Genomic DNA, 70,092 nt, shown 5'->3' on the forward strand with positions numbered 1-70,092 from the left:
CGGGGTGGTCCACCTGACTTCCTTCTCCTCCCTGTAAAAACAGAGGGGTTGGATGAGATGCTTACATCCTGTTCCAAGACCCCGTGGCCCCATAAAAGGCTCTTTACCTTTTGTTAGCAGCTGAGAGACGCCAGAGTGGGGCTCCCTCTGTCCACGCTTCCCCACTTCCGCTGGACGGAATCATGATGGCTGCAGGGGCACTGCCGGGGTGAATCCTAGGAGACCCCTCCATTGGGGTCCCATATCCTGTGCCCACGACTGGCCTGCTCCAAGGTGGCCTGTCTACCCACAGCTGTGTCTCCCACCAGCACAGTTAATTTGCTGCTGTTCCTGGGAAGTGACAGCAACTTAAAGCAAAGTAATTAAGATGAAAAAGAGGCCCAGCTGCTTGGGGCCAAAGGAAAATAAACAGACCAGCCCTGTGTGTATTCCACCGCCAAGAGCAGCAATTCTTCACAGAGTGATTACCACTTCCAACTCCATTCTCCGCCCTCCACTGAAGGCAGAGAAGTGACCCACCAGCTGCTGCTGTTCCCAGATCCCACTCTTCCCACAGTGTACCTGACGGCCCAGCACCGCCTCATGAAGGTCTCCCAAATTATCTGCCCTCCTACCTCTGCAGAAATGAAATCTACCAGTCTGGGTTTTTCCTTTGATTGATTGATCAATTCATTCATTCTTCTGACATCCATTGAGTGCCATTCTTTCATTAAATATTTATTGAGCCCCTACTATGTTCTAGTCACAGTTCTGGGTCCTGGCTGATACAGCAATGAACAGACAGACAAAAATCTGTGCCCTCATCAAGTTCCGTTTTAGTAGGAGGAACAGACACTAAACAAGTAAAAATATAGCATGGTAGACAATGCTAGATGCTGTGGAGGAAAGTGAAGCAATAAAGGGGAGTATGGAATGTAGAGAAAGAAGAGGTAGATTTTAAACTGGGATGGTCACGAAAGGCCTCAGAATGAAAGTGACATCTAAGCAAAGGCCTGTAGGAAGCGGGGAGTGAGCCAGGCAGCCAAGTGAGGGAGGTGTGCCTGGCAGAGGGACACCGTGCAAAGGCCCTGAGGTGTGCCCTGTGTTCAGTGAGGCTGGGGGGGGGGGGGGGGGCGGGGAGGGTAAGAGAAGTCAGAGAGGAAATGGACTTTGGCTTTCACTCATGTGAGCAGAGGGGCAACAGGCCTGGCTGGCATTTCATTCTGGCTGCCATGTGAGCAGACTGAAGGGAGTCAAGCAGGGAAGCAGCCCCTGGGTGAAGTGTGAGAAGGTCTGGCTTCTCCTTCTGCCTCTGTGACCAGGCTATATAAGCAGAACAGGATAATTAAAAAAAAATTTTTTTTTAATTGCTTAAAGTATTACAAAGAGTATTACATATGTCCTTTTTTTCCCCACCCTTGACAATCCCCCAGCCTCCCCTACCCCCCAGTGTCTTATGTCCATTGGTTATGCTTATATGCATGCATACAAATCCTTCGGTTGATCTCTTACCCCCTGCCTCCTGCCCCCCAACCCTCCCCGGCCTTCCCGCTGTAGTTCGACAGTCTGATCGAGGCAGCTCTGCCTCTGTATCTATTTTTGTTCAAAAGTTTATTATGGTCTTTGTTATCCATAAATGGATGAGATCATGCGGTATTTTTCCTTCATTGACTGGCTTATTTCACTTAGCATAATGCTCTCCAGTTCCAACCATGCTGTTGCAAATGGTAAGAGTTCCTTCTTTTTTAGAGCAGCATAGTATTCCATCGTGTAGATGTGCCACAGTTTTCTAATCCATTCATCTACTGATGGGCACTTAGGCTGTTTCCAGATCTTAGCTATGGTGAATTGTGCTGCTATGAACATAGGGATGCATAGATCCTTTCTGATTGGTGTTTCTGGTTTCTTCGGATATATTCCTAGAAGTGGGATCACAGGGTCAAATGGGAGTTCCATTTTTAGTTTTTTGAGGAAACTCCATACTGTCTTCCAGAGTGGCTGCACCAGTCTGCATTCCCACCAGCAGTGCACGAGTGTTCCTTTTTCTCCACATCCTCTCCAGCACTTGTCGTTTGTTGATTTGTTGATGATAGCCATTCTGACAGGTGTGAGATGGTACCTCATTGTTGTTTTGATTTGCATCTCTCGGATGATTAGTGACTTTGAGCATGTTTTCATATGTCTCTTGGCTTTCTGAATGTCCTCTTTTGAAAGGTGTCTATTTAGGTCCTTTGCCCATTTTTTGATTGGATTGTGTATCTTCCTTTTGTTGAGTTGTATGAGTTCCCTATAAATGTAGGAGATTAAACCCTTATCAGTGATAATATTGGCAAATATAGAACAGGATAATTTCCAGGGAGAGGAAAGCTTGGGGTGCAGGACATCCAGACACTAACTCTCAGGGTCAAGGAGAGTGTATGTGGACAACTGGAGAGAGCTCCAGGGAGTCAGGCTGCAGGGCTGACATGGAGGTTCAGGAAAATGCTTCTTGCTGTATTGTGCGCGTGCGTGTGCGCGTGCCACATATAAATCTCTCTGGAATGACAGATTTCTCACAGTGGGCCTCTGGGCTGGGACAGAGAGATTTCCTTACCTGCAAACCAGGCACGGTTACAATCCTTGCCAAGCATGTTGGGTTGTGGGAGGAACAACGGAGTCTGACCTTTGAGGCCAGAGAAGACGATGGGCTGAGTTATGAAAACTTCCGAGGGAGTATCTGTGAAAGTGCAAACACCCCCAGGGCCTCAACCAGTCATTAACACTCTTGGGAAGTGGGCCAGTAGTCTCCTAGCTAGATCCTAAGGCAGAAGAACCCAGGACAGTTAATTTTCCTATTGGAAGAGGAGGAAAAGGGCTGGGTCCAGGAAAATAGATGAACTACAAGAAGTAGAGGTGCTGAGAGAAGGTAATGGAGGGGAGTGCTAAGGAGACAGGCAGAAACACCCTGTCCATCTTAGAATGTCAGCCAAGCAAGGAGGCAACAACAGAAAATAAGCATGTGGTCCTGGGTTCAGAGCTGGGCTCCCCTACTTCCTAGTTGTGCCTCTTTCAATCTCATAACCTTTCGGTGTTTTGGGTTATTTTTCTTCCTTCTTCTTTAAGAAGGTAGTAGGAGTGTTGCTGAGATGTCTATCACTTAAAATTCTTACAAAGCTTAAATAAGTCCACTGTGGGAAAGCTGTAAACATTGCATTATTACTATGCACAAAAGACATCCCAGAGAGGGCTGCTCCGGATCAAGGAACAACCAAGTCTCAGGAGCCAGCAGGCCCCATCTGGGCTGGTCCATGCAACCAGCTGCAAAAGCTGACCAACACAAAGCTCTGTGGATTGAGAGCAAATGAGCTGATAGATCTTGAGATTGCAAGTCTCAGGATGGTCAGCCTCCGACTGAGCAGAGATCACTATGTTGCTAAGTAGGCAAAAGGAGGACTGCGTGTCCTTTCAATGTCTTTCTGGGCAGAATTGGAGAGCTAAGAGTTACGCAATTCTCTAGGGGAATATACCTTTGTTTTTATAGTTTATTACTGATCGGTGTCCTGATTTTGAGAACTTACATGCTACTATGTGATTTCATGTACAAATAGATATATGCATGTATGTGAAGATGCAAAGGATTTTAGTCCAGTTGAGAACCACAAAATTTATGGTTTTATTGCCCTGTAAGACATTAATCAGCTTCATTTCTTACCTTCGCAAACTTATTTCAGTATGTCTTTCCCAACTAAATATACAAATCTCTGTATTTCAAATGCTCCTTTGATAAACCAGCTTTACAATTCCTCTGGTTCCCTTACGAGAGTTAAATAAATCTTGGATAAAAGTTATGCTTTGACAAAACCCCAAAATGAGGACTCTGCCATACTTTGGCATGGGCCAGTGGCTTTGGGCCAGGCAACCTGCCTCTGAGCCTCACATATCTCTTCTGCCACAGGGAGAAGGCACCCACTCCAAGACTGAGGTAGGGCTGCAGTGGGAAGAGGGACATGAAAGGACTTCACACATCATTCATAGGATGCAAAAGTCAGGATTCATTGTTGTGACTCATCACATTAGGCTACTCCAGGGCTAGAAGGTCCCAGGCTTCTGAGGGCTGCATTCTCCAAGGCTTGGGACAGATCAGGGGAAAGGTAGGTAGGGCAGCTCCAATACTAGACTCCATGTCCAGGAGGTGCCACGCTGATGCTGCATTCTCCACTTGTGATGAGGCCAGGATTTTCCATGGGCCTCGGGTCCTGGAGGATGGAGACCTTTCAGGACCACGCAGAGAAGTCTACCCAGGGGCATGGAAAGGATGGAGGACTGGAGTGGGAATCTGACCAGGAGCCAGGGTGGGGTACTCTAAAGGAGGGACAAGAGTCTTCATCTAACACCGGGTCCCTAACTAGTGGCCTCTATAGCCTGTCAGGACCTCATCATATTATTTTGTAGGTAGGAAAGTGCCCAGCTCAACTGACAGCACTATGGGATCTCTACCCTTGCTATCCGCATACTTGTGTGGCTGCACACACACGTGCAAACACACACACACAGAGAATGATGTCAGTCAGGGGTCCAGTAAGCAATGTAGGCAGCTAAGGTCAGTAACAGCCAACCCTGCACAGAGGAAGTGAGCACAGAGCCGACAGAAAGAGAAGAAGAGGAAAGGCATTCCAAGCCCAGGGAACAGCAGGAGCAGAGGCTGGAAGACAGAATTAACCTGTAGAATGTGGGGGAAGGTTAAGATGAGGCCATCAGACCTGCCAGGATTGGCTCATACATTGAGTGACCTGTAATCATGGAAGTTAATAACCCACTGCCCCTGTGGTGGCGGTAAAAAGGGAGTGGACAAGGGCTTCCAACTGGGGTCTCCCCTGCAGGGTCACACCCCATAAGGGGTGTGAGAACCCCTTTTTTCCTTATAGGTCTCACTCCAGGCTCAGTTCAGTTACTGTCTCTATAAGCCAGCCCAGCCTTGCCCCCTCCTGGACTGCCTCCATCCGTAGCTGCTCTGCCTTAAAGCCTGGGCTCACAGAGACTCTTCCCATTTGCTTAAGCCTTCTCCCCATCTCTCCTCTCCTGAGCTCTCCTTGTCTCCACCAGATGAACCTCCCCTTTCATCAGCTAATTATCCTGCATATCTTCCTCATAGAGTTAGTATACCCTCCTTCCTGGAGTTAGGTCCTTTTCCGCTCCCCATTTTCCTTTGCCCTGATTTCCTCGGTACTTTGTTTTATATATATTGTGTATGGGGGTGGGGGGGGGGGTGGTGGTAGAAGGCGTTTGTTTTGTTTTTGCACATTGCCTTCAACCCTTTGTGGACCAAGACAAGTACGTGTAAGCCTTTTGTTGTCCTGTAAATGTTCTGTTAAGATGAGTTGTTCTGGATGAAATTCTAAGCTTTGTGGACCCCCCGCCCCCCGTCGGGCAACTACAGATTACATTAGGGCAAGCACTATGCAGGGCCCACAGTAGTTGCCTAATTCTTGCCTAGTGATTGGCAGTTTAACCCACTCCTAACCATGCTCAATTACTGGCCCATTCACCTACAAGCCTAGATGATAGAAATCCCACCCCCCTACCCTTTCCACTGACATTGTGACCTCCAGCTCTCAGAAAAGCTCAAATAATTTGAGGGCTCAAACCCCAGCATTGCTCCCTGAGTTTCTTGGACATGTTCACACCACCAAAAGACATGAGATTCAGACATAGCAACCAGAGAGAGTTAAGTTCCCTACCAAACTAAGGCCAGCCTCGTAGACTCAGCCATAGCTCAGGGAAGACTCAGGAGGTCGTCCCCTCCTAAAGCCCGGCCCAGGAGTCACAGTTCAGGCGTTGTCAAGGCCACAGGCCCCGGAGCACCATGAGGCAGCCTCAGGAGAAAGGTTTGCAAAGAGCCGGGCCGTGGGAAGCCCGCCTTTTCCCTGAGCAGCCGCCAGGTGCTGCCCTCGATGGCATAGAGCAGCGTGAACATGCGGTTGACAGTATAGACGGTGTCGCCGCGTACTACCGCCGTAAAGAGGGCTCCCTTGCTGTTGACAAACTGGCCGGGCAGCGCCGTCCACTGGCCCGTGGCCAGGTTGAGGCAGTCGATGGCGCAGTGCAGGAAGTCATCCGACGGTCCGTTGCGCACCACGTAGAGGCTGTCCCGGTGGGCCACCATGAAGTGGCCGTAGCTCTGCGGGCGCTGCAGGTCGGCCACCGGCAGCCACGCGTCGGTCCGCACGGTGTACTCCACAACAGCCGTGGTGTCCGCCGGCCGCCACAGACACACGAAGAGGCGACCGCGCGCCTGGGCGCAGGGCACGCCGGCAGCCGGCTGCGGCAGGTCTGCCACGAAGCTCCAGCGGCCCGTGGCCGGGTCGTAGCGCTCCACGGAGCTCATGGCCGTCCTCTGGAACTCGCCCCCGATGGCGTAGAGGCGGCCATCGAAGCCGGCCAGCGCGGTGTCGTAGCGCGGCTGGTGCGGGCTGGGGAACTCGCACCACGTGCCGCCGTCGGGGTCGTAGCAGAAGCCCAGTTCCACCACCTCCTTACTGGCGCCCCGCACGCCCCCCACGATGTAGAGCTTGTTGCCCAGCGTGGCCACCCCCGCCAGCAGCGTGCTGGCCTCCAGGGGCAGCGCGGCGAGCGTGCGCCACGCGTTCTCCTCCTCGTCCAAGTAACACACCGTGCGCGACTCGTCCTCCAGGAAGCCGGGCGCGGGCGTGTGCGTGCTCACGGCCACGTAGCTGCTGGGCCGCAGCGCCGCCACGTAGGCGCGGGCCTCGGGCAGCGCCAGCTCGGCCGCCAGCTCGCGCGCGCCGTCGCGGATGAAGAGCGCGGCGCCGTGGAACACGTCCCGCAGGCCGAAGGCGGCGGCCGCGTCGCACAGCAGCGCGCAGTTGTCGGACGTGAGGCTGTGCTCCAGGAAGCGCGCCAGCGCCGGCGCCTGCAGGAAGGCGGCGCACTCCACGGCCTGCAGCAGGTCGTCGGCGGCCTCCAGCGCCGGCCGCTCGCCGCGCAGCACCCGCAGCGTGGTGCGGAAGCCGCCGGGGCTCAGCGCGCCCAGGCGCACCTCGGCCGCGCGCGCCTCCCGCATGCCCGAGCGGAAGAGGCCGCGGAAGAAGCCGCAGTGCTCCACCAGCAGGGCCCGGTCGGCCTGGAAGAGCTGGCCGCCCACCCACACCTGCACCGGGACCTGCGGACTTGGAAGCATGGCGAGCCGGAGGGCGGGGGGCTGCCGCGGGGGGCCTGGATGCAGCGGCCACGGACTCCGGGGCTTCCCCCTAGCAGCGGAAAAACACTTCCCCGGGATATAAATATATCCCTGGCTAAAGATAGTCTGGCTCATGTGATGTGGTGGCTGGCAGGTTGTAGGGCCCTGGGCCCAGAGGGCATCAGAGACCTGCACGGTCACCCAGTCCCGCCCGAGAATGATAATAGTGACCATATACCGAGCACCGACCCACATGCTGGGCACCGTGAGGGGTGCTTACAGAGATATCCCACTTAACCCGCACTAACCCAGCGGCATGCTCTTCTGTAGGCACGTACCCTCACTCTCCGACCCTCTGTTTCCTCAAAATGGGGCTAATAACACCTCTTTCGTGGTGCAGGTAGCCGCTGCTTTTTAAAAGTTTGCTTTATGCCACTTGGCTTTCTTGAAAGACTCACATCACTCTCTGTTTTCACTAAAAGAATATCTGAAAAGCAAACATAGCGTTCACTGTTTTGTCACCAGTCCTTGTAGGAGCAGCTTGTACCCGGAGCAGCAGTGAGAGTGGCCCCTCCAAGCTCCTTCCCTGGGAATGACACTCAGCATCTCAATAGCAAACCGCCATAACTCTGAACTGTGTCTGTGAGCATCTCTGCTTTATCCATTTGTTTTCTGCATCCATTAGCAAGATAATTGCTTCTTCGCTTTTAGGCTATTTCGATTTACAAAAGGTTTTGTAGGAACGCTCTACTTTCGGATAATTGGAGCAATATCTGTAGTGTTCAGAATAAGGTTCAGAGACTATTACGTGACTTGTTCAGGGTCATTCAACTGGGAAGAAGCAAGGACAGGATTAATACCTAGCCCACACCATCGGCTGGTGGACACGGGGAGTACCTGGGCACTGGAGGGAAGAGGCAGAGGTGGGACAAATAGAGTGAGCCAGGCTGGGGTCTGGAGCAAAGGGCTAACTTGGTCTGGGCCCTGACTCTGGCTTGGTCCAATCTCATTTTGAGCTTGGATTTTCTTCTCTGTAAAAATGGGAGGGTAGCACGTATCCAAAAAGCCCCTGAATGTGGAAGTACTTCCTGACTTGGGATGAGAATGGGAAGCTGATGTCTATTCCCACTTGCCAGGATTCCTCCACTTCTGTGTCTTTAAACCTTAGGAAAAGGAAAGCGGGGCTGCTGATAGTATATCTCTGGGTGAGAAGAAGAAGGGCTTCTTGAAATAATAACAGTTAACGCTTAAATTGCACTGTCAGACACTTTTGTAAGCACTTTAATTCCTATAATTATTGTAACAATCCTATGAGTAAATGCTATTATTTTCCCTCATTTAATAGGTATTATCTACTTACTAGAAGCCCGGTGCACGAAATTCGTGCATGGAGGGGTGGTCCGGCAGCCCAGCCTGTACCCTCTCCAATCCGGGACCCCTCAGGGGACTGCCCCTGCTGGCAGTCGGACATCGCTCTCACAATCCAGGACCACTGGCTCCTAACTGCTCACCTGCCGGCCTGCCTGATCACCCCTAACTGCCCACCCCGCCGGCCTGGTCACCCCCAACTGCCCCCCCCACCCCGCAGGTCTGGTCGCCCCACGAAGCCTGCTGCTCCGTCGTTTGGTCGCCCCTCGCTAACCCTCCTGCTGGCCTGGTCACCCCAAGCAGCCTGCTGCTCGGTCATTTGGTCGCCCCTCACTAACCCCCCTGCCGGCCTGGTCGCCCCACACAGCCTGTTCGGTCGTCCGTTCAGTTGCGATGGTCGCTTAGGCTTTTATATATATAGATTGCTTATAGCAACACTATGACTTAGACATTTTTATTTTTATTGATTTCAGAGAGAAAGGGAGAGGGAGAGAGAGAAACATCAGTGATGAAAGAGAATCATCGATCGGCTGCCTCCTGCACGTCTCCCACTGGGGATCGAGCCCACAACCCAGGCATGTGCCCTGACCGGGTTCATAGGTTGACACTCAACCACTGAGTCACTCCAGCCTGGCAGTTACATATTATTAATGGCCCCACTTCATAGATCAGGAGACTAAGGCTAAGAGGTTGTCACATGCTCAAGGTCACATGGCTGGAAAGTGGCAGAGCTAGGACTGGAGTGCAGCCAGTCTGACTCTAGAGCATGTGCCCCTAACCCCTGTGCCTGCTGTCTCTCTCTACTACAAATGCTGGGCCAGGCGGTCACAATTGGAAGGAACTTAAGGCTCATATGGTTCAACACCTTTATTTATAGTAGAAGATCAGAAAGAGAATTGCCCAGGGTCATTTAGCTTGGGGCAGACAGTCCCAGGCCTCCTGCTGCCCAACCTTGGGGTAGTTTTCCCCCTGCACTGAACTTTCTTGCGTGACTACCTAAGACTCTGGGTCCCAAAATGTCAGTTAGAAGGGAGCTTAGTGATTCTTTTCTTCTGCCACCTCATTCTACTGGTGGGGAAACTGAGGCCCAGACCTGTGTAGGATGAAATCTGCCATTCTGGAGATGTTCAACTGCAGGACTACTTCAGGAGGATGGAGAGGCTCACAGTGACCAAGTCGGAGTTGGGAGGGGGCAGGAGAATCTCCCTTCCCCCAGGACACAAGCATGCACAGACCCTCACGTATGAATCTGCAGACCCAACACAAATGTGCCTCCCCTGCCAGGGAACTGCCACCCAGTTCACTACATCAAAGCAGGTCTGGGATGTGGGGACCACTTGGTGAGCCTGGGAAGCCAAAGGCCTGGAGGAGGCAGCCAGAAATATCCCAGATTCTCTGCCCTAGGGACCAGACAGGAAGAGGAAGTGGAGTTGGAGGGGGTGGGCAGGAGTCCCCATAATACTATCCCAGGCCCTCTGCCAGCTTCTTTCCTTCCCTGAGGCCAGTCATTGGCTTACAGGGAACAGTTGTGACAATCTCCCACTGGAAGAAAATAGACTGCAATGCCGTCTTAACTGTCCTTGCTAGTGGGCTCAGGAGTAGGAGGTGGGTATCTGACTATTCCCATTTCACAGATGAGGAAAGGGAGGCCCAGAGATGAAATGGGCTTTTCCTTGATTATGAACAAAGATGTGGGACTGGATTGAACCCTGTCCGCTGATCCCAGGTCCCAGCCCAGCTGCCTCTGCTCACCAGCACTACTAGTCTTACCTCAGAGGAGAGAAACTGCTGTCTCCAGGCTCAAGCTAAGAGGTGAGGTTGAGAAGAGGCTGACCCCCAAAGGGCCACAGTTTCCTCCCAAATGGCCTGTTTCAGGGACCTGGTAACTGGCAGACACAACCAGATGGAGCCATTGCCTGGACCTCTCCTGAGAGCTTGGGGGATAGGAGAGCAAATCCCTCCTGGCTGAAGCTTGCTCCCAATCTCACTTTTCCCCAAGTCCAGCCCTGGCTTGAGAGGGTTGGGACACTGGTGCACACACCAGCTCCCACCCTTCAGAGCCAGGCAGTAGGGAGGGGTTCACCCAAGGTGGGAGTCGTGGTTCTGAGGCTGGGCTGAGGATCAGGCCTTTGGCTCTGCCCCAAGACCCCAGTGGGGTGTTGTCTGCAGCTGGTGAGTTTCCTCCTCCCAGACAGTGAGCATCCCTCTGGGACTTGGAGAGGACAGGAACTATCCTGGCTGTGGGCAGCCCACGGAGTTCCCAGGCCCTGCCTGACCTCACACCAACCTCCTTCTCCACTTTGCACCCCTAATGCTGTGCAAGGTTGGAGGTGGGGGAAATGAAAGGGGCTGTGTGTCAGACGTTCTGAGCCTTTCTAGAGCATACACCCAGCCTTTTTTGTCTCTGCAGAATGATTGGCCCACAGTAAGGGGTCTGTTAAGTGGAATCCTGGGCCCTAACCTAAGTAGGAGTCTCCAGTCTGATGGAGGAGACACAACTCCATCCTAGGAGAGCCTCCAGTCTGATGGAGGAGACACAGCCCTTGCCCTGGGAGGCGCCCCCACAGTCCGATGGGGGACCCCTGGCCTTTGCTGCCCCTGGTGGTATTTCTACACACAGGGGAGTGAGGAGCTTGCCTGGACCTGACGAAGTGAAAACACTGGACTAGGGATCAGTATGACTGCCAGGCTCTGATGCTGGGACTATCACTGATTTGCAAAAGCTACCCAACCCTCTCTGGGCCTCAGTTCTTCATCTGGGAAATGGAACTTTGGATCTGATTTCTACGGTCTGTTTGGCTTTGACATCTGGATTTATCATTGCACAACCACAGGAGAGGTTGTCATATTGGGCCTCCGGAGAAGGCCGTGACATCACAACAGGGTCTTGAAAGCTTAGCTTTATGTGGAATGGCTCCTGAGGGGTGGATGGCAAGGGTAGGACCAGGCATCCAGAAATCCTCTCTGGCCCTACCTGTCTAGACCTGTACATGCCCCACTCATCCCCTCCAGAGACATCTCTTGAGCACCTGCTACTGGTACATGCCCGCTGCTGGGCTGGGTGCCACATCCTCTGCATTTTGGGTACGTGAGGGCCTCCTGTAAGAATCTCGAAGAGGGTTGGGCTCCTTGTTCTCGCAGAATAACCTCTCTCTTGACCTGAGGTCCAAACCTCTGGTCACTAAACAGTTTGGCTTTTGGGAAGATGGGTGAGAAGTATGTGCTATGCATGTCAGAGGGAGTAGAGGGAACTATCATTTGCTTTTTTGGGCCATGAGCCGACCTCTGGGTGGGACTCTTCCATGTTATCTCAGCTACTCCTTAATATTACCCCTATTTTAAAGATGAGGAATGGAGGCTCAGAAGGGCAAAGGAGCTTATTCCAGGGTCTGACAGTAGGTGGTTATTCCGAAGGGCTTTGCAGTCCACACTGGCACTTGCGGGTGCTGGACAAGCAGCCTACAGATAAGGAGCGTGAGGATGAGGAAAGGGACTGGTTGCGGTTGTGAGGTCTGCACAGTTTTCCTCCCACGCCTCAGAGGAGGGGCTGACTTTGGCCCTTAGCAGTCACAGCTAAGGGCCTGACTAACCAGCTGGCAACTGGTTCAAATAATCTCTGAACTGGAAGGGAATTAAGGATCATCTCCTCTGATCCTTCGAGTCATGGTGGAGTCTCCTCTACAATGCCTCCTTGAAGTGGTTACTCCTTGGTTGCCTTCAATGTTGGGGGGCTTCAGATGGTTAGAGCTCACCCTCACACTGAGCTAAACATGCCTCCTTGCAGATCCCACCTACTTTTGATCCGAGGTTTAGAGATAAGGAAAATAACAACGCCCGCCTCACACAGGCAGGGAAGTAGCAGAGCCCAGATGTACACCTAGTTGGGTCTGTAGGTGTCCACAGCTTGCCCTCGCTCTGGCAGCCCCCCGTGAGACTGGTGTCTCTTCCCACAGACCCCATGCAGAACCAGCCTGTCCCCACAGCCCAGGGATGTGCCTGGAACTTGGCTCCCACTTTTTCTCCTCCTAAAACTCAGGAACACCCTTGGCCATTAGCTCTGCGAGGAATTCTGGCCTGAGGGTGTAATCTAAACACATTTCTTCCAACACCTTGGAGCCTTAATAACACAGCTGGTTTACCACCAGCTCCCAGAAACACAATTAAGCTGAGTCAGTATTTATGTCCTGTCCTGGAAATAATTTTCCTTCTTGGCTGAGGAGTTATTACCAGCAGGTTCTGACCCCCCTCCCCTTGCCTGCTGACCTGGGTTTATGATTTCTCTTGTACATGGTGGGTAGATCAGCTGGGGTGGTGGTGGTGGTGGGGAGGTAGGGGTTGGGGAGAGAAACGCTGCAGTGCTCTCACTGAGACACTCATCCCATTCCCCACTCTAGCCTGCAGTGTATTCCAAAGAGTCCCGACAGAATTTTACAAAATACTCAGGCCTGGAGCCCAGGGCTGATTCTGTCACTCTCAATTAGGCCTAAATCACATCATGGAATTTGGAATTTATTTCCCCCCTTTTTAGTATTATAGATAGGGGTAAAAGGCCCAAAGAAAGGTTACTTGCCTAAGGTCACCCAGTGAAGGAGCTGGCATAGATCCTAAGCGTCTGGGTCCCCCATGTGGGCCCTTTGCCCTGTCTCTCGCATGACCAGATTTACCCTGGGTGCCAAGGGGAATGACAGGTGACCCCCACAGGCTCCACCAATCCCAGAATTATTATTATTTTTAAATATATTTTTAGATTTCAGAGAGGGAGAGAGAGAGAGAAACATTGATGATGATAATCATTGATTAGCTGCCTCCTACACGCCCACTACTGGGGATCAAGCCTGCAACCTTGGCATGTGCCCTGACCAGGAATAATTAATGGGTCTACACTCAACCACTGAGCCACCGTGGCAAGAGGTGTGCCAGGTTTTAGGTCCTTTCACAGGGGTCGCCTAAGACCATCGGAAAACACATATATAATTACATATTGTTTTTGTGATTAATCACCATGCTTTCATTATGTTCAATTTGTAACAATGAAATTGGGGGTCACCACAACATGAGGAACTGTATTAAAGGGTCGCGGCATTAGGAAGGTTGAGAACCACTGTTTTAGGACAAATAAAATGCCCATTTACACTCTAGGCTACTAACACATGCAACTCATTAGCTCTGATCGGGTAGCAAACTGTAATGCAGGATGGGTCCGGTTCTTGAAGCTGAGCCCACACTGGCCATGAACTATTAGTAAGGAGGTCTCATCCTCCCCCTTCAGGAGCCTGGGTCCCGCCTGGTGCTGCAGTGATGCCTGAGGGTCTCCACAAGGGCAGGGTAAGGCGGCCCTGGAAGTTGTGTGCCAAGGTTGAGCTGGCTGTGACCTAGAAAAGGGGCAAGGCTTGGAGTTGAACCCAGCAGACTTCCCGGAGGAGGCAGCATGGGGGGGGGGGGGGAAGCTGGGTAGAACAAAGGGAGGGAGGGGCTTTCTTGCTGGAAGGAGAGAGTGAGTGGAAGTTCAGACTAGGCTGGAAACAGACTTCCCCTCTATCGCCCTACCCAGGGCCTCGCTCCCTCTGGTCCTTGTCCTTCCCTGCCGGGTGTGGGCGCGCTCCGGGCAGTGACAGCAGACCCCGGCCCTCGAGGCCAAGGATGGTGGGGTGCACCGGCGCTTTGCGAGCCCCCCCCCCCCCCGCGTCTTCTGCGGGGGGGGTGCGCCCCGCGGGGTGCTCCCGCAGCCTTACAAGGAGTTTGGCGGAGCTCGGGGCCGCCCCGCCCGCTGGGCTCCACCGGCCCCTCCTCCCACCCCCTCGGGCCGAGCTGCGGGAACCCTGCCCCCTCGGCGCGCGCGGCCCGGGCGCGGACTTCGACGGGGCCGAGTGGCGAGTGCCAAGGGAGCCTGCGAGTCGCCCCCGAGGGCCCCGACGGGCCGGCAGGCTGCTTGGGACCTTTGGGCCAAGGACCCGAGTCCCTCTCCGCGGCGTCGCCATGTCCTCCGTGTTCGGGAAACCCCGCGCGGGCGGCGGGCAGCAGAGCGCGCCCCTCGAGGTCAACCTGGCCATCCTGGGGCGCCGCGGAGCGGGCAAGTCCGGTGAGTGGGGCAGGTGCCAGGGAGGGATGGGAGTTAGGGGGGGACCGGGGAGCAGATGAAGGGACCCGGGCGCTGTGGGCTTGAGGGCAGACTCTTCCACTGGCTTTGGGGGCTCCCTGCACCCAGTGAGTTGGGCAAGACACTGATTTTCTTCTTTGCCTCGGTTTCTCTATATTCCCTGGGTATGACTCTGTTGCTTGGCACTCTCTCTGCTTTGCTCTCAGCTCCTCCATCTCTCATCTGTCTTCTGTTCCTTGCCTGGCTCTCCCTCTGTGTCTCCCTACTGTGCTTCTGTGCTCCATGTCTGTACCCCAGCTTTCTCTCCCTTCTGTCCATCTCTGTGTCTCCCAGACCTCTGCTGGTCTCCCCCTAACCCCCATCACCTCTCCCTGGGGCCAGCAGTCAGCTGTGGTGCATGACACCAAAGGACCTATTGGGCACTATCCCCCCCTAACCCCCCTACCCCTGCCCAAGGCCCCTGTGAGCTTAGTCACAGCCTTGCTACTCCCTGGTTTAGGCTGGAGGTGCAGGAGCCACTGGCCCTTGAAGGGAGTTGGTAGAAGTCACTGGCTAGTGGGACTTCCCAGGCCATGCTCCCCACTCCCTTCCTCCGTTCCCTGGGATTTGGGGGTAAAGTGTGCATTCTTATCAAACATATTTGTTTCAAGCCAGATCCCTCTCTTGACTTTCTGGCAACAAACTGGACTGTGGTCCCAGGGCTAGGACCATCCTTGACAAACCAAGATCTTGGTTCGCGTTGAAATCATGTCTATCAACACTGAACTCCGTCTTCACCATTCCTGGCAGCTCTCACCCACCTGGATCCAAGGGGGCAGGAGCGGGGGAGTCACTATAGACCAGTGATGGCGAACCTATGACACACGTGTCAGAGGTGACATGCGAACTCATTTTTTTGGTTGATTTTTCTTTGTTAAATGGCATTTAAATATATAAAATAAATATCAAAAAATATAAATCTTTGTTTTACTATGGTTGCAAATATCAAAAAATTTCTATATGTGACATGGCACCAGAGTTAAGTTAGGGTTTTTCAAAATGCTGACACGCCGAGCTCAAAAGGTTCGCCATCACTGCCATAGACAGAGACCCAGGAAAAGGGCCCAGCCCTCCCCCGGCCACTTACAGTCCAAGGCAGCTGCAGGTGGGAAGGGAGAAGGGGCTCCTCACAGGCTGTTTTCCAGTTACAGCCTTTAGTGAAGGGCCAGCATGGTCTCAGTTCGCCTTTGCTTCCTTCCCCCCGGGGTGTTTTTAGGGCTCACTGGGAGCTTCCTCTCTACGTTTAAAGCCAGCCCTCTGGCTCAGAGAGGGATGCTTCTGAATCACATTTTCCAACAGAAAAGATTTGCCTTCTCCCCTTTGAAAATAAAATTGTTATCCGGAGCTGTGTCACTGGTACAGTTTAGCCAGTGGCTACGTTAATAAAGGAATCTAAATTTAAAAATATGTATTCCCTGGGTATTACTTTGCAAACTGACACTGATAGGAATCCTGGGAAAGAATTTTCAGGATTTTCTTTAAAATATCTCATTACTTTTTAAGAGTTCAGTAAAATAGTTGGCTGGCCCTTGGCTTTCTGTGGTTAAATTCTGAACAAAATCAGAATGCTCTTAATGCATTGCACCTGGGGATAACTTCATTCTAGAGTTTTACATTCTGCGAGGCACCATGACCAGTCTGGAGGCCCTAGAGCCAAGACTTGAGATGTGAATGGCTGAGGACTAAAGTGTGTTTACTTAGGACACAGATCTTGCCTGGACCTCGCCTGCAAATCCCAGGCCCTCAAGGGGTCATATTGCCCCCAGGGATCACCCACTGATCAACTTGGCTCTTACTCTCTCTTTGTCTTGTAGCCAAAATTGGAATAAATGCCGCACGTTTCAGAATCTCTGGGACTTGTCCAGGGTGGGAGATATCTTCTTTCAGTTGGGGTTGCATGGGTCCTGACTCCTTAGTTTGGATCTTCACAGACACCCCTTAGACTTGTCTCTTATTGCTTTTCTTGCCACCAAAATAAAAAATCCCAGGGACACAGTTCCCCATATTTCTGGTTTCTTCTGAGCCTCTCAAACCAACCACTCAGCTTCCAGCCACATTTCCCCAGAGACTCGGGCTTGGTGTCAGCCAGGGGTCACAGAGGCTAGATAAGGCCTTCCTAAAATGAAAGGGGCAGCCTCCAGGGCCAGCAGCCAGACCCAGCAGGGGAGACAGAGCCAACTTCTTTCTTTCTTTCTTTCTTTCTTTCTTTCTTTCTTTCTTTCTTTCTTTCTTTCTTTCTCCCTTCCTCCCTCCCTTCCTTCCTTCCTTCCTTCTTAAAAAAATATCTTTTTATTGACTTCAGAGAGGAAGGGAGAGAGAGAAACATCAATGATGAGAGAGAATCATTGATTGTGAGTCAATTTCTTTCTGCTTCTTGCAGCCCTGACCGTGAAGTTTCTGACCAGAAGGTTTATCAGTGAATATGACCCCAACTTGGGTAAGGAACTCCTTCCTATTCCTCCTGCTGTGCCCCACTTGGATCTACCCTCTCCCATGACACCTGCCCTGTGGTGGGCCCAGGTGTGACCAGGATCAAAGATCTGGAGGCAAAGGGGAGGAGCCACCAGGATGATTCAGCCCATGTCAGGCAAATGTTTTAAGTGCTAGAAATACTCCCTCCACAGCCCACCCCAGACAACTTGGGGGTTGGCCAAATTCCGAGAGCTGTGTGATTTGCCCTAAAAAATGAGGTATGATGAGACTTTAAAAAAATAAAATAAAACATAGCAGAATATCCACATCCATTTAGTTGTTCTTCAAGATGGTCACTCAATGCACTTTTCCAGAAAAGCTGGACAAGACATTTGAGAAAATTTCCAGTGGAATTGGCTTCTGAACCAGCTTTTGAACCATACAAATAACTAGTCTTGTTTTATTGACATCTTATGGTATATTGGAAAAAGGGATGCTCTGGTGTCAGTCAGAACTGAGTTTGAATCCTGACTCTGCCACATATTGGCTGTGCAACTTAAGGCAGTCACCCAACCTCTCTGAGCTTCTGTTTCCTTATTTGTAAAATGGACATAAAAACACTTATTTCAGAGAATTACTGTGACAACGAAAGAGGTAACACAGGAAAGAGCTAGCCTAGTACTTGACCCACAGTAGACATTCAGTACATATTCACTTCCTTCTCCTTCCTCCTCCAATGGCTTCCTATCTATGATGGTTGAGATTCCCTCAAGTTCATCAGATCAGTGTTTCTAAAAATTACTTTTAGCAGCAGGACCTTTATCTCAAATGACCACTTACATGGAACCCCGATATCTAAAACAAATAAGAGCAGAATTTTATTAGTATAAATGTAACCTATTTATAACATTTGTTATTGTAAACTGTGCACTAAGGAAAATGAGTTGTCTGGATCTCTTTGCCTTTTGAAAATGAAGGTTGCAGTCTTGGATATTTTCCCCATTCATAATAACGGAATAAAGCATGTGTGGTACCCCCAGGAGCCCTGAGCAAACCCAGGGCTTTGGAGCGCAGGTTGAAAAGCTGCACAGTACAGCACTTCCTGCAGCAGGCATCTGATGGGATGCCCCCGTGACACCTGGAGGAAAGGACTGCTTAGCCCATTGGTGCCCACCAGCCCCCCAGCTCAGGCTGGAATGTTGAATCCCAGTGTCAGAGCGAGAAAGGACCTCGGGGCTATTTAGGCCAATAGTTTTTAGAATGATTTCCTTGAGTAGCAGACTTCTTCTGACCAGGAGGTTTATCAGTGAATATGCCAACTTGGGTAAGGAACCACTTGGGTAAAGAGATCTTACACAGAACCCCAGGGTGTTGAACAGAGAAACCGGAAGGGCTCCCCTGGTTAAGTCAGGAGTGCCAGGCCAGTGACTGGCCAACAGCCGCTTAGGAGTTTGCTCCTCAAAGCTTGGCTTGACCACCAGTCTTTGACAGCCCCTCCATGCTACATAAGGGAATAGCCAAGGAGCTGAGGCTTCTGGGCCAAGGTCACACAGCAGATCTGAGGAGAGCCCTTTGATTAGCAGAGGTCAATGCTGATGGGAGTGGGACACAGGATGCGATTGTGTGCTGGTCGGGGCAAGTGATGGGAGAAACCAGAACATGAAATCAGATGGAGTGGGGGGAACTGGAGAGGGGAGGCGAGGGGAGAAGGCGGGAAGGAAAGGCATACAAGCGGGAGTGTCTGCGAAGGGACAACAGGGATTCTAAAGGATGGTGCCTCAAAAGACAGTCTGCCTAGCTTAATGCCACATGCATATGCTAACAATTATTCGCTACCTACCTGAAATTCAGATTTAACTGAGCATCCTGTATTTTACCTGGTAACCGCCTCCAGCCTATACCCTTTGTGCAGGGTCCCTCCGAGGAGCCTATTCTCGTGGTGTTGTGAGCTTCCTGGTTGAGTAATTTTGGAGTTCTGACCTGGTAGTGGAATGCATGGTCAGACTGTGTGGGGGGCAGCAGCCCCGGAATGCTTAGTCATCCCACCCTGAGCGCCTATGAGCTGGAGAGATGACCAGATGCTCTCCCCTCAGACATTCCGGGAGGCCAGTGCCACTCATGGAGGTTCTGTTTCACTGTCTAAACATTTCAGCCACGCTCCCATGGCTGGTTCCAGAACAGTGGGGACCCCAGGACCCCACAGCCTTTCCTTCTATGGAGAAAGGTCTGCGCATCCAAGGGCAGAGTTAGCATCAGGAGATGGAGAACCACTCTTTCCCCTTTTCAAAGATCTTCCAAGAGCTTGAGCTCACCTGGAGCCTCTGGCGAGTGGGAACCTGTATTTGTCCCCATGTCCAGCATGGGGCACAGTACTGGGTACAACACAGGTACTTATAGACATGGAATTGAATTTTGATTTTAGGATTGTCCTTTAAAGAACAGTGTCTATTATTAACCCCATTTTACAGATAAAGAAACTGAGGCAGTGATTTGCCTAAGATCATGGAGAACCTCAGGTTCAAAGCAAGATGAGACACCAAACCAGTTGCTTTCTACTAAGCCTTGTGCTATAGAGGGCCTGGAGGCAGAGGTCTGCATAGCACTGAGTTCTCTGAGCCTTGGTTTCCCCGTCTGGGAAGAGGTGACTAATAGACTGTTCTGTCTGTGCCTTGTTAGGCATTGTGACTGGTAGAGCCAGTAGGAGCTGAGAGATTCGGTGCCTGTGAAAGGGCTTTGCCTGTGCTGAGTGCCACAGGACGGGGCGGGGTCTCCAAGAGAACATTCTCTTGCAGAGGGCTGGGGCCATCTCACCTGGCTTGCCCGGGGCAGAGTGATGGCTTCTATCTTGCCCTCATTCTGCTCCAGCAAGCACATCGTCCCCATTTCTGAGGCATCATCCTATACACATTCACCTGACCTCCTTTGGTGCCTTTAAGAAAATGATTACTGCTCTGACTGGTTTGGCTCAATGGATAGAGCATCGGCCTGTGGACTGAAGGGTCCCAGGTTCGATTCCGGTCAAGGGCATGTACCTGGGTTGTGGGCACATCCCCAGTGGGGGGTGTGCAGGAGGCAGCTGATCGATGTTTCTCTCTCATCGATGTGTCTAACTCTCTCTCTCTCTCTCCCTTCCTCTCTGTAAAAAAATCAATAAAAATATTTTTTTTAAAAGAAAATGATTACTGTAAATGAGAGAAAAATGCTTTGGGAAAAGATTCTTCTCTCAGCATTAAAGTCCACAGAATGTTATTTAGAACCAGACGTTATGAGGTCCATGTGTGTAAAGATGCCAGACTGCCCTTAGGACAGAAACTAGGTGATGGGAGGAAAGGACATCGCTGTGACTTGGAAAGGAGGCCCCCCCCCGCCCCCGCCAGAGTGGGAGAAAGTGGGTGAGATGACCTCTGAGCTTCTTCCAGCTCACCATGCATGTTCCACATCCTCAGCTGGGCTGGGAGCTTCTGCTCTTCCCCTGTACTCTGCCCAGATAGAGCTGGAAGTTGACGGGTCCACTGAGCAAAGGGAGTGAGGGGGTGCCTGTGGGGAGGCAGCCCAGCCTAGAAGACGTGAGTTCAGGTTCCTTTATAGGTAGGTGTTGTGGGCTATGGACGTGTCCTTCCTTCTCTGGGCCTCACCTCCCTGTCATCTCTCTGTAGTGGAGCTAACAGCGACCTCGGGAGGCCGTTGTGCTATCAGGGACTAGGGAGACCAGGCCCAGGGGTGGGCTAATATTTTTCCTTGGACTGGGCAGGAGCCGGTGCCTGTTTGGGAACAGGAGCTGTGAAGCACCTAAAAGGGGTGCATCGGACAACTTGGGCCGGAAAATCTGAACGAGATGTAGGCATCTAGGGGCAGTTCTTATTGCACCAAATATAGTTAAACATTTGGGGCATATTTTCCATTAGATGTGGTTTCGTGTTTTTTTGTGCTTTGTTTTTTTTTTTTGTCTTTGAATAAGAGCGGCATTTATCCAAGTCCCCAAAGCAGGCTGGGGACGGGAGCTGTCTGTGATTCCTGCTGGCTGCTAGTGGACCTGGCGTGTGTCCAGGCCTGGGTTGGCTGCCAGTGGCCCTCAGAGAGAAGTATTTGACTCGGCCAGGGTTAAGGGGTTTCTCTTCTCACAGTGACTGCTGCCAGGAAGACAGAGAGGGCCCCAGTTCTGCCCAGAGGGGTCTTCTTTGAGGTCACTTGGGGCACTGGGGGCACACAAGGGAAAGGTAAGGACCAGGTACACACATACACGTGGGCCAGTGACATGGGGTTAGGTTGGGGGTAGGGAGAGTGATGGCCAATATGGCAGCGAGGTCCTCTTTGCATTCTCGGACACTTCCTGCTTTCTCAGGTTTAAGGTGATGAGAACTGAAAAATTAAAAACTTATGAAATCCAAATAAGATGGGTAGTTTAGTTTATAGTGTGCTACCAATGTCAATGTCCTGGTTTGGATCATTGTACTATGCTTATGTAAGGTGTTAACAATGGGAGGATGGTTATGTAAGGTGTTAACAATGGGAGGATGGTTATGTAAGGTGTTAACAATGGGAGGATGCGGCTTGATGCTTGTGCACACATGGAGACAGGTACACACACATGTTTACACAGAAACTTCATTTGGCCCAGCTGGGGGGATGGTACACAGGAACTCTCTGTACTGTTGTGTAACTTCTACATGAGTCTAGAATTATTTCAAAATAAAAAGTAAACCCTGCTGGTGTGGTTCAGTGGTTGAGCATCAACCCATGAACCAGAGGCCATGGTTCGATTCCCCGTCAGGGCACATGCCCGGGTTTTGGGCTCGGTCACCAGTAGGGGGCATGCAGGAGGCAGCCAATTGATAATTCTCTCTCTTCATTAATGTTTCTCTCTCTCTCTCTCTCTCTCTCTCTCTCTCTTTTTCCCTTCCTCTCTCTGAAGTCAATAAAAACATTCTTTTAAAGTAAAAATAAGTGAGCCTGCTCTGTAAACTTTAGAGCACCATGGTCCCCACTGTCCTTTACCAGTTATTTGTGGAGGGCCAGGGCCCTAACCAGCGACCCATCCAGTCCTCACAGCCCTGTGAGATAGTGCAGGGACAAGTATTTAGCACAGTGCCTGGCACAAAGGAAAAGCTTGAAAACAATTAGCCAATGTTATCAATCTTATCCCCATTTTAAAATGAGAAAACATTTAGCATGAGGAAACAGCCCTAGCCTGTTCGGCTCCGTGGACAGAAAGCCTGCAGACTGAAGGGTCCTGGGTTTGATTCCTGTCAAGGGCATGTACCTCGGTTGCAGACTCTTCCCTGGCCCGGGTGTGGTCAGGCTCCTGCAGGAGGCACCCAATTGATGTGTTTCTCTCAAATCAGTGTTTCTCTCTGTCTTTCCCTCTCTCTGGAAAATCAATGGAAAAATATCCTTGAGCGAGGATTAACAAAATAATAAAATAAATAATAATAATCTAATCTAATAAAAGACAAACATGTACATTGACCGTACCTTTGCTATGCCTTAAGCCATGCCTACCAGCCAATCAGAGCAAATTAACCCAACCAAGATGGCGGCCGGCAGCCACGGAGCTGGAGCGAGCAGGAGGCTTGGTTGCTCCAGTGATGGAGGAAGCCAAGCTTCCCACCTGCCGCAGCCGGCTCTGAGCTTCACTGAAGGCAACAAAGTTTCAATTATAGAAGGTAAATAAATCCCAGAATAAAAAAGAAAAAGAAAAAATGGAGAGGCTGGGAGCTTCCGTCGCCGGGGGGCTTGGCCAGCCTGAAAACGGCCCTCAGCCCCTCACTCAGGCTGGCCAGGCACCCCAGTGGGGACCCCCCACTCTAAAGGGAGTGTGGCCAGCCTGAAAACAGCCATGAGCCCCTTACACAGACTGGCCAAACCTCCATGGGGTGAGGGTCCCCACTGGGGCGGGGGGGCTTGACCAGCCTGAAAACAGCCATCAGCCCCTCATCCAGGCTGGCCAGGCACCCCAGTCGGGACCCCTACCCTGAAGGGGGTGTGACCAGCCTGCAAACAGCTATCAGCTCCTCACCCTGGCTGGCCAGGCACCCCAGTGGGACCCCCACCCTGATCCAGGACACCCTTCAGGGCAAACCAGCTGGCCCCCACCCGTGCACCAGGCCTTTATCCTATATAATAAAAGGGTAATATGCAAACTGACCCTAACAGCAGAACGACTGGGAATGACTGGTCACTATGACACACACTGACCACCAGGGGGCAGACACTCAATGCAGGAGCTGCCCCCTGGTGGTCAGTGCGCTCCCACACGGGGAGCTTTGCTCAGCCACAAGCCAGGCTGACGGCTGTCAGTACTGTGGTGGTGGTGGGAGCCTCACCTGCCTCCTCAGCAGCACTAAGGATGTCAGGCTGCAGCTTAGGTCTGCTCCCTGCTGGCAAGTGGACATCCCTGAAGGGCTGCTGGGCTGCCAGAGGGATGTTTGACTGCCAGCTTAGGCCCGATCCCTCAGGGATCGGGCCTAAGCCAGCAGGTGGTCATCCCCCGAGGGGTCCCAGACTGCGAGAGGGCACAGGCTGGGCTGAGGGACACCCCCCCCCCCCAAATGCACAAATTTTTGTGCACCGGGCCTCTAGTAATGATAATAATAAATAAATAAAGTAAAATGAGGAAACAGTTCTTTTCAAAGAGCTGAAATGACTTGACCAAGTCACATAGCTAAAAAGTAGCTGAAGTGGGGTTTGATTCCACATCTCCAACCTAAAACTTTCGACTACCAGATTCCTCTATTATTTTGACAAGAATTATTTGTAAAATCTTCTTTGGCCCAGCTGGTGTGGCTCGGTGGTTAAGTGGTTGACCCATGAACCAGGAGGTCATGGTTCAATTCCTGGTTAGAGCACATGCCCGGGTTGCAGGCTCGATAACCAGTAGGGGGGGTGCAGGAGGCAGCCAATCAATAGATGTTTCTCCCTCATTGATGTTTCTATCCCTCTCCATGAATAAATAAATAAATAAATAAATAAATAAATAAAAACATTTAAAAAACAAGTAAAAAAAAAACAACCTTCTTGGGACTTCTAAACAGGGCGCTCCCCCTGAGGACAGGAGGACTGTCCTTGGGGGCTTCCTGTGGGCCAGCCTCTGTGGTTAAAGGGGAAGAGGGTGGAGAAGCTTGGAGTTCGGGAGGTAGAGGCTGGCAGCGCCGTTCCTGAGGCCTCTGCTGCCACACACTCCCTCCTGCCAGCATGGTTGGTGGGCCCAGAACGCAATCCCGTCCCCTGTGGCCTGTTCTGCGAGTGGCCTCTGTTGCTCTGAGCCCTGACAGGGGGAGCAGTCTCTCCTGGGTGGGGGTTCTGCTCAGGCCCTCCATGTGGGGAGAGCCAAGGCCTTGGCAGTGCTCTCGGCTCAGCCAGCCCTGGATCAGGCCCCCAGCGCTGCCCAGAGGGAAGCTGGGATTCAGACCCTGCCCATTATCAGCGTGGTGGCCTGCTCCACCCTTAACCCGGCTGACTCTCTGTGTTGCAGAAGACACCTACAGCTCTGAGGAGACTGTGGACCAGCAGCATGTGCACCTGAGGGTCATGGACACTGCAGACCTGGTAACCTTACCCCCCTTGCAGCTGAGAGTGCAGCCTCCTGAGAAGTCCTGGCCCACAGTGGGGGCCTCAGATGGGAACATCCCCTTCCAGCTCGTTTGCTGTGTGACCCTCTCTTGGCCTGAATCTCTTCATTTGCCAAACGAGAAGGAAAGGGGTGGGGCCCAGGGAGACTTGATGATCGAGGGCATCAGCTCCAAGATCCTGTGCTCTGGGGCCTGATGCTCGTGCACACGTGGAGACAGGTGCGCACACATGTTTACACAGAGGCTCCCCTCGGCCCAAGTTCCCCCCCAATACACACATCTCCCTGTGTTCTCACCACCTCCTGCCAAGGCCGGATGCCACTCATTCTCAGAAGCCAAAAGAGTACCATGAACCTGACCCCAAACCAGCAGTGCCCAGAGACAGCCAGGTCTCTTTAGGGACCGTGCCAGAGTGTTGGCTCTGCGCCCCAGAGGCCAAGGTCTCCAAGTCTCTGGCTGGGTGGTGGGAGGGAGGCTCACAAGACAATGTCTCCTTTCACACCACGCCAAACCCACACTCAAGTGCCCCTTTGACAAGGGCTCTGCTGGGAAACAATATACAAAGACCCGGAGCGTGGGGAGGTGCCGCGGGGTAGCCCAGGTGAAGGCCTTCGCCTTGACCTCCTCTGTCCCTGACCGGGGCGTCCCTCCTTTGCCCCAGGACACCCCCAGGAACTGTGAGCGCTATCTGAACTGGGCCCACGCCTTCCTGGTGGTTTACAGCGTTGACAGCCGCCAGAGCTTCGAGGGCAGCAGCAGCTACCTGGAGCTGCTCGCTCTGCACGCGAAGGAGACGCAGCGCAACTACCCGGCTCTGCTGCTGGGCAACAAGCTGGACATGGCCCAGTACAGGTGAGCACGGCGGTTGTCCCACAACTCCAGAGCTCACGGTCCTCATCTGTGAAGCCTGGGTATCATCTTCAGGGATTATTTGGCTGCTAAGAATAGTAATCTCGAGGAGTTCGGGAGGTAGAGGCTGGCAGCGCAGCGCAGTTTTAGATAAAGGGGGGTATGTTGTAAGGGTGTGGTCTTCTAGGCAGCCATGGACAGGAAGGGAGGGGCATCTGGGCAGCACAGGGGCTGGACCCTGAAAGTCAGGAGAGAGGCCACTCCTTCCTTCCTCCTGGGGCTCTGTGGTCTCTGCCGGCCTCACCCTTTCTTGCCTGAGTCTATATGACCTTCTGTCCCCACTCAGTGCAGCGGGCTGGTCATTCTGTGCCCAATTCCAATTCCAGGGAAGGAGACTCCAGTTTACTGGGTAAGGAGTCTGCCCTGGTCCAACCAGCTCTTACCTCACCCAAGCGCAGCCCCCAGGCTCACTTCCACGGCTGGCTGTGCTGAGGGCAGTTCTCTTCGCAAGGGTTGGACTTGGATCAGAGGTTACTGACTGGACCAGAGAGCAGATTACCATCGAATACTGCAGCCATGTATATACTCATGTATCTTAGGAGACCTGGAATTGGAATGCTTTGGGGCTGGGCATGCTCTTTCTAGCTGACCACAGGCCTCACCACTCCCTGTGGCTTTCCTCTACTCTCTACACACATTTAAGTTGCCTGTCTGCCCTGAAGAATTTGAGACTATGATGCCTCCACTTGGTAAGTACTAGTAATCTCACTGGCATTCGTACTGACATTCGTCCTATGTGGCCAGTCCACCTGCAAGGTATGGCACCTTCTGCCAGCCTTCCACCGGTCCCTCCCTGCTCATGGATGGCCACTCCTGATTCCTTAGGCCCCAAGGGTGCATTGACTGGTGGTGGCAAGGAGGGGACCCTTTGTTTTAAACAGGTCAGATGGACAGTGGGAAAAGGGGTTCCAGTCTCATGAAGGGGGACAGGCCCTCAGACCCAGACATATTCCATCTCAGGGAATGAAGAAAGTTGTGTGATCTTAAAGCCAAAATGATCCACAGAGCCCCCAGAGCCTAGAAGACTGGATTGAGGTAAACCAGTTTTCATTTTGAGGAAAAAAAACAGACCGTTATTTTGATCCCAATCTTTGCCAAATAGATTGTCTAAAAAGGGTTTGGGAGCAAATAACAAAGAACATAGGCTCAAGTGAAGCAGCATCCGTTCCCTAAGAACAAGTCCCTGAATCCCCATTTCCTTCTCCAATCAGGTCCCTAGCTCAGGAGGTCAGGCTCTGATGGGCGTCGTTAATCTAACTGGGAGCTGAGCGCTGATCGGTGCCTCCCATGATTGTCTTGCAGCTAAATGTGGTTTAGAGCAGCGGTTCCCAAACCACCGATAAAATGTTCACCAGGCTCCAACAAAATGAGAAAAAGGATGTTACCTGCCTGCATGACCCATTCACACACATGCATGCATCATGCATGGGGTTCCTGTTCCTGAAAGTTCATTATTCAAGCCCCACGATGACAAAGTTTCAGATTCAAGTCTATTATAAAAGTAAATAATACTAAATATTCTTTCACAAGAGGCACCTCAGGAAGCAGTGACAGGACACCAGCCCTGGGTGGGGGCGGGATTAGGTGCTCGCCCCTGACCCTTTTTGTCCCAGTCACTCTATCCGGTACTGCCCTGGGTAGCTAGCCCACTCCCAGCCCCCTGCTCCTGCCAAATGAACCTTGGCTCATAAACCTGTTCCCACCAGTACCCACCCTAGTGTCTCCTCTCATCGCGTGGGCTGTGCCATTGTCCTCAGGAGTGGTGGGTGGGGCAGCTCAGTAATGGGAGGTGGTCAGGAGGATTCAGGCGTTGGACCTTGGCAGGGACATCCTGTCCCTTCCCTCTTCTGGACATTTGACCTGCCCAAGAACCAGCCTTTTCCCCTCTCACCTTGACTCCCGGGGCTTCCAGGTCAGACGATTTCAGGACCTTCCCATTTGCAAATATTTGCTCCCACCATCCTGGGAGGTGGGATGAAGCTGGGAGTAGGTGCTGCTCCCTCTCTCCTCCCCCCCCACCCCCACTCCACATGAATATTGTCACCCTTCTCTCTCCTGCCCGTCCCCTAGGCAGGCAGACAAAACTCCCCACGAGCCCTGAGAGCTTTGCCAACCACAGGCATCCTGAGTGCCTTGGCCCTCCACGCCTCTGTAGACACTGTGGTCTCACACCCGTCAGTCCAAACCACTGCCTTTTTGTAGAGCTGAAGAGCTGATCCCACGAGGGACGGCTGAGGGTGGCTCATGTCCTGACCAAGGGCCCCATATGGGAGTAGAGGGTAGGGATGTGGATGGCTGTCTTCCTCCAGCCACAGGCAGGGTGTAGGTAGGGCCTTTGGCTAGCTTCTCTCCCACCCTCAACCTCGCTCCTAAATTCTGGCTTTGGTGACATCAGCCACCATTTATTGAGCACTGACTCTGCCAGGTACTGTGCTAGGCAAATTGTCTTTCTTACTCTTCTTAACCCTGAGAGCAGATGTAATTATCCCATTTTACTGGTGAGAAAGCTAAACCTTGTAGAGATGAAGATGACCTAGTCACCGAGCTAGGAAGTGGGAGCCTGGTGTGGGCCCAGGCCTGCCTGACGTGGACGCCTGCTCCTGACCTCACCTCGCCCTCCTTCCCCACCAGGCAGGTCACCGAGGCAGAGGGCGCAGCCTTGGCGGGAAGGTTTGGGTGCCTGTTTTTCGAGGTCTCGGCCTGCCTGGACTTTGAGCACGTGCAGCACGTCTTCCATGAGGCAGTGCGGGAGGCACGGCGGGAGCTGGAGAAGAACTCCCCGGCCCGGCCCCTCTTCATCTCCGAGGAGAGGGCCCTGCCCCACCAGGCCCCGCTCACTGCCCGTCATGGGCTGGCCAGCTGCACCTTCAACACCCTTTCCACCGTCAGCCTGAAGGAGATGCCCACCGTAGCCCAGGCCAAGCTGGTCACTGTGAAGTCATCCCGGGCCCAGAGCAAGCGCAAGGCACCCACCCTGACCCTGTTGAAGGGCTTCAAGATCTTCTGAGGATCCTAGGCTGAGAGCCTCGCAGGGCTGCAGCGGGTGGCTGACCTCTGGCCACTGGCTTTCCCTCCGATGGAACAATAGCCTGCGCCCTCTGGTGGACAGCTGACCGCTGCTCCAGCACCAAGCAGTGTCCCGGACACCCAGTTCAATGTGTGAGCTGGAGGGACGGCAGGAATGCTGCTCCTATTCCAAGGGCCTTGGTTTCTGTGGAAACCAGGACATTCCCTGCCATTGAAGGAAAACGGCCCCCTGGGACAGCCCAGACGCCTGGAGTCAGCCGTAAGCAGGAGGAAATTGAGTGTCCATTGTGGTATCACTCCTTCCTGCTCCAGCTCCAGCCAAGCCAGATGTGGCCCCTAGTGGACAGCTCTGGGTGGGCCGCTCCAGGAGGCCTGGCATAAGTGTAGGCCTGAGGACATCCTGCAGGAAGGACAGGCCGAGGCCCTCGAGCACCTGGTGGACGGGAGGGCAGGGTGGGTGCAGGGTTTGGGGGGCCAGAGTCTGGTCCTCCCGTTGTCTCCTGATCTCACAGAAGCCCCAGGCAACAAACCCCCCAGTTTTTCTAAATAACATCCAGTTTAAACCTAGGGGACATCCTGTAAGAAGCAAAGTCGCAGGAGGGGCTATTCCAGTGCTTGGCCGCTTAAGGAGGGTAGAGGGAGAGGCTGTGGGTGTCCAGTGAAGGGGACCTTAGAATTGTTCACCAGAAGGCAGGGCCCCCTTATCTTCCCATCCTCAACTGAAGGACTCAGCCCATAGTCGGGACCAGCCTCCTTAGTATAATGATCAAAGCTGCAGAACAAAGTTACTCTCTCTAGTGACGAGGACTCAGGATTCCAGGGAGCCCACGGCTGGCAGTATCTGACATCCAGGCACCATTAGCCTGCCCTGGGTCCATAGGTGGAAACAGTATGCCGGTTTGTAGTCTGGTTCAGCAGGACCCAGTACCCTTCATAATGGGTCTGAGTGTTCCAAGTCTTCTTTGGTACCATAGAATCTGAAGCATTTTTGGTTCTTAAAGCAAATTTTTGCATAAATTGTTTGGGGTTGCCCCCACAGCTTAGACCACAACACTGGGGCTCAGACACAGATCAGGACCCTCCCTTGGGGTCCCATGGTTAGCAAGAGAAGGGTCTCAGAGGCAGGGTGTCCCCTAGGTTCTAACTCTTAGTACCATGGGACCCCGGGCCCAAAGGAAGTCTTTCATGGACCCTCAGCAGAGAAGCAGATAAAGGAGAGGCCCCTAGTGGGAGGAAGGGCTGGGAAGGGGGTTCTGAGCCCGAATCCTGCTCCTTCCCCTGTCAGCAATTCCAGGAGCTTGGATGGAAAACAGCAGGCCTGACCCAGCCTTCAGCCCCGTTCTATAGAGGGAAGCAGAGGTCAGAGGCTGGGACCTCCTTGGGCCACATGAGGAGTCCTGGCCGGGCTTCCTGACCTGCAGGCTGGCTGTGCGTTTTGCACTCGTGCCCCCAGCCCCGTATGTGGGGCCACCACCATTTGAACAAACTATGCAATTCCAACTGCCCATATTCAGAAGCGTTTTAATAAAAAAGTGGTTTGGGGGGTTTCCCCCCCCCCCATAACAGAATTTTAGTTTGATGGCACTTCTTTCGGTTTATCTGCTCACAACATGGGGGCCCTGCCCTGCCCTCTCACTAGCTCTCAGATTCTCGTGGGTCTGGAAGGAAGACTGCTGGCATGCTCCTCTCTTTTAACTCAATGTCCACCTCGGCCAAGTTTAGCTTTTCTGAGAGCAAAGTCTCTCTTAGGATATTCAGATGGTTGTCATCTTTGGTTCCGGCCTCAGTCAAGACTTCTGGAGTTGGTTTTTCCCGTGGCAGCTTCTTTTGCTTTCTGGGGGGAAAGAAAACACTGTTGAGCGTGTGTTCCCTGAGCCGGGGGTACTGAGTGGCTGGGGGAGGCCTGGGTTTCCCAGATGCGTTGGAGCGTTTGAGGGGAAGACCCAGTAGGCTGTCCTGGGAACTGTTGGAGGAGATGGTTTTGATGTTCTTTCAGCAGAGACACAGAGTAGACTTGCCCGTGCCTCTCACCAAATCCTCATGGCTCAACTATTCACGCTCCTCCTGCGGAGGAAATGTGGCTCAAAGAAGCACATTCCTGGGACATGCATTTAAGTCCCCTGACTCTGAGTCCTGTGTTTTCACCAAATCACATTTTTTTCCGATCCCAGAACTGTCATCTCACTTAGTGCAGGTCCTTGTCACCCCACACCACACCCCAGGCAAACTGCAGGGCATTCCTAAATAATCTTCCAGCCTCTCGGTGCTTACGTCTCCAAACCAACGTAAACACACCAGTCATGTCTCTAAAGCCCCGGTGTGCACACGTCACTCCCCAGCTCAAGCACCTTCAGTGGCTCCCTATTGCCCACCTCCTTAATCGGGCATCCAGCTTTCCTTCCTTTCAACAACTCCCCCAAATATCCTCCCTCTGGGGTGGTTTTACTCCAGGTACACTTCCTGGCCATGCGGGAGGGACCCAGCTGTGGTTAGAGCTGACTGCCCAGAGACTCTGCGTGGGCCCTGGGGTGGCGGTGCAGCTCAGTGTCTGCCGCTCCTTGGACAGACACCGTGGCTCCGAGTTGACCTTGCTGAGGGGGATGCTTCCCAACAGGATGAGAGAGGCAGAGTCCCTTAGAGGCGTCACCCCTCTGGGCCCTCCATGCAGAATGATCTTGCTAAAACATGAACCTTTCATGTCCCTGTGCAAAGCCCTTCTCATGAGCTAGAAGCTGAACTCTTTAGGATGGCCCTCAGGGTGTGTACACTCTGGGTCCTGGCACCTCTTGTCCTCCCTCTCCCACCTCTGCAGCCCTCCTCACACCCCACACGACAGCCACACAGGCCCTCCCTCCCACCTGGAGCTTGGTGCGTGCTGCCCTTGGTCTGGAGGCTTCGGCAGCCCGCCTACCATCTCTTTGCCCTGAAGGCCCCCAATCCCAGCTCTGTGCTCCCACAAAACTCTGTATGTCCCACAGTCATCATCTGTCACTTTGAACTACCGTCATCTCCTCACCAATCTGTAGATTCCATAAGGCCAAGGCTGAACTACCTTGGCCACTAGTGTGGCTTCCACTCTCAGGATAGAGCTTGGCACAGAGCAAGTGCTCAGCCCGTATCTGTGGGGTGAATGATGAATGGGGCCACAGCAGTTCACAGTGACTAGTTCTCAGTGTGAACTATGGGGTTATTTCTTTCTGACTTGGTAGCAGAACAGTAAGGTAGATGATGTAATATATGGCATAGGAGGAAGAGCAGGGAAGTTAGGCCAACCCTTCCATGCATCCTTAATGACCTTATTCCGTACAACGAGAATTAAAAACTTGTGCCTGTCCCGCCTGACAGAGCTGTCTTAAGGATCAAATAAGAGAATGTGAAGGTGCTTTTAAAATTACAAAACATGATACAGATTTGAAGGAGAGAGTCTCATTATTGTTTCAAAGTTACTGATGTGATGGTTGATGGGTATATAGCAATTGTTGAATGCGTGAATGAATTAGTGGGGATGAGTGAGCTAAGCATTTATGGAGTGATTTCTAGGTCCACACATTGTGCCAATTGCTTGGGGCAGTGGTCGGCAAACTGTGGCTCGGCAAACCACGGCTCGAGAGCCACATGTGGCTCTTTGGCCCCTTGAGTGTGGCTCTTCCACAAAATACCGACTTCTGCGCATGGGCCACAAAGTTTCAGTTGCACTGTACGTGCGCGCCCGCACGTGGTATTTTGTGGAAGAGCCACACTCAAGGGGCCAAAGAGCCGCATGTAGCTCGCGAGCCGTGGTTTGCCGACCATGGGCTTGGGGGAAACGCGTTGAATCAAATGTGGTCCCTGCCCTCAGGGATCTCAAACATTAGCCCTGGACCCATCCAGAGAGTTTAACCACATGCCACTGTCCCGGTCTCACCTCAGCCCCTATGTGTCTCCAAAGGAGGCCCAGCATTCTGAGCTTTTAATATTCCGGTGATTTTGGGTTCATCCAGGATTGAGGAGTATTGTCATTATAAAATTACCCCAGGAGCCGCAACTGATATCAGGGCTCTGTCGGAACCCTGCTTTGGGCCTGGGAGCAGGCAGGACTTTCCCCTTTAACAGCATCCCTTCCTCTGCAGTAGCCCCCACTGAGCACTCCCCACGGAGAATTGGTTGCTACCACATTTATAGGGATAACTGGTTCAGAAGTATTGAGTGTGCTGCCCCGCTAGTGAGTGACAGGGCTGGGACTTGAACCCTGGCCCCTGTGACTCCAGAGCCAGAGATCCTGGCCTCTGAGACATACCAGCCCCTGCCCTGTTCCCTGGCCAGGGCCAGCAGGCGATAACTGGGGACAGTTGCTAGTTTTCCAAAAATTCTGGGTTCTCAAAAGACCCTGAAGGCTGCATTTTACTATCCCAACGGGTGGACAGCCAAGGCCCATAGACACCCTTCCCTAGGTTTCCCTGGGGAAGGCAGGGCCCCACCTTCCAGAGGCCACCCCGGCCATCTCCTCACCTGTTCTCCTTGATGCTCCTTCCCAGGAGGACCATGCTGATCACGACCACCACACCCATCAGGGCAAAGATGGAAATATTCCAAGGAGATGCTGGGGAGGGACACAGAAGGCAGAGACTTGAGCAGAGGCTGGTGCCCCTCAGGCCCCCTGACACCTGGGGTTTGGGCTCAGACACAGCTCCCACCATCCATTGTCCCTGCTGTGGATCAGGTGTTGTAGGTGAAGATGAGCCCCCCACCCTGCAGGAACTCCAGTGTGTGTGGGGGGGGGGGGGGGGGTAGGAGTGGGCGGGGGAGGAGGAGGGCAAGATCTCTGCCTTGGAACAGCCCTAATCTAAAGGGGCCCGCACTGCAGTTGGATGATAGGGGGGTGGGGAGGGGTGAGTCAAGATAAACTTCACAACCTTCAGAGTTTTGCCAGGGCCTGGAGGCATTGGGCAGTGCCAGGAATGGAAGGAAGGAAGAAACCAAGGGACAAGAAGAGAGGGAGGGATGGAGGAGGGGAAAGGAGGGAAGGAAGGAAAGAAGGGTGGCAGTGAAAATGGATTCAAGAACTGCCCACAGATAATACATAAAGCGGCTACTCTGAGTCTAGATAACCGAGAGTCGGCCACACTGTACTGAACGGAGGCAGGATCCAGCCTCAGAGCTTTGGCATCGGCTGTTCCCTCTACCAGGAACGGCCTTCCCCCACATAACTAAGTCCTTCACCTCCTACAGGCCTTTCTTCAAATGTCACCTTCTGAGAGACCACATTACCTACCCTTGCTACCTACTTCCTATTCCCTTTCTCTGCTTCATTTTCCCCCTTATTTTTTCTCTTACTCCTGGAATCATCCAGAGCGTTTAACAAAATGCCACTACCCAACTCATCACCAACGCACTAGGCATTCTGATGTTTATCCTATTTATTTTCTCTCCCTTTCACAAAAACATATGCTTCATGAAGACAAGAGAGTTTTGGTGTTATTCAGTGTTGAAAACAGTGCCTGGCGCACAGAAGGAACTTAAATATTTGTGAATGATTGAATGGGTGGGCAAATGAATGACCAAGCCCCGGGAAAAGGACCGTGAGGTTCAACTACACCCTTCTGGGTACCGAGACCCCTCAGCTGCTTTGAAGCAAATGTGCAGCCTGCTGTGGAGGAAGGGACCGTGTCCAGGGCTTCAGCCAGAGTCCAGTTTGTGTTTTGTGTTGAGAGCACACACCCCACTCCCCAGTCCCCTGCCACTTACCATCTTCTACCCGAAAAAACCAAAGCATTTCTTCCAGCAGCTCCTGAGGCACCACAGTGCCAGCTGGGGCTCCGGTAACCCCCTCACCATGGGGCATGCCCTGCTCCTGGCTGGGGTACATTTCTGACGACGAAGTCCTTAGGCCCCTTCGGCCCCTCAGCTGCCCTCTTGGCCTCCTAGGTGCTGGCTCCTGTGCAAAGCCCTGCAGAGCCCTGGAAACAAAGCAGAAAGCATGACCCATAGCCCACCCCAGCCGGAGCTCCCCTCCCTGCCCAAACCCAACTCTCCTCTCGCCCAAAGTTACAGGACCAGAACAGGCTGGTCCAGAGCAGTGGGGGCCTGGAGAGGCAGAGACCACGGACTTGGGAGTCACTCAAGTCTTTATTAAAACCCATCACGCGTGGGGAAGAGCACCGACCTGGAGCGGGAAGGGCTAAGCCACTGCTGGGCTGTGGGACCCTCGCAGGGGACATCCTCCGCTTTTGCCTGCTCAGCTTCCCCATCCAGCTCCTGCAGCCACGGCTCCCTTCACCCTGGTTCCTTAGCAAACTGTCCCATCCCTTGCCTTTGGTTTTCGTGTGGTAGCCAGTCACGGGACCCACATAACAAAGGTTGGGCCTGTCACAGTCTCTTATCTGGGGATTGGCATGCCTGCCACCCAGAGCTGAGAAAGTACCAGAAAAGGGGAGCTGTCAGCTATTGCTGCCGAGAGCTGGCAACTCACTTTCCTCGCTGCCACCCCCAGGCCTGCCTGGCCAGTGCTGCTCTCAGTTCAGCAGCCCCCTGATAACTTCTTTTTTGGGGGGGTGGGGGGGGACATGTTATAAGAATTGTTTTCTGTCGTTAGTAGTGCAGGAAACTGAATCCATGCTCCCTGGCTACAGCCTTTCATTAATTTCAGCCTGTTTCTATCCCCGCAAAACAAAGCAAATTAAGCAATCTGTGTTTACTAAGTCAGATACTGAAATCTAGTAATAAATAATGAACAATTCCAACTTTGGATGTTGACGTAAGGCCACATCACTATATCAAGGGATCAGAACAGGAATTTCGTAGAGACCTATGTGCACATGGGAACTTGACGTATAATAAAGGCGGCTCTACTAATCGGCAGGGAAAGGAGGAGCGTTTAGTAGGTGTCGGGAACTGGCTCACTGTGTGGGAAAAAGGAAGACTGGATGTGCACCCAGCAAACAGTACATACAAAACAGACCCCACATGTAAGAGGGGAAAATGTAAAGTTAATAGAAGTGGGGTAAAACTTTTTAAACAAAACCATAAAAGCTCAAATCATTCAATAACAAAAAACTGATGAATTTGATGTTATCAAAAAATAAGATTATCTGTTCACTGAAGAATACCATCAATAAAGTAACTAACACTTTTCTGATTGGGGTAAGATACTTGCAATGCTTAAAACCAGGAAGAGACTGATATTTAGGATACACAAAGAATTCTTGCAAATTAATAAGAAAAAGACAGGAACCCTAGTAAATGGGTAAAGGATCTAAACCGCAATTTACAAGGTAGGAAACCCAAAAGGCTAGCAAGCATATGAAAAAGTGCTCAAACTCTATGGTAATCAGAAGGATGAAAGTTAAAAATTAAAGACCAGTTAACATACATTAGATCATCATAGTTGGAAAGGTGAATGATGTCATGTGTTTGAGGTTCTAGGCCATGGCCTCATGTACTGACAGGAGTGTAGGATGAGGCAGCCATCTAGAGAGCAAATTAATCACAGTAAGTGTACACAGCCACTCTGCTACTGAGTGTGTCATATATGAGACAATTTATCCCTAATACCCAGCCAGCATGGCTCAGTGGTTGAGCATTGACCTATGAACCAGGATGTCACAGTTCTATTCCCAGTTAGGACACATGCCTGGGTTGCGGGCTCGATCCCCAGTGCGGGGTATGCAAGAGATTCTCTCTCATCACTGATGTTTCTATCTCTCCCTCTCCCTCTCTGAAATTAATAAAAAAATATTTTTTAAAAAGTATCGCTAAGGATCATAGAGGACATGCCATACTGTTTATGAAAATACAAAATATATGTACACAAAACAACACATTTAAAAAACCCACTTAAAAAAAGACACATTAAACACATTAGAACAGTTCTCTCTGGGGGAAAAGGAAAAAGAGAACAAGAAGGGAGATAAAAGGAACTAAAAAAAAATAAAAGAAGAGAAGGGTTTTGAAGAAACCAATCATAGAAACATGTCATTGTGGCTAACAACAACAGAGGCCCCAGGCTATCTCCAGTCCCCCTACTCACACTGCCTTCCGAAGTAGCCTTTGGAGGCCCAGCCAGAAACATTAAAAAGCAACTGGATGGCAAGCAGACAAACTCAGTGCTAAAATAAGGACTTAATTGACATCAGACTCTAAAGCAGTGGTTCTCAACCTTGGCTGCACATTAGAATCACCTGGGAATCTTTTTAAAATCCTGTTTTCTGGGCCTCATCCTCTGGAAATTCTGTTTCTTTGTTATGGGGTGGGGCCCAGAAATCAAGATTTTAAAAAGATTCCCAGGTGATTCTAATGTGCAGCCAAGGTTGAGAACCATGGCAAAGGCTCTGAGAAAACAAGAAACATCTACAGGTTTTGAGGGGAAATGTTTTCACATGTGAACGACCATTCACGTGTCGAGGCGGAGATGGAATTCAGGGGGAAAGAAGGACCTTGTTTATACTTCCGAGGACTCCGAGGCATACTACCCACTATCCGTTGAGGGGTATGTGTATATATACTGAATAATGAGAAGACAAAGTTATAGGGATGGCTAATCAATGTGATCTGTTTTCAGTTCCAACTGTCTGTCCAGAGCACTTGCTAAGAAGGGTTGTGACTTTCTGTCCAATCTCAGATGCAGGAGTGCCTGGATTAATTAGTAACATCGCCCATAGGCCCCTGCTGCCTATGTGGACCTCCCCACACCCACAGAGAAGAGTGTGAAGGTCGAGAAACCAAACACTGACTCCCTCTCGGAAGGTGGGATGGGGCCTAGACACATGCGAACACTTTGAATACTTCTGTATTCTATACATTTCTCATGAGTACACACTGCCTTCATGAAAACAACACATAGAATTATTATATATTTTAAATGTATATATTTTAATGTATATTTTAAATATATTTTTCTATATTTGAATGTATTTTAAAATGTATGTATAGTATTTATAGCTTTTGAGACAACAATTCCAATTTTCCGTGTTTAATTAATAAAACTAATTAAGATGTCAGTTCTTCCCAACTTGACCTATGGATTCGATGCAATTTCAATAAAAATCCCAGCAAGTTATTTTATGTGTATCGACAAAATGTTTCTGAAGTTTACATGGTGTGGTAAAAGACTCAGAATAGTCAACACAATATTGAAGAACAAAGTTAGGGCACTGACGCTATCAGACTTCAAGACTTCCTGTAAAACTGCAGTAATCAAGACAGTATGGTGTCGGAGCCAATCTGATAAGTGTACAAACTTGGCTGATCCCATAGGGGAATGTGTGTTTTAAATATGATAATGTTATTATAACGAACATATACCAACAAACAAAATGACATGTCGGACTCAAGGCCAGAACTGAGAGTCAGCCCTCCGGACTGTGTTCGATGCCCCAGAAACAAAGACACATTTCCCCTCAGAACACTTCACCAGTTTCCTTCTAGAGTGAGCATCCTGTTAATATCCCTGCTTTTAAAAAAATTAACTACATTTCATGAGTTATTTGGATTTTATTTTTCTATGAATGTCTTTTCCTGTTCCCAGATCCCACCCAGGATATCACATTGCGTTCAGTTGTCCTGTCTCCTTGGGCCCCTCCGGGAGATTCCTGCATTTTAAACAGAGCTTAACCATCTGCCACTGGCCTGGGACTCCTACGGAAGACCCTGGTCACTCATTCCCATGGCAGGTTAGAGACACTCACCCTGGGTCCTAGGCTCCTGGGGCCAGCCTTGATCTGCTTTGGGGAGCAGCACTGATTGCTGTGTCTTCTTCCTCCTCCTCTCACCGAAGCACAGGATGGTCTTTGCACTTGAGCTCTCCACACAGCTGTCACCTGGGATTAGTGCAGAGTCTGTGGCAGCCCATCCCATCTGGTAGCTCTGCTCTTAGCACACGCCCAGGCCTGGAGTCTTCTCTGCTACTCTGGGGTGACTGACCTCTTGAATGAGTGGCCTCGGGTGGCAAACAGGCTCCACCCGGTTTTAATTGCTTAAAGAACCAGGAGCCCAGTGCTCACTTTCTTATATGGTGGCCTCAAGTAAAGAGAAAACATCCAGACCCTCTTGCCATCCCCGAGGAATGGGCTTAGAGGACCCCGGTCTGGGGTGCCAGCACCGCAGGGGGTACATGGTGTGCTCTCTCCGGGCCTCTGCCTCCTGGTGTCATCAATATTTAACCACAGAGCAGGGAGCCAAGCCCGGCCTTTGATAGCCTGTTCTTTCTCACAGTGAAGGCCAGGGCCATATAGGAATTCCTCACAAGGAGCCATAAAAGAAGACCTTTGGAGGGCAAGGGGTGGGGAAGGCAAGGCAAGTGAGTGAGGCTGTGTGAGTGGCACAGAACGGAGGAAGCAGGTCAGGTCAAACAGCACAGAGTGAGGAGAGCTTGGTAGGGAAGCAGGAGTAAGATGCTCCTCGCACCAGGCCAGACCCATTCCATTCTGATCATCGGTGGGCTCTGGGCTTTTCCACCCACTGGCTCCTTGCATCTTCAACAGTCCTTGGAGTTGGCTTGGCAAGGAGCAGGGTTCCCATTTCACAAACGAGGCAGTAGAAGTTGAGTGAGGTCAAGTGACAGGAACAAGTTCCTCTAGACCAGTGGTTCTCAACCTTCTGGCCCTTTAAATACAGTTCCTCATGTTGTGACCATAAAATTATTTTCGTTGCTACTTCATAACTGTAATGTTGCTACTGTTATGAATCGTCATGTAAATATCTGATATGCAGGATGGTCTTAGGCGACCCCTGTGAAAGGGTCATTCGACCGCCAAAGGGGTCGCAACCCACAGGTTGAGAACTGCTGCTCTAGGAGTTAAGCACAGGTTAACAGTGTGGACAACAGCATGGTGCAGAGGAAAGGAGACCCAACAGGGAACATAGGGGCCTGCCTGGAACTTCAGCAACTCATTATTTTGTAACTCATTCATTCATTCATTCAATAAATATTATTTGAGTTCCTATTACACAGATGACATGGTAAACAAGACAGGCAAGGACCCCATTCTCCTGTAGCTCACACACTGGGAGGGATAGACAGACAACAAAAAAAGTTAGCAAAACATAAAATAATTTCAGCTAGAGAAAGTTTCTGTGAATAATTTAAACAACAAAATGGTATAGAAAGAGATGGGGTAGGAGAGCTATGATTGCTGTATTCCTATACTAAAAACTGAAGGTCAAGGACCTGGGACAGCAGGTGCAAAGGCACTGAAGAGACACTGGGCTCAATGAGTTTGAGAAACGAAAAGGAGGGCACTGGGCTGAAGCAGGGCGATGAGGGGAAGTGCCATAGAATAGAGCTGGAGGGTAGACGGAGGCAGACCTTTGTACGGCCTCGTAAAACAGGGTAAGGCGTTTGCATGTAATGAGAAGCCACCGGAGGGTTTAGGCAGGGAAGTGACATGATCTGGTTGACATTTATGTAAAATCACTGGCCTGCTGGGTGGGGAGGAGTAGGGAGACCTGTTGCATTCAGCCAGGCAAGAGACAGTGGTGGTTTGGACCAGGGTGTGGCTGTGAAAATGGTGAGAAGTGGTCAGATTCAGGGTGCATTTTGAAGAGAAAGGAAATGGGTAGATTTCAAGAGAAAGGAACTCAACACTAACTGCAACAAAGCAACTCAAAAAGTAACCACTGGCTCATATAACTGGGAAGAGCAGGGTAGAGCTGACCTTAGGGAGAGCTGGAGCCAGAAGCCTGAAGATCCCCAGCTCTTCTCTCTCTAGCTCTCTCCCTGCTTCTAACTGGACATCAGGCTCATTCCCAGAGGCTACCATCTCCAGGACCCTGGACCAGGCTGCAGGAAGTCACTCTTACAGCTGGAGGACAAGCGGTCCCTTTTCTCAACTCCAGTTTGGCAATTCCTGGCAAAGGGCTCTAGTTCTAGTTGTCCTGACCTGGGTCATGTACCCATGTTTTGGATCAGTTGTTTCAGCCAAGGGCAAGGTGCCATGGATGACCAGCTCAAATCTCATGCCCATCAGGAAGCCAGGAGAGCTAGACTGAGAGCTGGACAGTCACTCCAGTGTTACTCCCCAAGTGACCCCTTGACCAGGATTCTCCCTGTCTGCCTTGGAGGAGAATCATGGGGAGTCTGCCCCACTCCAGGTTTCCCACTCTTCTACATGTTTCTTTTTTATCCCTCCTCTTACCCTAGTTCTCTCTGCTATCGCTTATCCAGTAACTATGATTCTGTGCCTACTCTGTGCCAGGCATTCTGCTAGCGATGAAAATCACAGGCACTGCCCCTGGCCTCATGAAGATCGCGTAATGGTGACTGTTGCTGACAGGTGCCACGAAGGAAACATACGCACAGAGATGAGAGCACATCACCAAGCTCTCCCTTCCTCATAGTTTCAAATATCAGTCTGGACAAACCAGTTCTACCTTAGAATCTCCTTCCCTGACATCTCCAGTCCCTTGTCCCACTGCCTGGAATGTGGTGGGCAATGAGCAGTTTTTCCCTGTTAGTCTAATATCTGCCACTTCATAATTCTTCCAGTTTCAGCTTATATGTCATCTTGTCAGGGAACCCTTTCACATCAGATAAATATAGTGTATGGCTGGCCAGCTTGACTCGGTGGTTGAGCGTCAACCTATGAACCAGGAGGTCACGGTTTGATTCCCCATCAGGGCACATGCCTGAGTTGTGGGCTCGATCCCCAGTAGGAGGTGTGCAGGAGGCAGCTGATCAATGATTTTCTCTCATCATCGATGTTTCTATCTCTCTCTCCCTCTCCCTTCCTCTCTGAAATTAATCCTACATAATAAAAGGCTAATATGCAAATCAACCGAACAGTGGAACAACTGGTGGTCAGTGCGCTCACAGAGGAGGAGCCCTGAGCAGGGCTCGCAACGGTGGTGGGAGCCTCTCTCACCTCCTTGCCAGCAGCAGCGCTGATGTCTGACTGCGAGGAGTGGGCCTAAGCTGTCAGTCAGACATCCCCCTAAGGCTCCCAGACTGCGAGAGGGCGCAGGCAGGGCTGAGGGACCCTCCTCTGAGTGCACAAATCTCGTGCACCGGGTCTCTAGTAAAAATATATCTTTAAAAATATTGTGTATGGCTCTGGGTAACAAACACCCAATTTGAATGGTTTAAACGCATACAGGTTTATTTTCTCATATAAGAATTTCTGAAGTAGCCAGTTATGAATGTCAAAAGCTCAAGGAAATCAGGGCTGAGATTTCTGAGATTCCTTCATAGTCTCAGTATGGCTGATGCAGCTCCAGCCATTATGTCCACATTCCAAGCAGAAAAAAAGGAAAAAGAGAAGAAGGACCACAGGATATAATGGACAAGTAACCTATCAGAGGGTAAACCCAGACAACAGGGAGAACTATGGATAAGGGCTGGGAGCCCCATAGGCTTCAAGGTGATAGAAACTGCTCTGTATTCCAAGCCAGCCTGGTCTGCTCCCTGGGGTGAGCCCTCAGCATCAGCTGACACCAGGAGGGGTGGACATACCCTGGGCTAGCTGGTTGTTCTTATCTTCATTTTCACAAACATCATTTACACTCAGAAATCAATGTAATGATTCAATTTGAACAATAATTCTGTCAAGTCCCTGTGGCACATTCTCTTCTCAGTAGAGAAAACTTCATGGAAAATAAATTAAATCTAAAAGTGGTGATGTAAGGAAAGAACACACAGGAGCAGAGATAGATGTGCAAGGATAGTCACTGCACTTTGTTTAAGATGGCAAAACAGCCCTTGCCGGTTTGGCTCAGTGGATAGAGCTTCTGCCTGCAAACTGAAAGGTCCCAGGTTCGATTCTGGTCAAGGGCACATGCCCGGGTTGTGGGCTCAATCCCCAGTGGGGGCCTTGCAGGAGGCAGCAGATCCATGATTCTCTCTCACCATGGATGTTTCTGTCTCTCTCTCTCCCTCTTCCTTCCTCTCTGAAATCAATAAAAATATATTTAAAACACACATACACACAAAAGATGGCAAAACAACACAAAACAAAACCTAAATGTTAGATGATATGGTATCAATAGAATTGCATATTTTTTCTAAGCGTCAATTTTTATATTAAATCCTGAAATTAAGTCCTAAATTATTGGTGCGTAAGCACTGACCTGATGCCTCTGTCTGCAATAGGGTGGTTGAGAGGAAGGGCGGGCATCCAATGAGAAGCCATCTTTACACAATGCTTTTTCAACAGACGCATATTTTGCTGGGAGCATTTCGGGAACATTTGCAAAGTATTGGAAGTTTGGGCAGAATCTCCATGAAAAGTCATTCTGCAGCCACCACCTTCATCCCATTCATCTTATCTATATAGCATTTGAGACTTCCTATGTCATTGGCCCTTCTTCAGAATATTTCATACTTTCTATGTCTTTGACCCCTTGCTTCTGGTTACAGTATAACCAAATATCTTCTTCAGTCCCTGAATAAATCAAAGTCCAACAGCAGAATAAAATCAAAGTCTCTCGGCCTTTCGTTTTAGTTATATGAGGTATTGAAGCTTAGTCATTCCCATAAACAGCACTCTGAATAGCCTCATCTTGAAGAGGACTTGCTCAATGTGTTTGAGGAATGTCCAACAACTGGTAAGTCGGCGCTGTGTGTTACTTTGAATTTTGTTGCTCCCGCCTTTCAACATGCAAGTCAACATTCTTTGAGGGAACAGAGGTGGCATATAGTTGGCCCCCATATTAAAGCAAACACTTCAGACAATTCTGTTAGGACTATTTCATTGTCAAAGTTTTATTACAAACCTACTGTGAGGGAAGGCCTCTGGTAGTCTCACTTTTAAAATTCACTCTTGGTAAATGGTTAAATAATAGTGATTAGACTAGATTTTTTTAAAAAGAATGTTTGATTAAAAGGTCGCTAAGACTCTTGGCTGATGTCAGTTGGGTGAATCTTAATCCTTTTAAGTTTATCAGAAATTTTTCTAAGCATTTTAACCAGAAATCCTAATTTATTTTCAGAAGGAAGTTGTGAATTAAATCATTTAAAAAGGAAAAATTCTGCCCTGATCAGATTTGGGGCAATTTTTCTTTCTTTTATTTTTCTTAAATTTTTATTTACAGTTGGCATTCAATAGTATTTCAGGTGTACAGCATAGTGGTTACACATTTATATAATTTACAAAGTAATCCCCCAGATAAATCTAGTACAAACCTGGCATCATACAATCATATTACAATATTATTGACTAGATTCCCTAAATTGTACTTTACATCCCCATGACTATTTTGTAACTGCCAATTTGTACTTCTTAATCCTATTTCACCCAGCCCCCCGGCCCTCTTCCCATCTGGCAATCATCAGTTTATTCTCTGCATCTATGAGTCTGTTTCTGTTTTGTTTGTTCATTTATTTGTGTGGTTTTTGTTTTGTTTGTTTTTGTTGTTGTGTTTTATTTTGTTTTTTTAATTCCACATATAAATTAGATCATATAGTACTGGGACAATTTTTCTTTTAAAGCCCCTCCTTTTGGCTCAGATAATTTTTAAAGATCTGTCTTGGTTAAAAATAAATAAATAAATAAATAAAAGAGTAGTCCTTGCCAGGTAGCTCAGTTGATTGGAGTGTTGTCCCCATAGGCCAACGCTGCGGGGTTCGATGCCCCAGTCAGGGCACATACAAGAAGCAACATATGAATACATGAATAAGTGGAACAACGAAGAGATGTGCCTCCCCCACCCCCCTATACCGCTTTTCTCACTCTCTAAAATCAATAAATTTTAAAAAGGAGTCTCTGTGTGTTAATTTCTTGCCTAGTTTATCACTTTTTACATTTTTTTTGTTTGTTAATCTTTATCCAAGGATATTTTTTCCTTTTTTTTTTTTTTTTTTTTAGAGAGAGAGAGAGAGAGAGAGTGGAAGGGAGGGGGAGAGACAGAGAGAAACATGGATGTGTCTCTCACATCGTCTGGTTGTCTCCAGCACATGCCCTGACCAGAGCCAGGATTGAGCCTGCAACTGAGGTACGTGCCCTTGACTAGAATCCAACCCAAGACCCTTCAGTCCACGGCCAACACTCTCACCAAGGAGCAAAACCGGCTGGGGCACTTTTTACATTTTGTAATAAATGGAGGCAAGTAGGCATACGAAACAAACACAATCATTGTTGCCAGAAGTGTTTGTATCCATGTTGATATTATTCCTTTGTTAAACAAGGGCCTTCGTGGCCAAAAGGTTTTCTGAAAGAAAGGGTTTATTGGGCCATATGCTAGCCAGAAAAAGGGCCAGATCCTGGGACATACCGTCTAAACCACCAGAAGAAGGGCTGGATGGAGGAGACAAACATGTCCGCTGTCCTGGAGCTGACGGGGCCCTTTAAAAGGTGAAGCGAGCCAGTTCTAGGATAGGAATGACACAGAGAAAATTCTGAGATGTCCTGAATTAAATTGCAGCTGTCCTGAGGGTAGAAGGGAGAGAGACAAGAGGTTCATCAGTTAACAACTGCATGGCAAAACCAACAAAAGATTGCTTACATTACTGAATGTTGAAACTTTGAGTTAACTTCCAGGTGGCTATTTCTGCATTTATCTAAAGAGAATAGCCAGGAGCCAATGAACCTCCCCCCACCCCCCACAACCCCAGGAGCCTAAGCTTCTTGCTTACACTTGAACTTTCCAGACTGTTGCCCATAACCAATCCTAAAGAACAAACATGTTTTCCTTGCACTCTGCACCTATCCCAGAACTAGCCCCATTCACCTTCTCCCATCCCCTTCATCTACAGCCAATGTAGATTCTTTCAAAACAACTTAACGTCTTTCTTCCCCTACTTGGTGTATCAAGAGCCTGTCAACTCCAGGACAACGGGCATGCTGCTTTCTCTATCTAGCCCTGCTGCTGGTGATTTAGACTTCATATCCCCGTCTTGGTTTTTTTCTTGCTTGCATTTGGTTTAATAAACTCATTCTTTTTTAAAAGCTTTCGGCCATGACAATTTTTTTGTTTAACAGGCGCATAGTCCATAAAGAAGAAATATTTGCTGCTTCTGGATTGGATGTGGGCGATATTTATATTCTCCTTGGTTTACTAGGTCGACTGCCAGCAGCAAAGGGGTACTTCCGTACCCCTAACCTGCTCCTGGGTCCTGTGTCTCACATCTGGCTTCCTTCAGATGTCATGTGACCTCTCCGGTCTCTCTCCTTTCAAGGACACCCGGGCTGCCTCTTTAGCTCTCCCCTCGGACCAAAGACATTCCAGTCTCCCGGTGGGGGAGAGTCTGTTGCACAGAACAGCCTCCTTAGCAGTCATCATCTGTAAGAGCTGTGGGATGGCCAGCATGGCCGGCCTGTCCTCAGCGGGTGGTCTTGCAGCCCAACCCGGCTTTACAGAAAGACTGGATATATTTGGGATTGACATTTCCTACGGAAACACAGAGGGCCTAATCCCTACGAGAAGCACTGCCGCCTTGTGACGTCCCCACTGTCAATGACTGGAAAGGCTGGTGAGCAGCGCCTCCTAGCGGAATTCTACTGCAACCACAGGCAGGGGATGGCTATGGTACAACAGTAGTACCATCCACATTTTACAATTCGGGAAACTGAGGCTCAGTGTATTTATTATCCCAGGTCACGTGGCTGATAAGTGGTAGATCCAAGTCTGTCTGATGACAAATGAACTATGATCATCCTACAAAATCCTTTCCTCCTCTGAGCCTTCTGGTTTCTATCAGTCGCTGTGTGGTTGGCAGAGGGCGCTGTGAAGAGCTAGAGGCTGCTCTCGAGGACAGCTGTGAAGAACTAGGGTGCGGAAAATTAATGCAGGCCCTCTAACTCAAGGAGAGAAGGGACATTAACATAAATATAGATCGTTACACTTCAGACAGCAGCTCGGTTCTAAGATGAAAACCCAAATGACTATTTTAGTTGTGTTTCTAGGTCATGTTGTATGGGATAAGACCATTTTTTAAATATTAGAATCACATTCCACTTACCCTAAGAGAGGATACTGAAAGAGAACTCCATTGAAAGAATAGAAGGTTTGGGGTCCCATCTCACTCTGCTCATATATGATCAGGTGAGCGGAATCACTGGAAATACAGTCTCTCCCTTCCTCTTGCCGCTCTCTTTTTTATTCAACACACAGGTGAATGTATCAATGTTTGTGCACACATTAGCAACTTCCCTCGATAACTCCAAACTGTGTGAGAAGCAGAGGTCCCCACGGAGCATTAAGAGGACGCATGCAGAATGACATCAACTCCATACAGGCAAGAGCTCAGGGGAAGGATGTCCAAACTTGGCATTGAAGAATGTGTGACAGCATTTAGAAAGCAGGAAGGTGGGGAGGGCATCTAGGAAGGACAGCGTGAACAAAGACATGGGAGCCGGGATGTTCAGAGCTCATAGTTTAGGAAAACGGACTGGTCCAGGGTCACTGGGTGCGATTCTATGTGATGGGGAGAGTTGGTGAGAGTGGCTAGAAAGGAGTCTGGTCTCCTCTCTACAGCCAGGATCCTGTGTGAGCACATTCAAGGCGAAAGCCACTGCCTGGGCCTGGGGAATGAAAAATCTAATCACTAGCGGTCCTTAGAGGTCTTCTACCAGCACTCCCCACCACCAGCAGGTATACCAGGATACCAGTTTCCCTAAATCTCCTTTATGGTATCCCTCCGTGTGGGAGGAAACCCACAGGGTAGAGTGAATGCCAGAGCGAGTGATTGAGCCTCATTTCTCTCAGGTGCAAGATAGGGCCTCTGACTGACGCTCAGAGGACATAGGCTTGCTGTGAATGCCAAAGGGTAGGACCACGCTTTGGAGCTACAGGGACTAGCTGTGAGGACCTTGGGTAATTCCCTAACTTCACTGAGCCTCACATGCTCTTCAGTTATGATGGTTGCAATAATATTTACCTGGTATTAATGATATGAGGGTTAGCGGAACTAGTCAAAATGCGTAGCCAAAGCGTGGCATATTAAATACGCAGTAAATATTAGTTATCATGGCTGAGAAAATGACACAGAATTACGGCAATAAATGAATTTCATTGTGTGAAAACACATGACTTGTTCCAGAAAGAGTTCTTGGGGGAGATTAGATAAATCGTGCAAATACATGCAATAAAAAATCACGGGGACTCTTGAACCTGCAAATACCTCCAACACGAAGGGCCTCGCCTCCGACCAGACAGGCCCCGCCCCTCGGTTTCCTCCGGCCCCGCCCCTCGAGCCCCGCTCGCTCGCGCTCAGCCCGACGCGCCTGCGCAGGGCGGCCGCCCCAGGCGATGAGGGTGCTGGTGCGACGCTGCTGGGGGCCCCGGCCCGTGGGAGGCGGCGCGGGCCGGAGGCCGAGCCCCCAGTGGCGAGCGCTGGCCGGGCTCGGCGGGTCCCCCGGCGGGGAGGACGGCCGGGGCACCCGCGTCCGCGAGAAGCCGCCCTGGCGGGTGCTCTTCTTCGGCACCGACCAGTTCTCCCGCGAGGCGCTGCGGGCGCTGCACGCCGCCAGGTACCGGGGCGGGGCTCGGGGGGCGCTGCCCAGGGCGCGGAGGCCCAGCCTTTGCAGCCGGCCCTACGGTTTGGAACCCCGTTGGGGAAAGCGGCGGCGTCCGGGGCGTGTGGGCCGGGATCGCGGCGAACCCGGCGCCCGGAAGTTGCGCCGCACCCGCCCGGGACTGTCGGGTCTGCTCCCCGCACTCCAGGCCGGTCCGTTCGTGCTCCGAGCGCTACCCGCTTTGCGGCATCGCTTCCCTCCAGCCCGACCACCTCCCTGCCTGTTTGCGCGCGGAGAAATCCGAGTCAGAGAGGTTAAGCGGTTGCCTAAGGTCCTCATCTGAGCTCACGAGACTAATATGCTGTGACGACTCCTCCCTTTTCCACCCCCTCGGATTCATCTAATTTGTACCTCGAGTCCCTTGGGCGTCTTCACGGGCGCAGGCATCCCCTGCACACCCCTGTCTCACTCCTTTGCTCCCCACCCCCTTCCTGTATACAACTGGGCCTAGTTATCTGGGGCTGAATGAGGACATAGTCCAAAAAGCAGGTCCGGATGAGTAAATATATAAAGCAGAATGCTTAGGTATATAGTTAGTATTTTTAAAAGTTAACAAATACTGTTTACTAGAAAAAAAAAAATTGCGATCCAGCCTGTCCCGACAGTTCATGACATGTGGGGGCTATACCCATGTGTACGGCTCCATTTTATATTTCCCTGCTCCGTTTTTTCCTCATGTGTCCTGCTCCCCGCTCGTATCTGTCATCTCCATCAGGCCTTCCCCACATGCACCTCACAGCAGCCCCTCATTGACTCCCTCAATCCCCGTGTATCCTATTTCTCCCTTCACACACACCCCTTGAAACCCTCCCTTCACACCTGCTCCCTTTGCATACCCCACATAATGTACTCTCCACGTGCTGTTTTCCCCATACTGCCTCCCACATCTCTTACTGCAATATCCTGACCCTTCTGCTGGTCCTCACTTGGTGGCTCCATTACTCCTGCTCTTTTGGGGCCTTCTGTATACTCCTATTCTCATAACTCCTCAACATGTGATGCAGTACCTGCTAAATAAACCAATGAATGGCCCCTCTGGGCACTGGAATACTATGCAGCAAATAAAAAGAATGAGGTCGTGCTGTATGTACTGTCATGGAATGATGCCCAAGAAATATATTCTTGTTTTTTTCCCTCAAGTGTTTATCCCCCAGTTCCTCCCTTCAGAGACAGTCACTGCTTTTAGTTTCTTATTCTAGGAATGCTCGTTGCATAAATTAGCAAATGCATAATTAACCCATCTTTTCCAAAAGACTCCCTTAATAGCATATATATTGTTAAGAGGGAGAAACAAAATATGGAGCAGCATATGTACTATCCCAGTTGTTTAAAATGTCTGTACTATATATGTTTCTGTATATTTCTAGAGCCATGCTGTCCAAACAGTAGTCAGTAGCCACATGTAGCTCTCCAAACTTTAATTAAAATTCATTAAAAAGTGAAAACTCGGTCTCTCAGTTGCTCATGAATGTAATCATAAAAATACTGTAGAGGTGTGTGAAATAGTTTAATACTGTCATTGTCTTAATACTGTCATATTTTCTTCCAATCTTTACAATTTAGGGACAACAAAGAGGAAGAGTTAATCGAAAAATTGGAGGTGGTCACCGTGCCTTCCCCATCACCAAAAGGACTGCCAGTGAAGCAGTATGCTGTCCAGTCGCAGCTGCCAGTGTATGAGTGGCCAGATGTGGGATCTGGAGAATATGATGTTGGAGTGGTCGCTTCATTTGGCCGACTTTTGAGTGAGGCTCTTATTCTTAAATTTCCCTAGTAAGTTTTATTTATAAGGAAATATAGTAGAGAGACCTTGGTCTTTATGTATGGACCTGGTATCTACAAAATGCAATAATATGAACTCTAATTCCTCTTTCTTTAGTATTTTCTCTTAAAATAAAACATTTTATTAATGGTATGAACTGTTAAAATGTATGATGCTCGTTCACTCACCCTCATTTAAATTTTATATATATGCTGCCCAGCCCAACCCATGCACCTGGAGGTCAGCAGGGTATTTCCGGTCAGGGCTGCGGGCTCCATCCCCAGCAGGGGGCGTGCAAGAGGCCACAAAAATGTTGATGTTTCTCATCCATGTTTCTATCTCCCCCTTCGTCTCTAAAATCAATAAAAACTTTTTAAAATTTCATATATATGCTGACAACTCCCAAATGTGTCCCGCCAGTTCAGATCTCTCCCAGAATTCCAGGTCCCTAATGCCCACTGCCTCCTCCACAGCCCTGTTTGGATGTCTCGTAGACATCCAACATTTGAAAGGTCCAGAACTATATTCCTGAACTTTTGCCCAAAATCTGCTCCTCCCCAAAATCTTCATCTCAGCAGATGGGACCTCCAGCCTTCTGGTTGCTTAGCTCCCAAACCTTGGAGTCATTCTTAATTCCTTATCTCACACCACACATTTAATCCATCTGGAAATCCTACTGGCTCTGCCTTTGAAATCTGTCTGGAATCTGTTTCTCATCATTTCCATTCTAGCCACTCACCTGTTGTACTGCAGTAGCTTCCTAATTGGCCTCTACTTTTGTCGTTGGCCCTCTCACTTTTTTACCAACCCAGCAGCCAAAATGATCCTTTTAAAGCATAAGTCAGACCAGTCACTGCTCAAAGTTCTCTGGTGGTTTTCCATCTCACTCAAAAGTTTAAGGCCTGTGAGGACCGGCTTACTTGGTTTGGTCTGCTGGCTCTCTGGGCTCATTTCCTAGTACTATTCCTAGTTTACTCCACTCCAGCCAAACTAGTCTCTCTGCTGTGCCTTGAACTTGCCAGCATTTATCTTCCTCAAAACCTTTGTACTGTACCTAGTGTTCCCTCTGCCTGGAAAGCTTTTCTTCTGTATATCTGCATGGCTACTCCTTTACCTTCTCGTGTTTCTGCCCAGTGTCTTCTTACTGGTAAAGCCTTTTTAAACCACTATTTAAATTGTAATCTCCCACCCAATAGTCTTATCCCCTTTTCTGCTTTATTTTTCTCCATAGCCCTTAGCACCACTGACAAACTTTTTACATATTCTGTTTTTTATTGCTTATCTTCCACTCCTCACATTGTCACATAAGCTCCCTGAGGACAGGTTTGGTTCACTGTTGCTTGTATCCGCAGCACTTAGCACATTGCCAGCACATGCATTATGCTCAGTTAATATTTGTCGAAGGAGTAAGACTGAGCTGAACAGTGAAACTTACAATATAAGACCCATATTCACACATTCTCAAGTGCATACTCATGCTGATGGGAGACATTAAACTAATGACAGATCAGCAAATTATTTAAATTGCTCATTAATGGGTGATAGGAGTATTGGGATAAACAGTGAAGATGATGGTACTAAAAGAAGCTTGTTTTAGGCATCTATATGCAAACCAAGAGAAGTGAGGGTAATTATGTAACTAAACTAAACTGAGATGCATGACAGGGTTTGAGTGGTTCTCATATAGTAAAAAAAAAAAAAAAAAAAGCATTTTTTTGTTTGTTTGTTTTGTTTAAAAACTCCCAGACATCATGAGCTGTTTTGCAACATCTTTGTAACAGTGAATAGTTGCTCTTGCTTTGTTTTTAATTGAGTTTCATTGGTCTCTTATGGTAGAGTGAATTTAGCTCTGGCTCCCTGTTCTGGTAGTACAAGACTAGATTTAACTGTTAGTTTTTCTAAATTTTGGGGAAAGTTTAATGATAAAAGGTAGCATATTAGTTTAGGTAGCAGTAACTAAATGGCACAACCCACTTGCATACTAATTTCTGCCTTTTCTAACTCAGTGGCATATTGAATGTCCACCCCAGTTGCCTCCCAAGGTGGCGTGGTCCAGCCCCTATAATCCATACCGTGCTTCATGGAGACACAATTACTGGAGTAACAATTATGCAAATCAGGCCTAAAAGGTAAGAGCTTATTTTATTTTCTTGAGATTTTCTTGGTGATTTTGAATGTTGATATCAGTCCATTGGAGGGGCTGGGTGTGGATGAATGGATGATGCTCTAATTTCTCCAACTCCAGAGTCCTTCCTTTGCTTTTATACTTTTTCTGTTTTTTCCTGGTTTCTAACATAAGCCATATGTGTTTTGGTATTTATGCCCTTGTGACATTTTTTACTTGTTAATTGAAATAAATTATATTATTAGCAACTGGATTTTTACAAAAGATGTTATGTAAATGAGAAATAGATTTTTGTATAGTAGTTGTTATGAATCTTGGTTCTACTGGCCCTGGTTTCTATAGTAAAACTATGGTCAAAAATGTTTTGGAACCTGACATAAGAATATATTGTATACCAATAATTTTCTTAAACATTTAATTTTTTTATTATACCCGCAGTCCAAGGAATAATTATTTACAACTGCTTCAGGAATGTATTAAGACTCTGCCAATTGTCACCTTATGTCCCCATAGAAACTAATAATTCACAAGTTCAGAAGAACAACTCAATATCTGGGATTTGCTTTAATTCAGAAAAAGGGTGGGGGAAGTGTCAAAACTTTGATAATTCTAAAATCTGGGTAATGTATATATGGTGATTCATTAGACTATTCACTGTTTTTGTGAATGTTTGTGATTTTTCATAATAAACATTTTACTAAAACTTATAGGTTAAAAATAGAATTAACAGGTCTACAAAGTTAGATATTCAAAGTAAAGCATATTTCTAATAAAAACTAATGGCCAGTATTTCAGAGCTTGATGTAAAGTATAAGACTTGTGGGAGTGCAAATGTACTTGCACCTACTTATAATCAACAGTGATTATAATCTAGGCAAAACTCTTGTCCTTTGAGAAAGGAAATATAGAAAGAAATAATTAGGAATGTTTTTATTGTACTTCCTTGGAAAAGAAATTCTTTGCTCTATGATTTCATTATACAAATAGAGATTTTTTTCATAGTATTTATTACTAATGATAGAATTATCTATAATTGCAATCAAACCCCTGATATGCAACTTTATACTTTTACCCATTAAGAAAAATAATTTAAAATCTAAGTACAGGCCAGATTTTACTCACCTTTCTTTCAAACTGACATTTATCTTTGCTAATGGCTAACAGTCAAATTTGTGGCCAAGGTTAAACTATCCTGGTAGTGTGTAAACGCTCATGTAGACAGACATTTTGATTGAAAGAAACTGTCAGTAATCACATTACTATTTTTTTTTTTTTTTTGTAGATTTGATGTAGGTCCAATTCTCAAACAGGAAACCATTCCTGTGCCCCCCAAGAGCACTGCAAAGGAATTGGAAGTAGTGCTGTCAAGATTGGGTGCCAACATGGTACAGTTCTCGATATCACACTGCTTTTATTCATTTAGTAGATTTCCTAAGTGGTTATGATGAGAAGAACAATTTTATGATATATGGTTTTAATTCTTTAAGAGTGATTTCTATCCCTGACTTCCTAAAAATCAACATGGCATTTATGGTCTCATGTGTGTCTGAGAATTTACACAGTTTGGGTATTTAATAAAGGTTTTCAAATGAAACACGTGATCTTATGTGGGCCATAGTTTCACAGCAAGGCATAAACCAGTGGTTCTCAACCTTCCTAATGCCGCGACCCTTTAATACAGTTCCTCATGTTGTGGTGACCCCCAACCATAAAATTATTTTCGTTGCTACTTCATAACTGTAATTTTGCTACTGTTATGAATCTTAATGTAAATATCTGTTATGCAGGATGTATTTTCATTGTTACAAATTGAACATAATTAAAGCATAGTGATTAATCACAAATACAATATGTAATTATATATGTTTTCCGATGGTCGTAGGCGACCCCTGTGAAAGAGTCGTTCAACCCCCAAAGGGGTCACGACCCACAGGTTGGCGACCCACAGGTTGAGAACCGCTGCTTTAAACTATCCTTCCCAGTTTCACTCTCCTCAGTTTCATCTGAATTTCCTAAGTGACTTGTGGCTTCCCTCCAAGCACTTCTGTGCCTGTGTTCCAGTCATTTGCATCCATATGCGCTGGAATTCTGCTGACCCCCAGCTATACATGAACTCCATGGCTTTGTATAGCTCATTGAATCTGTATACAGTAGGGTCTGAGTAAATGCTTAATAACCAAATTAATGATTTTCATATGAACTAGTTAATTTTCTATAGAAGGAAACTTTTCCCCCAACTATATAGATGGTGTCCTATTCCAGCTACTCACCTTGCAAATGCTACTATAACAGTGGTTGTCATTTATCGAGCACTGACTTGTGTGCCAGTATACTTTATAGACTTATTTTTTTACTTTTCCAACAAACTTTGAGGTAGCTCTTGCTGGCGACTGTTTTACAGATGATGCCATTGAAGATCACAGACAAGTAAAATAACTTTTCCACAATGACACAGCTAGTAGGTAGTGGGATTGGGATTTGAATCCAGAACTGTGTGATCCCAGAGTACACTCTGAGAGGCTCCACTGCCTTCCTCCCTGCAGGGTGAGAGTGTGGATAACCGAGCATAGTCTGTCCTGATCCTGAAAGCTTGCACATCCAGTCAAAGCTCAGCATTCACTGGAAGCGCATCAATGACCTGCACTCTACAGAGAGCAACATCTCTACTGAATCCCCACCGAGTAGACACGTGTGCTCACAGCTTGGGCCAATTTACTACCTTACCTGCCACACAGCTTTTAAAGCTATAGATAGTAATTTCATGATACTGAGTTGTAATATATTTCTGCTTTTGTTCTTTTCATCTTGAATATATTGCTCTCCTTTTTTAGCTTATTTCAGTTTTGAAAAATTTGCCTGAAAGTTTGAACAATGGAAGGCAGCAGCCAACTGAGGGGGTGACACATGGTAAGTGAAAGCTACGGAGACTCTTATCCCTCCCACAGGTTTCCTTTGTCTTTTTTTTTCTTTATTGATTTTTAGAGAGAGGCAGGGAGGGAGAGAGAGACAGAAAAAGAAACATAGATTTGTTGTTCCACTTCTTTACGCATTCATTGGTTGATTTTTAAAAATATAAGTTTTTATTGATTTTAGAGAAAGGAAGGGAGAGAAATAGAAATATTGATTGATCGGCTGCCTCCTGCACACCCCCTACTGGGGATCTAGCTCACAACCCAGACATGTGCCCTGACCAGGAATCGAACCGGACACCTCTTGGTGCATGGGATGATGCTCAACCACTGAGCCACACCGGCCAGGCTAATTGGTTGCTTCTTGTATGTATCCTGACTGGGGATTGAACCCACAACCTTGGTGTATCGGGACAACACTCTAACCAACCGAGCTACCTGGTCAGGGCAAAGGGTTTTGTTTGACTTGATAGCATCTGAACACTTTGACTTCTTCATTTGCACATTTCTCTTAATTTTGACTAAAGATTGAATGCCCACTTGTATGGCCTTTTCTAAAGAATGGTTGGTTGCCCTAACCGGTTTGGCTCAGTGGATAGAGTGTCTGCCTGCGGACTGAAGGGTCCCGGGTTCGATTCCGTTCAAGGGCATGTACCTTGGTTGCAGGCACATCCCCAGTAAGGGGCGTGCAGGAGGCAGCTGATCGATGTTTCTCTCTCATTGATGTTTCTAACTCTCTATCCCTCTCCCTTCCTCTTCTGTAAAATCAATAAAATATATTTTAAAAAAGAATGGTTGGTAAGGTCTCCCTCTCCCTGTTAACATGCAGTTTCATGAAAGAATAGAAATGTTTTCTCTACTCTTTATGTTGAAAAGTATCAAACACAGAGAGAAGTTGAAAGATTGACTATCTATGTAACCCAGAGTCAACAATTATTACTGTTTGGCCATATTTTCCTTTGTTTTCTCTAAATGTGTATTTGTTTAGTATATGTATTTTAATTTCTGCTTAACCATTTGGAAGTATGCATCATGACCTGTCATCCCTAAACACATCAGCATGCATTGTGAAAAATGAACAGTTCCACAATAGCATCTAATATCCAATCTATATTTAAATTTTCCTAATTTTCTAAAAACATTTTATGCTGTATATTTTTCAAACAGATCCAATTGTAATTAGTTGTTATGTCCCTTTATTCTCTTTAATCTATAGTAATTAATTCCTCCACTATTTTTTCCCTTCCATGTTACTGACTTTTTCTTAAAATATATTTTCTTATTGATTTCAGAGAGGAAAAGAGAGAGAGAGATAGAAACATCAATGATGAGAGAGAATCATTGACTGGCTGCCTCCTTCCTGCCCCTCAATGCGTGACTTATGGCATTTCTTTTTGTCTTACAAAAGTTTATTTTTATGTAGCCACATTTATGATCCTTTTCTTTAATTGCGTTTGAATTTTGAATTAGAGGATTTTTTCTATACTTAGGTTATAAAGAAATTCACCCATGTTTTCTTCTAGTACCTGCATAATTTATTTATTTTTATTTTGTATTATGGAAAATTTCAAACATTTACAAAAATTGAGAAAATAATGTAATGAATTAATCTTGTATCTATTATTCAGCATCAGTAGTTATCAGTTCATGGACATTGAACTTGCTATTCATTCTTGCCATTGGCTTTATCTTGTAGCCCCTAAGATTTCTGCTCGTACCAGCTGTATAAAATGGGAGGAACAAACTTCAGAGGAAATATTCAGACTTCATCGTGCCATTGGAAATATAGTAAGTTGGAAGTCAGAATACAGTTTTACTTAATTTTGTGTGTACTTCACTTTCAAAATATTTTTATTTAGGAATGAATCTCATAAACCAAACCTTAAAAGTTCTGAAATTCATTTTTTATTATGGTAAAATATACATAACATAAAATTTACCATTTTAACCACTTTAGGTCAGTAACATTAAGTAACCTCTGATCTTTAGTTTGTTCTTCAGAAAATTAGGGCTGATATAATATATATAAAGCATCTATTATGACCAGATTACAGTATATGGCACAGAGGAGGTACTCATTAAATGATATCTGCTATTATTTATTCATTCATTAAACAGAATATTTAAGGCCCATATTATGTCAGGCCCAGGTACTATAGATAAAATGATGTGGGAAGACAACAAATAAGCAAATAAATGAAAATATCAGATAGTGTGATAAATTCTTTGATGAAAATTTTAAGAGGATAGACTAACTGGAGGTTATTTTAGATTGGCTAGATGGGGAAGACCTCTGAACTATCACCTAAGCTGCGATCTGAAAAACAGTAAGGAGTCAGCCATGCCGAGATTAGTAAGAGCATTCCAAGCAGAGGCAAAACCAGATAAAGACATTACAAGAAAAGTAAACTAAAAATCAATATCCCTTATGAATATAGAGGCAAAACCCCTCAACATAATTAACATACTGAATCAAACAACATATGGAAAAGGATTATACACTATGACGAAGTGAGATTTATCCAAGGAATGCAAGGTTGATTCAACATACAAAAATTAATCAAAGCAATATACCATACTAATAGAATAAAGGACAAGAGCCACAGAATTGTCTCAATAGATGCAGGAAAAACATTTGACAAAACCCAATGTCCTTTTTTTTTTTTAATATATTTTTATTGATTTCAGAGAGGAAGGGAGAGAGAAATAGAAACATGAGTGGTGAGAATTATTGATTGGCTGCCTCCTGCACACCCCCTACTGGGGATCAAGCCTGCAACCTCAGCATGTGCCCTGACTGGGAATCAAACCATGACCTCCTGGTTCATAGGTTGATGCTCAACCACTAAGCCGTCCTGGCCAGGCCAGTGTCCTTACTGATTTTTAAAAAATGCTCAATAAACTAAGAATAGAAGGGAACTTTCCCAACCTGATAAAGAACATCTACCAAAAAACCCTCAGTTAACATATTTAATAGTGAAAAACTGAAAGCTTTCCCCCCCTAAGATCCGGAGCAAGGATCACTGTTACGCAACAGTGGAGGTAACAGGGCAATTAGACAAGGAAAAGATACAAGGAGCCAGATTGGAAAAGAAGAAGTTAAACTATCTCTATTTGCAGATGGCATGATCTTAGAGAAAAACAAAGAATCCCCCCCAAAATTAAGAGCTGGTAAACAGTAAAGAAGACCTAATAAACAGAAAGACCTCTGTATTCATGGACTGGAAGACAATATTGTTAAGATGGTACCATTGTCCAAATTGACCTACAGATTCAACACAATTACTATACAAATCCCAGTTAACTTCTTCGCAGAAATTGACAAGCTGATTCTAAAATTCATACCAAATCCCAGGAGGACCAGAATAGCCAAAAATTCTTGAAAAAAAGAATAAAGTTGGACTCACACTGCCTGATTTTAAAACTTGCTGCAAAGCTACAGTAATCAAGTGTGGTACTGACAAACATAGATATATAGCTCAGTGGGATAGACTTGAGAGGCAAAAATAAACCCATACATTTGTGTTCAATTAGTTTTTTGTAAGGGTGCCAAGACAATTTGATAGGGAAAGAATAGTCTTTTCACCACATGGAGTTTGGACAAGTGGATATTCACAATAAAAAAAAATGAATTTGGAGTCCTACCTCATACTATATATAAAAAATGAACTCAAAATGGATTAGAGACCTAAATGTGGGAGCTAAAACTATAAAATTCTTGGAAGAAAACAAGGGTAAATTTTAATGACTTTGAATTAGACAATGGTTCTTAGATATCTTGCCTAAAGGATAAGCAACCAAACTAAAAATAGAGAAATTGGACTTGAAAATTAAAAACTGCTGGGCTTCACCCTGGCCAGGTGGCTCAGTTGGTTGGAGTGTTGTCCTGTACACCAAAAGGTTGCAGGTTTGATTCTCAGTCAGGGCACATACCTAGGTTGTAGATTCTATCCCTGGTCTAGGCGCATACAGGAGGCAACTGATCAGTGTTTCTCTCCCAAAAAACAATATAAAGGCACATCCTCAGGTGAGGATTAAAAGAAACAGTTGGGCTTCAAAAAACATTCTCAGAAAACAAAAAGGTAACCTATAGAACAGAAGAAAATATTTGTAAAACATTTATCTAATAAAGATCTAGTATCCAGATTATATAAAGAACTCTTAAAACGCTACAGCAAAAAGACAACCTGATTAGGAAATGCACAATGGATCTGACATGTCTCCCAAGAAGACATATAAATTACCAATAAACCCATGAAAACATGATCAACTTCTTTAGTCATTAGGAAAATGCAAATCAAAACTACACTGAAATACCACTTCACACCTACTAGGATCGCTATAATTAAACAGACAGTAAAAGTGTTGACACAGTTGTGGAGAAATTTGGAACCTTCATACATTGGTAGTGGGAATGTAAAATGGTGCAGCTGCTGTGAAAAACAATTTGACAATTCCTCAAAAAGTTAAACACGGAGATATATTACTACATAATGATCCTTATTTCTGCAATTCACCTTTCCTCGCCACTAAGAAAAGCTGGTGTTCTAATAGAAAGAGCCAGAAGGTGCGATTTTATTCCTAGAGTTTCCATTTACTATGAAGAGCAAAACCCTTATCTTCTCTGAGCTTTTGCCTTTTTACCGCTAAAGAGGGGTTAATTACCCCGTTCACAACTGTCAAGATCAAAGGAGATAAACTGTGAATTTAAATCTATGCAAACATATCATTTTAACAGTAATGATGGTGGACACCGAAATGACTATATTTTTACCATCCCTTTCCTTTCTGCAATGCTCTGATGATAGATGAAGATAAGCTTTACCTCCTCAAGAATAAAAACTATTTTGGGGGCCCTGGCTGGGTAGCTCATTTGGTTATATTATGGTCCCAGTACACCAAGGTTGTGGGTTTGATCGGTCAGGGCACGTACAAGAAGCAACCAATGAATAAAGGAAGTGGAACAACATATTGATGTTTCTCTCAAATCAATTTTAAAAAAGAGCTGTATATTTTTATTATATTCCTAACATATTCATAGCTCTCAGTATATATAAACCTCTTTTTAGTCAGCAAGCATGTTTCTAAAGTATTTTGAGTTCTTTGAAATAAAAAGGTTACACACATGAAAAAACTTCTATTGGAAGCAATATGAGTGAAGCAAAATGCGTCAGCAAGTTATAAAAAATACTGTACGTGTCATATCTAAGAATATGAACACTATGAACTTTTCTTCACATTTAATATTTTAAATTTAATGTTCAAATCTTTGCAACCACTTAACTCTTCTAAAAATTAAATGTCTTCTTTAAGGGATCTCATAAAAAGAGCACTGAGCTGAGGATGAAAAAACATGGATTCTGATCCTCGGCTCTGTACTAACTAGCTGTGTCTAACTTTGGGAAAAAGAGCTGCATTTCCCTGGGCCTCGTTTTCTTCACCTATGAAATAAGATCAAGCTACACAGTCTGAAAATAAACTTATTTTTAATTCAGAAAATTGAGAGAACTTATTTTCTGCTATGTGTTAATTTTGTTAACATCTTTAAATTAAGTTCTAGGGTGTCAGATATATATTATGTAATAAAGGTGGCATTTTACATTGCAGGAAAGGGTGAGATGGATTATCCAGTGAATAGCACTGGGACAACTGGTTAGCCTTAGAGAGCTACCTTTTAAAATCAAAGCAACATTTAGATGGATCAGGGATTTAATTTTTTTACAAATCCCACCAAAGACGGAAAAAAACCACAAATAATTGTATAAGATTTAATAATCTTGAACTATAGGGAGGGCCTCCTTAAGCATGACATGAACCACTGAAGTTATGAGCGAAAAGACTGATAATATTACTCCATAAATATAAAAAACTTATGCATGAAAAAAAATAGTGTAAAAAGTCAACTAACTGGGAAAAGATTCATAACACACTCAAGAATTAAAGGGCTAATTTCCTAAAAATATAAAAGGCTTTCACAAATTAATAGGCAAAGATGAACAACTCAGTTTTATTAAAAAATGGGCAAAGAGCATAAATTGGTAGTTTTCATAAAAAATAAAATGGGCAAGTAAATATATGGAATGCTCCTCGGCATCACTAATAAACAATATATTGTCATTTTTTTCTGTCAGCAGTTTAACAGTGAAATGTTGATGCTTTTTAATCCAGGTAGCCCATTAAAAAAGCAATAACTAGCTCAGCTGGTGTGGCTCAGTTGGTTGGGTATCATCCCATGCACCAGGAGATCACAGGTTTGATTCCTGGTCATGGCACATGCCCAGGTTGTGAGCTCAATCCCTGTAGGAGGCAGCCAATGTTTCTCTCTCATCGATGTTTCTATTTCTCCCTCTCCTATTCTCTGAAATCAATAAAAATATATATTTTTAAAAAGAAGCTATTAATAAAAATAAAAAAACACAATAACTATCCTCAAATATATATGTATAAAATTCCTCAAATATATAAAAGTCCTCAAACATATATCTAGCAGGCTATTACCACTTTTTATAATTTTATAATAGCAAAAAATTAAAAATACTGAATATTGATCATAAAGATACTGGTTTCATAAATTATAGTACATTCATAAAATGACATACTATATAGCAGATAAAAAGAGTGAAATAGATAAGTGTGTACTAATGAAAAGTCCATGATTTATGGTTAAGTAAAAAAAGTTCCTTATAAAACTGTATGTTCTAGATTTTTAATAATAATATTTGTAGGGAAAAAAGATATTTTATCCACCAAACTGTTAACAGTGGTTACCTCTGGGGATGGGAGTACAGAATAGTTTTATTTGCTAAATTTTTAATATAATTGCTATATATATAATTTGCATTTTTATCATGTACATATATTTTTAATTAGAAATAATAAAAGATATAAACATTGATTATAAAATAGTGTTTAATGTTAAGGTCTTATAAATTCTGGAGACTGATGTAGAAGGTCTATGTTCTGTTGTGTAAGATTTAGAAACTGAGATCCCAATTCCTCTGTAATTGGGAGATAAGTCAGACCTGATTGGCACAGAATGGTAGTTAAAAAGGTTTGGGGGCTGAGGGCATTTCTTTAATCATCCCTTCTTTAATTATATTTGCAGATTCCGTTACAGACACTCTGGATGGATAACACCATTAAACTTCTGGATTTGGTAGAAGTTAATAGTTCAGTCCTCACTGGTATTAACTTTTGAATAGCTGACATAGAAAATGTTTTCACTATAGTCTATTTGAAAATGTGTCTGTTTTACCATAGGTCACATTTACAAAAAATAGGAATTCTTTTAGTTTGTTTGGGTTAAATAATGATAATATTTTACATTCATTTAGTGCCCATTCACATGTATTTTCTCATTTAGTCATCATAGGAACCTGGGAAGTAGGCAGAGCAGTGGTACTATCCCTTTTTAAGCTCTGTGATTTCCTACACTAAGCTTTTCAGGGGGTGCAGAATGACCTGGTTAATTTCGTTCTGGTGAATATCAATGAAAATGTCTGAGCAGCTCAGTGAGATCTTAGGCCAAGGTATGCCATTTCACAGTACAGGTCAGTTCTGAGGCCCATTAGTACCCCCCAAGGTGGTGGACTGAAGGAGTGTGAGCCACAGCGGGTGCTGGTGTAGTTCAGAGTCGGGGTTCCCCAGAAATCTAGGAATTGGTATGTGTTGGTCATGGATGAAGGGGCCAGCTAAGCTCCTGTATATTTCTCCACTGGTAGCTAGTTATTTCCCCGAAATGGTCAAAACTTCTGGATTCAGCATTTTTAGGTTGACCTTTGAGAGACTGGGTAAAGGACTCATAGCTTATGTGTATGGAAAGCTTGCGTTTGGGTTCAAGGTACACACAAAGTACTGTGGCTCCATTGTAAGTTTGGGTTACAGAGTCAGGTCATCAGCAAATGAGTCCTCTCTAGATTAGGCCGCCTCCCAAGATGATTTAATCTTTAAGAAGCATAATGAAGTGTAATTATTCTCGCTCTCTCATGTCCGCACCCCCCTCCATTCTTTAGATCCCAGATTAACAGGACAGGCTGTTATTCCAGGATCCATAATATACCACAAACAGTCCCAACATCTTCTGGTTTGTTGCAAGGTACATTTCCTTTAGTTTAAATTTATCATACTTGTCTTACTGAATTTATAGTTTGTATCATTTATCATTTTTAGTTGGGACTTCACTGAACTGCTTGTCTATCAGATTGAGGCAATGGACAGTTTTTCTTAAGAAATAGTAGAATCTCATGTAATTTTTTTAAAGTGATGAAGTTTTGCCAAGGCATTGTTATTACTCAAACAATGAAAGAAAATTCAGTAACCAAAGTGCTTCTTTTTGAAGAAATTTGTATATTCTAAGTAAACCAATTTAATTAACAAGCTCTTTTTATCTTGTTAATATGACCATCATAAAAGATAGTCCTATCCAAGTATTTAGCTGAACTACAGTGCATGTGTCCTACTTGCTTTTACTACTGTTCAACAGTGGTTGGACAGATTTCTAACAATTTAAAACGACTTTGAAACCATTATTCTTTTATAAGATAGCTAGAGGCCCGGTGCACCAATTCGTGCATGGGTGGGGTCCTGAGGCCTGGCCAGCAATCAGGGCCGATAAGGGCTGGGCGATTGGGGCCTGCCTGCCGGTGTCGGGGAGGGACAGGGAGGGACCGCGGGTCGATCGGGGCCTGCTGGCTATGGGGAGAGACAGGGCACAGGAAGTTGGCCTCTGGCCCCAAAGAGGGAGCCGGCCCTTGGCCCCCCTGGGAAAAGGGCCGCACCTGCCGCCGCCCACCCCCAGTTTCCCGGGTGGGTTCGGGAGAGGAGGCAAGGGTCGCCCGGCCAGGCGCGGAAAGAATGGATGCCGAGGCCACTAGCCAGCCCTAGGAGGTTGGCTGTGGGAGCACACTGACCACCAGGGGGCAGCTCCTGCATTGAGCGTCTGCCCCCTGGTGGCCAGTGCGCATCATAACGACTGGTCATAATGTTCACTTAGGCTTTTATATATATTGATGGTGTTTTCCTAAGAAGTGTTCCACATTCCTTGCATTTCCTTCATATGGTGTATATGTGATATGTTTCATGCTCACGAAGGGATGTTGAAAATGTATGATAGATTGATCTGACCTAACCAGACTGTAGATAGAGAACTCCTGCGTCAACCTCCCTTCATGTCTCTTCAACTTATTCTGGAATAACATTGGGTGCATATATCTTGTCCTTGGCTGGGTCTGTAGTTTGCTCTCATAGAAGCTGGTGTTGTCTGCAGATGTGAGTTTGAGATCCACCAGTTGTGTCACCTCAGACCAATCACTCACACTGTCTGGCATCAGTTTTCTCTGTGGATAGTATTGGATCTGTCTACTTTTTAGAGTGGTTGAATTCTGATAACTAGTCATAATAAGAAGCATGGACACACTCTGAAAACTATAAAGCACCATGCAAACATACCTTTTATTCTGCTCCTCTATGTTTAAGTAGGTGTATACAGATCTGTACATTTGTTATCACTCCTTGGTAATAAACTTTCAGAGTCAAAGAATCGTATACATTACAGTGCTCTTTGCAGCTAAGCGTTTAGTAAAAGTGTTTTGGTTGGTTTATTTGTTTTCATGATAAAGTTTTATAAACTAGCCGAAACTGGTTTGGCTCAGCGTCGGCCTGCGGACTGAAGGGTCCCAGGTTCGATTCCGGTCAGGGGCATGTACCTGGGTTGCGGGCACATCCCCAGTAGGAGATGTGCAGGAGGCAGCTGATCGATGTTTCTCTCTCATCGATGTTTTTAACTCTCTACCTCTCTCCCTTCCTCTCTGTAAAAATCAATAAAATATATTTTAAAAAAAAGTTTTATAAACTACAATTTACTTCATTTTCCTACTACTTCATATTCACTCTTTATCTTTTGCCCTTTAGGATGGCTGGATTGGTGTTCGGTCAGTGATGCTCAAGAAAACACTAACAGCTGCTGATTTCTACAATGGATATTTGCACCCCTGGCACCAGAAAAACCCCCAAGCTCATCCAAGTCAATGCAGATTTCAGACTCTCAGACTTCCAACAAAGAAGCGGGGGGAAAAAATTGTTGCTATGCAACAGTGCACTAAGTAGTTTAGAAAGAAGATAGATAAGACCTATTACATATTTGTAATTTATTAAAAGCCTTATTCATAAGGAATTACTTTGATTTTCAAGGAATATGACACTGTTGGAGAAGAGAAGATTATCCAAAAGATTAATTACCTCACTTCCTGCTTTTTGTTTAACAATAGTTAAAAACTTTTCTGGGCAATATGGCTCAGTGATTGAGCCAAGTGGTCACGGTTCAATTCCTGGTCAGGGCACATGCCCAGGTGTGGGCTCGATGCCCAATGTGGGGCATGCAGGAGGCAGCTGATCAATGATTCTCTCTCATCATTGATGTTTCTCTCTCTTTCCCTCTTCCTTCCTCTCTGAAATCAATTTTAATATATTTCTTTATTGATTTCAGAGAGGAAGGGAGGTGGAGAGAGAGAGAAACATCAATGATGAGAGAGAATCATTGATTGGCTGCCTCCTGCACACCCCCTACTGGGGAACAAGCCTGCATCCCAGGCATGTGCCCTTAGCCAGAATCAAACCTGGGACCCTTCAGTCCGCAGGCTGATGCTCTATCCACTGAGCCAAGCCGGCTAGGGCTGAAATCAATTTTTAAAAAAACACAACTTTTCTACTTGAGTAACAGACGAAACTTTAAATAAAAATTTTATTTATGTCAGAGTCAAGGAGATTTTATGTTTCCCTAAGAGCAAGTGCAACTAACTGATATGCATATGTATACTGAAGAGGTTCTTTTTTAAAAAAATGCATCTATTAGGTTTTTAAAATTTATGTCCTCATTGACTAGGTTTTCATTCAGGAGTAATCTGCATTTCTGATTTTCAGCAAATAGTAAAGTCAGTTATTTAAATTACTATCTAGTTCCCAGCAAGTAGTAAACAGACAATAGTAATCTGTCACATTGAACTTTGCTGTAAATTCACATTTTACATCTAGGTTTTCTTGAAGTAGGAATATACTAACACTTTTCAATGTATTTATGCAATAAAAATTATTGAGCATCTGGTCTGTGCAAACTCATCTTCTCTGTCTCTGAGAGAGTCAAGCACTTCTGGAGGAGGATGGGGTACAGGGGCCAGCTGTTAAACTTTTATTTGAGGATATTTACATATTAGCTTTTCCTGCCTAGATTCTATCAAACTCTCCATTCATTAATCATTCAATATTTATTGATTGATAGGGCAATTATATAATTGAAAATTTAAAATAGAATACGTTCATTAGTATAAAAGGAAGTACTTGTAATAATTACTTCTGGACAACTGGCATCAACCAGGATTCCAGGTTATATGGACACCAGGCATACCAGTTTATATCGACATCCTTATCGAACACTTTCTGTGTAACTATCCTTTATGTTGGTTGCTGGAGATACAGAGATTAAATAATTTCTGGCATCTTCAATCTACTGGGGAGGCAAACATAAGCAAATATAATAGTTATAAATGCCATAATGGGAGCATTCAATCTCCCTCAAGGGAGTCAATGGAGGCTTTCCAGAGGAGATAAAGCAGAATCTGCGTTTCCAAATGATGAGTTCACTATGCAGACTGAAGCCTGGCAGGGCATCCTAGCATGTGCAGGGGCACAGGCATAGAAACACTCACCGGGAGTTGCTAATGTTCTTAAACTGGGTGGTGGGAGCATGACTGGCTTTTATTCTTTAAACCATAAATTTGCTAGGCATTCTCTTCAATGTATGGGGCTAATTATCTACTTACATATAAAGCTGGCTGGGAAAAAGCTAATGAATCATGGAAGAGAAACAAATGGCATGTTAAACATGGGGAGAAAGAACATAGTGTTTAGAAGAAAACAGAATTGATAGGAACTATGATGATGGAGATGAGACTGGACGTGCAAGACTAGAAGGCCACATTATGGAGGGCTTTGAAATCAGGATTTGGCCCTTTGTCTTGTATGCAAGAGACTCAACCAGGGAAGTCACGTGACCAGATCTACATTTTGGGTAGATAACTTTGGTCGTGGAGTGAAAGGAAGATTGGAAGTAAAAGATCTGTTGGCAAGTTGGAAATGTGAAGGTTTGGGCAACAGCTCCAATTATGGGGAAGGGGGAAAGGATTTAAACGATTTCACTGTGGAAGTGAAAGAACTTGGTTATCACTTGGGAATTATATTCTTACAGAGAGTTTTGTCTCCACCAATGATAGCTCTTTGATCTCTAACAAAGACACTTAACATCACTGAACTTTGGTTTCCTCATGTGTGAAATGGGGCTGAAGATAACAAATTTAAAAAACACTCCCAAAATAGTTTTGAGAATAAGAGACTGTGAACGTGCTTTTTTGTTTTAGTTAGTGTGTATTGAGTACTTACTCCCTACCCTAGACATTAAGCACATACAATGACATCCAGAGAGAATGACAATCAGTGCCCTCTGGGAGCTTACAGTGTGTGGTAGTGGTGATTTCTGCAGGGACCTAAGGAAGTGCCCATTTGGACACTGCCAAGGGAAAGCCTTTCTGAGGACACAGCTCTGTTTATCAGTTCTGATCTCTTACTACCTACTGGTTATGGTCTCAGGTCTGCCACCCACATTCTGAGTGGATCCCATCTGGTTGTTTAGCCAATTACCATTGCCCTTACCAGTCAGAATCTCTTAGGCAGACCACCTCTAGTCCTTGGCCAGTCTGAGTCAAGGCCCACCCCAGTCCAGTGATTTCACCTGCACAGAAAACAGCCTAATGCAGAGTAGAGGGCTGTGGGTGAGGCAGTGTGAGCTGAAAATGAAGTTGGTCGACATAGTTGGCATGGTTGGCATACTTAGGAGTATAGGAAATACCTTTCATACATATGAAATCTTGAGGCAAGAGTGCAAAGCTCATCCCGTAGGGGACAGTTTCCCATTCAGGGAGCCTTGAGCCCATCCTGGGACTGGAGGATAAACACCAGGTTTAGAAATGCCATCTTCAAATTGGCAACACATTCTTTGAAAAAGTAAACGGAGCACATCCCAGATAGGCCTCAGGAAACTACATGACTCGCTCTCTTCAAGCTCCTATAGAAACCACAATCCAGTGTGACTGAGCAGGATTTCTATCTGAACAAAAATCACTTGGGGTATTGTTTAAATTATGTTTTAATATTTTAAAATTTTTTATTGATGTGAGGGAGAGAGAGAGAGAGAGAGAGAGAGATCAATTTGTTGTTGCACTTATTTATGCATTCACTGGTTGACTCCTGTATGTACCCTGACTGGGGATCAAACCTGCAACGTTGGCATATTGGGGTGATGCTCTAATCAACTGAGCTACCTGGCCAGGGCTGGGGTACCTGTTTAAAATGCAAATTCCTGGGTTCTACTCCAGGCCATGAATCAGAATCTCTGGATGTGAGACCCTGCATTTTGTCACACTCAACAAATGATTTGTATGCTAGAGCAGTAACAGCTTTAAGTAGCTTAAGAGGTGCACATGGATCTGAGCCATATACTGGCCCCTAGGCCCAGGGTACTCTCAGGGAAGGTGGGACACAGTCCATTCTGTACTCCGGCTAAAAGGATGTATTTGCAAATACATTCCCTCTTTTGCAAGAAGCTTCTATTTTGGCTCTTGTCACTGAAAAAACATCAGACTCAAAACAGAATTCAGTTACTCACTATTAGTTGGGTGACTCAGGACAAGTTACTTAAAATTTTTAAACTATGATTTCTCAGTTTAAAAAATATGGGTAATACCTGACTTGAAGAATAGAAATACATATGGAATATGCCCATGGAAGTGCCTGGCACATAGTAAACACTCAATAAGTGGAAGCTAATTTTGTCACCACAGTCTAAAACTGCCATAATTCCTTCTCTGGGCCTGCAACATATTTCTCCTCTGGATGGCAGCAACTGTGTACTGAGGCACCTTTAGACTAACAGGAGGGAGAGAATTTTAGAGTGGGAAAGGATCTATGATTTAGTAACTCAAAATTTCATTTCAGAGGTGATGAAACAGGGATCCAGCAACAGCTAGCTAGTGATAATTCTAAGATTATTACTGGGAGATCACAGATTTTGTTTAAAATGATTTTACTCTTGGTTTTGTTTGGGAGACAAAAGAAATGTTTCTGAGCATAAAAAGTAGCTCTGAGAATGGCTGCCAAAAAGGATGCTTGTTGTTTTTATACTTTATATTTTAGGCAGTAAAACTTATTTTCATCCTTTTCCTTTACGTATATTAATCAAACAATTTCAAGGTGAAAATATGCTATTTTGAGAGGCAGAGTCTTCGATTCAACAAATATGGTGTGAGCCCTGGCCCTGCCACTGAATAAGCCCAGGCTAGTTACCCACTCTCTGAATCTGTTTCCTTATCTTTGAAATGAAAATTGTACTTACTTTGCAAGGGTTGCCATGAGGATTAGAAATAACATATGTAAATGCATCTAGCCAGGTCCAAGCACACAGGAAGTTCTCAATACCATTATTATTCGCTAACATTTTATAAGTTCTGGCTATGTGTGTAAGGACTTAACCTGAACTATCTCATTTTATCCTTACAATAGCCCTCTGAGCCAAGTACTGTTATTGATCCTTGTTTATCCAGAACTTTAAATTGCTCATAAGTGGTGGAGTTGGAGTTCACATTCCAGCAGTCTGACACCAGTCTATGGTCCTAACCCTGGACTGGCTTGCCTCTATTGGCAAGTGTTTTTATCCTTGACCAGGGAATTTAATGTGTTAGGCTTTAGTGCTCAGAAACAAAGAAATGGGAGCACATTTTAATTTATACACAGGCACTGTGCTAGACTATTTCAAAACAATTGACTGCTACTGTTTAACCCAGCAGTTCTCAACCTGTGGGTCGCGACCCCTTTGGAGGTCAAACGACCCTTTCACAGGGGTCACCTAAGAACATCGGAAAACACATTTATAATTACATATTGTTTTTGTGATTCATCACTATGCTTTAATTATGTTCAATTTGTAACAATGAAAATACATCCTGCATATCAGATATTTACATTACGATTCATAACAGTAGCAAAATGACAGTTATGAAGTAGCAACGAAAATAATTTTATGGTTGGGGGTCACCACAACATGAGGAACTGTATTAAAGGGTTGCAGCTTTAGGAAGGTTGAGAACCACTGGTTTAACCACTGTCTTTATTACCTCTAAGGATTCATAGTTTTCTAGAACTCACAGACTTATTTTGCAGTATATTGTGCAGCTCTTATGTTGCAGGGTTCTATATTG

At 46.9% G+C, this 70,092-nt stretch overlaps 4 protein-coding genes across 8 annotated transcripts; 2 read left to right on the plus strand and 2 right to left on the minus strand.

The window, feature by feature from the left end:
* Positions 1 to 3,607: 3,607 nt before the first annotated feature.
* KBTBD13 (kelch repeat and BTB domain containing 13) lies at positions 3,608 to 7,156 on the minus strand. Its single transcript, XM_070404163.1, has one exon. The coding sequence runs from the start codon at positions 7,154 to 7,156 to the stop codon at positions 5,780 to 5,782; it is 1,377 nt and encodes a 458-aa protein (XP_070260264.1). The 3' UTR covers positions 3,608 to 5,779.
* A 7,222-nt stretch (positions 7,157 to 14,378) lies between these two features.
* RASL12 (RAS like family 12) lies at positions 14,379 to 31,992 on the plus strand. 3 transcript variants are annotated; one of them, XM_070420787.1, is made up of 6 exons: positions 14,379 to 14,603; positions 17,041 to 17,097; positions 22,562 to 22,735; positions 24,544 to 24,617; positions 25,302 to 25,492; positions 28,181 to 31,992. In XM_070420787.1, the coding sequence occupies exons 1-6, from the start codon at positions 14,501 to 14,503 to the stop codon at positions 28,554 to 28,556; spliced, it is 975 nt and encodes a 324-aa protein (XP_070276888.1). In that variant the 5' UTR covers positions 14,379 to 14,500; the 3' UTR covers positions 28,557 to 31,992. The 3 variants fall into 3 exon arrangements, with proteins under 3 accessions (XP_070276888.1, XP_070276909.1, XP_070276899.1); XM_070420808.1 differs by lacking the exon at positions 22,562 to 22,735; XM_070420798.1 differs by lacking the exons at positions 14,379 to 14,603; positions 17,041 to 17,097 and adding an exon at positions 21,092 to 21,289.
* Positions 30,078 to 38,528, minus strand: SLC51B (SLC51 subunit beta). The gene is made up of 4 exons (XM_070420822.1): positions 38,239 to 38,528; positions 34,301 to 34,512; positions 33,065 to 33,155; positions 30,078 to 30,410 (listed from the first exon to the last, which is right to left on the minus strand). Exons 2-4 carry the CDS (start codon positions 34,419 to 34,421, stop codon positions 30,212 to 30,214), a joined length of 411 nt encoding a protein of 136 aa, XP_070276923.1. The 5' UTR covers positions 34,422 to 34,512; positions 38,239 to 38,528; the 3' UTR covers positions 30,078 to 30,211.
* A 9,192-nt stretch (positions 38,529 to 47,720) lies between these two features.
* Positions 47,721 to 65,891, plus strand: MTFMT (mitochondrial methionyl-tRNA formyltransferase). Of its 3 annotated transcripts, none has more exons than XM_070420834.1 (9): positions 47,721 to 47,952; positions 49,561 to 49,770; positions 51,766 to 51,888; positions 53,167 to 53,269; positions 54,716 to 54,791; positions 56,490 to 56,581; positions 61,899 to 61,977; positions 62,806 to 62,888; positions 64,703 to 65,891. In XM_070420834.1, exons 1-9 carry the CDS (start codon positions 47,732 to 47,734, stop codon positions 64,895 to 64,897), a joined length of 1,182 nt encoding a protein of 393 aa, XP_070276935.1. In that variant the 5' UTR covers positions 47,721 to 47,731; the 3' UTR covers positions 64,898 to 65,891. The 3 variants fall into 3 exon arrangements, with proteins under 3 accessions (XP_070276935.1, XP_070276944.1, XP_070276951.1); XM_070420843.1 differs by having other exon boundaries at positions 51,790 to 51,888; XM_070420850.1 differs by lacking the exon at positions 62,806 to 62,888 and having other exon boundaries at positions 64,703 to 64,847.
* Positions 65,892 to 70,092: the final 4,201 nt, after the last annotated feature.

The sequence above is a fragment of the Myotis yumanensis genome, unplaced genomic scaffold (assembly GCF_028538775.1).
Source record: "Myotis yumanensis isolate MYYU_CA2020_CCGP unplaced genomic scaffold, mMyoYum1.0.hap1 SCAF_1, whole genome shotgun sequence".
Taxonomy (NCBI): domain Eukaryota; kingdom Metazoa; phylum Chordata; class Mammalia; order Chiroptera; family Vespertilionidae; genus Myotis; species Myotis yumanensis.

Coding starts and splice junctions, on each gene's coding strand:
- RASL12 (XM_070420787.1), top strand. CDS start 14,501: ATGTCCTCCGTGTTCGGGAAACCCCGCGCGGGCGGCGGGCAGCAGAGC. Junction 14,604..17,040: donor CCGCGGAGCGGGCAAGTCCG/GTGAGTGGGGCA, acceptor TGCTTCTTGCAG/CCCTGACCGTGAAGTTTCTG. Junction 24,618..25,301: donor TCATGGACACTGCAGACCTG/GTAACCTTACCC, acceptor CCTTTGCCCCAG/GACACCCCCAGGAACTGTGA.
- SLC51B (XM_070420822.1), bottom strand. CDS start 34,421: ATGTACCCCAGCCAGGAGCAGGGCATGCCCCATGGTGAGGGGGTTACC. Junction 33,156..34,300: donor GTTTTTTCGGGTAGAAGATG/GTAAGTGGCAGG, acceptor GTCCCTCCCCAG/CATCTCCTTGGAATATTTCC. Junction 30,411..33,064: donor AGGAGCATCAAGGAGAACAG/GTGAGGAGATGG, acceptor CTTTCCCCCCAG/AAAGCAAAAGAAGCTGCCAC.
- KBTBD13 (XM_070404163.1), bottom strand. CDS start 7,156: ATGCTTCCAAGTCCGCAGGTCCCGGTGCAGGTGTGGGTGGGCGGCCAG.
- MTFMT (XM_070420834.1), top strand. CDS start 47,732: ATGAGGGTGCTGGTGCGACGCTGCTGGGGGCCCCGGCCCGTGGGAGGC. Junction 47,953..49,560: donor CGGGCGCTGCACGCCGCCAG/GTACCGGGGCGG, acceptor TTTACAATTTAG/GGACAACAAAGAGGAAGAGT. Junction 61,978..62,805: donor TAATAGTTCAGTCCTCACTG/GTATTAACTTTT, acceptor TCCATTCTTTAG/ATCCCAGATTAACAGGACAG.